This window comes from Silene latifolia, chromosome X (genome assembly GCF_048544455.1).
Source record: "Silene latifolia isolate original U9 population chromosome X, ASM4854445v1, whole genome shotgun sequence".
In the NCBI taxonomy this organism is placed as follows: Eukaryota; Viridiplantae; Streptophyta; class Magnoliopsida; order Caryophyllales; family Caryophyllaceae; genus Silene; species Silene latifolia.
The window spans coordinates 66,697,016-66,769,104 of NC_133537.1; the positions used below are offsets into that span (position 1 = coordinate 66,697,016).

The following is a 72,089-nucleotide window of genomic DNA, read 5'->3' on the forward strand; positions in this document are numbered from 1 at the left end:
CACAAACAGACACTTACTTGAAGAAAATAAACCTTTCAAGTACACTTATGGAGGAAGAAACAACAATGGAAACCAGTTTTTCACCAAAACAACCAACAATTTTCAAAACATGCTACCCCCACAACTCATAAAAGACGGTCTTATTGCTTTCAAAATATGAAAATTGTAACATCAATTGGCAAATTGGGGTATTAATCCCTTCAAAATAGTTTCACAAAAAGGTATTCGTCATAAAGATTTGGGGCAAATTTCAGTTTGGGGCACTTTTAAGATGGAGTTTTAAGACAAAATTTTGGGTAAGACTAATCAAAATCAACACCAAATATGATACCCACAACATACATTACTCAATTTTCCCTCTTCCATACTCAAAAGACAAACAAAAATTCAATTTGTAACCCAAACCCTAGAAATTTCGGTCCACATATACTATCATATTGGTTCGACTGTTCTACTTTTAGCATCAATAATCAACAAACTAGAGCAATTATACCAAATTACAACAATTATAAACAAGAATTCATTATGAATCGAATTTTTTTTCCGAAATCTAACACTTTTATATGGTTCTAATTGATTAAAAACAAAGAAGAAGATAAGCATTCTTACCTTGAATGATTAGCAAATGAATAGAACGAATTAATCAAGGAGAAAACAAATAAATTAAGCACAAATCCACCAAGGTTTTGAGAAAAAAGGGATGATGATAGAGAGTTTAGGGTTTAAAGTATGAAGAAATAAGAGAAGAGAGAGTTTGGGAAAGTATAAGAATCCCGTGTTAATCCGGGTACTGTAGCACTTACTCGATCGAGTAAGTTGGGTACTCGATCGAGTTGGAGCTACTCGATCGAGTGTTTGCTGGCAGTTCCAACGTTTTTGATCTAATAACTCCACAACTAGATCGAGTAAGGTCTACTCGCTCGTGTAGGCACTCATACTCGATCGATTAAGGTTAGGAACGAGGTCAAAAGTTACGAGTTCGGTTAACGATTCCTGCAAAACAACAACTCGCGTCGATTCCAAAGGATATTTAGAACTCGTCACTGATTATTTCATTCAATTACGTCACATGAATACTAACTCAAATGTAACACAACTATTTCATCCGAACATTACACATATCATTCCATCCTATATCGAACATTATGCAAAACAATTCAACTATGACATCAATTTATACATATATACAACCAACACCTCATTCTACACTTACTTACGCATATGCAAATTCAGTCATTCGACATGTGATTACACTACACCAAACATCCATTTGGCAACATAATTACCACTTACTACACAAGTTTGCTCAAGGTTTCAAACATGTCACAACAATTCATCAACCAAATATCTAACATAACTATGCCATGTCATAAGAGTACGCAACAACATTCATCCATTGCATTTCCCAACATTACTTGACAACTTTTATTAACTAGAACGCATACAAAAACTCACAACTCATTATCATCATCACACTATCCAATACTCGTATGCAACTCCTAGCACATTCACCATCTTTATCACATCCACACACACTTCCAACAATTCACAGTCCTTCACAGTTCATCATTACTATTTGTACGCACTAGACATTACCATATATTGGGGCCATGATTTTTAAATGACGGCGCCTTCTCACCCAAAATCAAGCATTAGTCGGGGCTCCCAACATACATACACCAGGTTCATTTTATTAGACTTACTACGTTCATTTGGCTCATTAGTTACAGGTTCCAAAATCGTCGCTCTGATACCACTTTGTAACACCCCCATATACCAAGGAGCTTTAACAAGACCTTCCCCAGCAGATAAGGGCATTACCATCTCAGTTGCCCGAGGAATAGTAATAATCAAATGTCAATAAAGGAACAGTTATATTAAATTACAGGTGATATAAACAAAATAAAAGATACATCTCGTGATAACTATCGACTAGGTGAAACTATCTCTGCCAAGACTCGTGGTAGACTCGTCCCTCCAAGCACCCAGCTATGATCCAGACATCAACCTGCTAAGACCAACTGCTCACCATAGTGGATCACGGCAGACACAACACAAGAAGACAACACAACAACACCACACAAGGTCAGTAACTGAAGGAACAAATAAAAATGCAGACACAACAAACATAGCAACACACATACACCACCTCCTCCAATCACCCACACATCTTTGACTGCCCGAAGGTCCAGTCCTGCCACATTACCAATCGCAACTAGTAATCCACACCTCCAGCAGGGGACCGCAGCCATTCCGACCTAAGCCCCGCTCATCTAATCCGAGCGATAACCCATGTTCCTTAATGTGCACATCTCCTTCTGTAAAGGGTTCCACAGAGGGCGAATCAAGGGCGTGAAGCCTCTCCCGCAAGTGACTCCACTCAGCTGAGGACGCACCTCACGAACTAGAGACAAACAAATAACAATGATCAATAACAACCAATCTACACCACCAACAACGACACCAAGCCAATTACACAAACAATCGACATATAGATAACCAACAGTACTGAGTAGAAAAACCTACCTTTAGCAAACCGCAGTGATTCCACGCACGACCATAAGACAACAAGCAACCACCATAACCACCTATAATAACCATCATAACCATATATTACTACTACCATAATCACAACTGAAACCAAGGGAGACGATGATGATGATGATGACAACATACCTATAAAAAGCAATCCGGCGTCAAGACCGCTACCCGACTCATGCTTCCCATTCCCATGGTGTCTCCACCCTCAAAGGGTCCAAAAGGGTGACTCAAGGTGAAAGAGAAATGATGTGACGACATTTAGGTTTAAGAGAAAAGGAGAGGAAATGATTTGGGTTTCACGATATTGTGATATATAATTCCTCGCTGAACTCACGTTACTCGATCGAGTAAACGACTTACTCAATCGGGTGGCCTCTACTCGATCGAGTGACTAAGCTACTCGATCGAGTAGCCTTCACTAGATCGAGTAACCAACACCTCAAAGGGTTATAACGTCACAAGGTTAGCTCGTAAGGTTTCCGAAGGTCTAGACAGGTGTCTTAGGTCAGTCAACGACGGTCAACGGGTCTCTAATAGGACGGGTATTACAATACCATTCCTAATAATGTCTCACTTAGAAAGGTATTAGGCCAAACTAGGCCCATTTGTATTAGGGTTTTTTTAGGGTTTAATCCCTTATCATTTTGTATTTAAACCCGACTTATGAATGAAATGAACAACACAAAATTACCAATTTAATACACTTTGCAATCTTAACATGGTATTAGGTTTTAGGTTACGATCTAAACCCTAAATCTCGTCTCTTCCCTTCGTGTCTCTATCCTCTCCTTCTTTGGTCATTTGTGTAACACCCCCTTCTTACCCGGCCAAGGTAATTGGGAGATGTTACCATCTCGGTTCCCCGAGGCGGTTAATCGGAGATATAATTAAGAAACATTTATTATAAATAAAAGTTTAGTTATTACAAACATAAACTAATGCATAAATGAAATACAACTCGTCTATGACTATGTCATCCATGCTACACTACTCGACTCTTAGTCCAAGGCGCGGCCCAAATCTTGATCACGTCAACAAGCAAAACTGTAATCAACCTGCTCCACATATGATCGGAAATATCATATGGATCGACATAAGTGATAGGCGGTCGCACACCTTTGCAAAGATAATATTTATACCCTAGACAACAAATGAATGTAGTACTTAGGGGTCGAACCCAAAGGAGACGGGAGTTATTAATTAATTGTTATGGATTGAATTTTACCTTGGTAGATTATCGATTGATTTATTGGGTTGAAGTGATAAAACAATAATAAATAAAATGTCTAGGGAGGTCGGGTCACACATGACAATTACGTAAATATATGATTATGTTAAACTCGGTAATAACAATATTGTCAATTGTTTAGGCTTAAAGACACCCACCTTACGATATTAGTGTCAACCATAGACCGGGTCCTAGAGAAACTCTCGTCCATGACTAGGTCGTCCTACTACACATGCTTAGTCTAATTCAATTCCATGCCTCTCGACTTTTAGAACGAATGAACAAACTTAATCTACGATTACGGCCAATAACCAAAGATTAAATGTGACGTTGCAAACATGTGATAGAAACAATTTATCAATATTAACTTAACCTCATTTTTACATTTATATTTTACTTAATCATGCATGGCTTCCCTTACTCCTTAGACAAATGTAACTACTCAAACATGCTGAAAATGTAAACTACACTAATGATAATTAAAATGATAAACATAATGGAAATGTAAATAGAAATTACCTTGCAATATGGAAATGAACTAGAATTGGAAGAACAATGCTTGTAATGAAATAACTTGAAATGAAGCTTTGGAATATAACTTGAATGGAAATTGTATTGAAATGCTTATAACATAAAGTAAATCTAAACTAAGCTAAACTAATAACTAAACTAATATAACTACTAAACTTAGAGAGAATTATGAGAAATTGTGTAGAAAGATGGTGTCTAAAGGTGTGTGATTAGCAACCCTTATATAAGAAATAAGAGAGTAAAATTTGTAGAGGAATCCAAAATGGCATCGTAAGCACACTCTTAATTTTCTCTTCAATTCTTGGTTTAATGCTCAAGGAATCCTAAGTAAAGCCTAAATGCTCCTTTAATCACCCGGTTGAATGCAATGTTTGGCATCTTAGAGATGATCTCTATGTGACTTTAGCATCTTAGGCATTTGTTGACTTGTGAATTATGGGCTTGACTTTGCATTTGTAATTCTTCAAATTAATCCATCATTTTATCCATGCAAGTCCATGAACATCTTCCATGTTGGTCCATCATCTCTTCTTTAACTTAGCTCATGCTTCTAGTATTTGTACCTGAGTAGAATTGGGCACATTTTAGCTCATTTCCTACAAAACATGAGAAAACATACAAATGGAACTAGAAAGCAAATATTAGCTCATAAACACTAAAGGTAGTGCATAATACATATAAAATGGAGCTAATATAAGGGGTAAAAGTATGCACTTATCAAACTCCCCCAAGCTAAACCCTTGCTTGTCCTCAAGCAAGAAACCATATCCCATCAAATGCAATTCTCTAAAACAAACTAAGCATAATGATTTAAAAACCCGAATAAACATGGACAAGGGACAAAGCAAAAAATTGATGAGATTTACATGACGGCGTAGCATGGAAAACTTGAAATGAACCTTTAAGCTCTTGCATGATCTTTTGACTTATGGACTTTCACAGGACACTCAAACTCTTTTATATGTGAAAGGACAATTTTGTGAATGAACACTTAACTATCCTCGACTTATAATAATGTGCCCGCAATCTAATATGGTAAACAATCAAAACTAGTAAGCCAAAACAATCAAATGTAAGCATGATAAAGAAGCCAAATGGGTAGGAAGAAGGCAATATGTAGTGGGTAAGAAGGGGGAACAAATGAATTATGGATTGTGGAGCTAATGTCAAGCTAGCAACAATCAAATGCAAGGATGCTCAATCCCAAAACTAACCCAATATTACAATACAAAACATAGAAAAGTTCTCCAAAATGTATAAATGATGCATGAGAGCTCCCTACTACACCTCTTCTTCTCATTTTCAACACAATCTTTGCTTCTTCTTTTTCATGCTTTTCTTTCTTCATTTTTCAATGCATATTCAATCTTTTCATTTTTCTCATTCATTTTCATTCTTTCATTTTTCTTCAAACATTTTCTCTTTTTTTTCTTTCTTTTTTTCTCACATTTTTTCACAATCCCTCCATTTCTTTTCATAAGCACTAAGACCAAGCTCACATGACTTCCAACAATAAACCATATCCCAATGAGCACCCAAACATTATCCAACGAAGCTACTAGCTTAACAAGGGTAAGCAATTTCAATGATGTAGCTAGGGATAAATTTTGTGAAGGGGTCAAAAAGGCTAAATTTATCATGTGAATGGCTCCAAAATGCTATAACAAATGAATGCATGCTTATAAAGAGATGAAATGAGGACCATACTTATGCGTTTTGATGAAACACACATCATAAGGAGACACTTACACTCACCTAAGAGAGACCGGATATGGATTCGTCGGTTTAAGGAGGCGCTACCTTACCAATTTGTAGCTTGCCAATAGTCAAGATCAAGCCTATTCGGTTCATTTTACATCTCCCACCTATTATGTCAAGACATCCCCATGTAGTAACTATCCCATCATAAAAGAATAAATCATTAGTTTAAGCAATCATTAGGATATGCAAGACGGCATAAGTAGGACAAGCAAAGAATTAGAAGCAAAAATTCACAAAATTTTTTCAAAAATTCACACAATTTTTTCAAAAATTCTCACTATATCTATACTAACTAAATGCAAACTAACTAATATGCGAATGCAATCTCCCCCCAAGCTAAACATAACATTGTCCTCAATGTGTCAACAATCAAATTACCCAACTAAACCATAAAAATGGCGCAAAACACATAAACAAGAAGGACAAGAGGTCATATTTAATGGGTTGCGAGAAATAAACTAAAGTGCAAAACAAAAAAAACTTACTAGACTTGATAGCCTCCTCCCAAGCTAGAACGGATACAGGGGACTCTTCCATTCATCAATAATTCAAGAAAAGGGCCAAAAATTGAAAGTTTGATGAAGGAATTATGTTTGCAAGTGATTAGGCAAGTTTTTCTTTTTTTTTTTTTTTAAAAAAAAAAAAATAATAAATTTTTTTTTTCGGAAAAAGTTGTGTCCCCGATCGGGGTTGACCATATCTACCCATATTTTGACTTTTTCCGCATTTCTTTCAGCTCCTCCGTTTGTTGAGTCACGACCTCGAACGGGGTTGGATGCAAGGGGAAGCGTGAATTTTCTCCTTTAAGCCTCATTTTCTTCATTGTTCACCTATAAATCACAAAACCAACATCGTCAAGTCTAGTATTTTATTCCTAATTCTACGAGAAACAATAAATTGGGGAAAATTAAAAACAAGAACAAACTAGTTTTTTTCCTAATGGATCCTCCATCGTCCTCTAAAAAGCACGTCAATGCCCTTAGAAGTAAATCATATACCTGCGCATGGGCAATAGAAAAGCATATATACGCAATTGTTAAGATATTAGCTTGAAAGATCAAAGATAAAGTAGGATAAATCTTATCAAAATGCGCATCCGAGATTTCAAAGAGAACCACTGTATCACTCCACTCGTCAGTAAGAGATGGAGCATCAAGCTTAAGACCATGAAACAAATTATTAGTGCATAACATATCATCATAAACGGTCTCAATTGGTTGGTATGAAAACTCTAAATGGTAGGACTTTGGGGAATTGGGGGTTTCATCCCACTTAACCTCTATGTCACATAGTCCACCATCTACTTGTAATGGGTCCACTATATCCTCCATGGAAGGATTTTTAAAGGGTTCTAAGGTCTCGGGTAAAACCTCGTTCTTTTCATTAAAAACGGGCCCAACATCGTCCACGACATGGGTGTCATCTACTACAATGTCAATGTCATGAGTCTCTAAATAGTCAATCGGAGTGATGTTATGGGGAATTTTAAAAGAAAAATTAGGACCATCATCATCATCTTCCAATAATTCTAAATTATTAGTTGCAAAAGACTCACATTGGGAAGGTGGAAGAGTATAAGCTTCGATAAATCGCTCATTTCCTTCTCGCATTTCTGTGAGCATGTCTTCGAGCATTTTTATGATACCAGCCTCGGGAGCTTGTTGCTCCAAATGATCTTGAAGAAACATTGCACGCCTCAATTCTTCTTGGCGAGCTACCTCCCGACTTTTGCAAGCCATGAACTCAAAGAAATTCCAAAGCTCCGGCCCAACCATGTAGTAGACACTCCCATTACTCAAGTTAAGAGCCTTTTCACGGGTCTCGAGATTCATGCCATCAACCACGAGACGACCCAAGTAATCCGCATTAAGGACATACCCAAGGGAAATGAGGGGGATGAGTCTAGTGTTGCGGTAGTAGTAAAATCGAGCATAATAGTCATGGAAAGGCTCATCATTGGGTTGTGGAATGAATTCGCTATTCATTATGAAAGGCCAATAGCTTTATCACCTATAAAAATAGGCACTAAAACTACAAGAAAAAGGTGAGATGAATCTCAAGGAACAAGTGTTCCTCGAGACAAAATAAAAAGAAAAAGATAAATTTCAACAACTAATAACAAACAAAACCGTCTCCCCGGCAACGGCGCCAAAATTTGATAGGCGGTCCCATACCTATGCAAAGATAATATTTATACCCTAGACAACAAATGAATGTAGTACTTAGGGGCCGAACCCAAAGGAGACGGGAGTTATTAATTAATTGTTATGGATTGAATTTTACCTTGGTAGATTATCGATTGATTTATTGGGTTGAAGTGATAAAACAGTAATAAATAAAATGCCTAGGGAGGTCGGGTCACACATGCCAATTACGTAAATATATGATTATGTTAAACTCGGTAATAACAATATTGTCAATTGTTTAGGATTAAAGACACCCACCTTACGATATTAGTGTCAACCATAGACCGGGTCCTAGAGAAACTCTCGTCCATGACTAGGTCGTCCTACTACACATGCTTAGTCTAATTCAATTCCATACTTCTCGACTTTTAGAACGAATGAACAAACTTAATATACGATTACGGCCAATAACCAAAGATTAAACGTGACGTTGCAAACATGTGATATAAACAATTTATCAATATTAACTTAACCTCATTTTTACATTTATATATTACTTAATCATGCATTACTTCCCTTACTCCTTAGACAAATGTAACTACTCAAACATGCTGAAAATGTAAACTACACTAATGATAATTAAAATGATAAACATAATAGAAATGTAAATAGAAATTACCTTGCAATATGGAAATGAACTAGAAATGGAAGAACAATGCTTGTAATGAAATAACTTGAAATGAAACTTTGGAATATAACTTGAATGGAAATTGTATTGAAATGCTTATAACATAAAGTAAATCTAAACTAAGCTAAGCTAATAACTAAACTAATGTAACTACTAAACTTAGAGAGAATTATGAGAAATTGTGTACAAAGATGGTTTCTAAAGGTGTGTGATTAGCACCCCTTATATAGGAAATAAGAGAGTAAAATTTGTAGAGGAATCCAAAATGGCATCGTAAGCACACTTTTAATTTTCTCTTCAATTCTTGGTTTAATGCTCAAGGAATCCTAAGTAAAGACTTAATGCTCCTTTAATCACCCGGTTAAATGCAATGTTTGACATCTCAAAAAGGATCTCTATGTGACTTTAGCATCCTAGGCATTTGTTGACTTGTGAATTATGGGCTTGACTTTGCATTTGTAATTCTTCAAATTAATCCATCATTTTATCCATGCAAGTCCATGAACATCTTCCATGTTGGTCCATCATCTCTTCTTTAAATTAGTTCATGCTTCTAGTATTTGTACTTGAGTAGAATTGGGCTCATTTTATCTCATTTTCCTACAAAACATGAGAAAACAAACAAATGGAACTAGAGAGCAAATATTAGCTCATAAACACTAAAGGTAGTGCATAATACATATAAAAAGGAGCTAATCTAAGGGGTAAAAGTATGTAAATTATGCACTTATCAACATGCCACATCGAAAATAGGTGACAATTACACAGACACACAAACGCCAGTTTCAATAAATAATTATAAGACACGATATGATAAGTAAATATGCAACATGCCAATAATATGAATGAGGTACTATCAACAACCACCACGGTACCGGGACACGCCCAGACATACCGACAACCACACTGGTACCGGGATACGCCCAGACATACCAACAACCACAAATAGGTACCGGGACACGCCCAGACGTACCGGGTCCGGAAGCCAACCTGATCCCTTGCCAGACATTATGTCTCAACCACACGAGTCCCTCCGTAACTCAAGCCATTAATGTGCACATCCCTCTTAGAGTGGGAAGCTCCAAGAGGCGACTTAAGCATAAGATGGTCTCTCAACCGTCTTGCGTCTCCTCAATAACCAAGTAACACCACCAATGATCTCCAACACAACACAACAATGACCATAAATGGAAAATACAACACGACACCAATTTATATGACTCATCATAAACTCAATCCCAACATATCAAGGATAAAACTTCCTCAAATACCAATATGATATCCAAATCGACTCATACTCGAAATGATGATGTAAGACTCATAAATATGCACACAAAAATGTTGAAACCAAGTAGGATAAACCTACCTTTTAGCATTCTTCACTAGGAACTCGAATCCCTCATGATTCCGTCTTGCAAGACCGTCTTAATCCTATACAATACCACATAATAACTATCACAAATCATCGTACACTATAACATAATACAAAACTCCTTATTATTACCCACTAATTACCCTTATTATTCATATTTTTTTTTGGGTGGAAGGTTAGAAATTCTCATTAAGCACATAAACAAGCAATTACAAGACTACCAATAATGGTACAATTTTGAATTTTGAATTATGAATCAAATAATCAATATTTAATTGATTTGATCCACTCTTCATCACTAATTCTCTTAGTACATTTTAGCTAATAGATAGATCGAAATTTAAGCAGACTACCAATTTGCTGTATGACAACTTCAGGACGCAGTAGGACCCCATCCATCCTTGCTTTATTGCATTGGAACCAAATAGCATAAAACAATGCTTGAATCCATGCGGCACTAACCATTTTCTTCACTTTTGCCCAAGGTTTGGAATGAACCCATTCCACTAATTTAGTGTCAGGCAGGTACAGATGAAGTTTGCAGCTTAACAAATTGATAGGCTATCGCACACCTATGCAAAGATAATATTTATACCCTAGACAACAAATGAATGTAGTACTTAGGGGTCGAACCCAAAGGAGACGGGAGTTATTAATTAATTGTTATGGATTAAATTTTACCTTGGTAGATTATCGATTTATTGATTGGGTTGAAGTGATGTAATGATAAAAACAATAATAAAGAAAATGTCTAGGGAGGTCGGGTCACGTATGCTAATTATGTAAATGCTCATGTCAAGTTACGAAGTTGATTTTACGATAAATGTTTAGGCTTAAAGACACCCACCTTACGATATTAGTGTCAACCATAGACCGGGTCCCAGAGAAACTCTCGTCCATGACTAGGTCGTCCTACTACACATGCTTAGTCTAATTCAATTCCGTGCCTCTCGACTTTAGAACGAACGAACAAACTTAATCGATGAATAAGGCCTTTAAACATAGATTAAACATTATGGTGCAAACATGTGATAGAAACAATTATACAATATTAACTTATCCTTATTTTGACATTTACATATTATTTAATCATGCATTGCTTCCTTTATTCCCTAGACAAAGGTAAATTATTCTAACATTGTGAAAATATAAACTAAACTAATGCTAAATGAAATGATAAATAACATATTTAAAATAAAGATATAATTACCTTGAATGGAAATAGAAGAACAATTGCAAATGGAAATAACTTGGAAATAACTTGGAATAAATCTTGAACTTGATAATAGAAATGTTGTAATAAACTAATATAAGCTAAACTAAACTAAACTACTAATATTTAGAGATAATTTTGGAATAGAAATATGTGTAAGAGGTGAATCCAATGGTCGAGCATAGGCTCCTATTTATAGGAAAACAATAGGAGTAACGCATGCACCAAGGAGGAGCCAACCCCGATCGGATTTGGCAACCCCGACGGGGTCGTAGTGTCCATCATATTTTCTCTTAATTCCGTCCTTAATTGCAAATGGTATCCTATGTTGACGATTAATGCCTTGTTTAATGGTGCGATTAAGAGCATTAAGGAGGGCATCTTAAGTATTTTGGCATCCTAGGCTCTTCTTTAGCATCCAAATTTTCCACCACATTTTGGACTTAAATTCTTGGGCTTTGACTTGCACATTGACTTTGCTTGCATTTTCATTTTGATCCAACACTTTCTTCATGCAAATTCCATGCACTTCTAATACTTAGTCCAATATTGCTCTCATACTTAGCCTTGCTTCTAGTGTTAACACATTTTATAGTACTTTAGCTCATTTAGCTCATTTTCCTACAAAACACACTTGAACACACAATTGCACTAGAAACACAATATTAGCTTAAAAACACTTTGATAAGTACTAAATGATATGTAAAATCAAACTAATATAAGGGGTTAAAATGTATAGAAAATGCACTTATCAAACTCCCCCAAGCTAAGTCCTTGCTTGTCCTCAAGCAAGATCATCCCGACATTGCAAATCCCAAGTAGCTAACAAGCAATTGATTCAAATCCCGAAACAACATGGGCATAAGGATAAGCAAAATCATGGATGAGATTTATATGGCGGCGTAGCATGGATGACTTCAAGTAAACTTTCCGGCTCTTGCATGATCTTTTGACTTTCGGACTCTCACGATTCACTCATAACTCAATTTTGTGTAAAGGACATTTTTGTGAATAATCACTCAAGCTATCCTCGACTCATGAGAATGTGTCCGCAATCTAATATGGTAAACAATCAAATCATAAGCCAAAACAATCAAATGCAAGCAAATAATGAAGCCAAAGGGTTAGGAGAAGGCTTTATTGTGATATGGGACATAAGGGGGACAAATGATTATGGATATGTGGAGCTAATGTTAAGCTAGTAACAAAACCATGCGAAAATGCTCATTCCAACCCAAAATAGCCCAATTAGAAGACAAATGACTTCTTACATTACAAACCTTAAGAATTTCTCCAAAATATATAATTAACCATATGAGAAATCTTAACTTCTTCTTCTTCTACCACTTATTATTAACATCAACTTCATCAAACAAATCTTTTCTTTTCTTTTCTTATTTTTTTTTTCTCATCCTTTTTTTTTCATTTTTTCTTTCTTTTTTCTTTTTCTTCAACTCTAATTCTTTCTTTCATAGCACAACCGAAAAACAATGACATCCGGCAAACAAATTCATAATGACATAAATTTTAAAGAACATCCCAATTTTGAGCATCCCATCACCAAAAGACATAGCTGCTAGCTTTAACAAGGATAGACTATTTTTAATGTAGCTAGGGAATAAGAACATGTGAAGGGGGCAAGAAAATGGCCAAATTTATCAATGTGAATTTGGCTTCAAAAATGCATAGCAAAATGAAAGTAATGCTTAAAGAGATGAATTAAAGACCATACCTGTGCGTTTTGATGTAACACACACCATAAGGAGACCTACCACTCACTTAAGTGAGACCAAATAAAGATGAAATGGTCTTTAAGGAGGTTCTACCTTACAAATTTTGTAGCTTGCCAAAAGTCAAGATCAAGCCGACTTGGTTTAATTTCCATCTTCCACCTACTATGTCAAGACATCCCCATGCATGCTATATCCCGTCAAAAGTAGCGAATCAAGAGCTACCAAGCCAAAATGGGACAAACAAGAGGGCATAAGTAGGACAAGCAAAGAATTAGAAGCAAAAATTCACACAAATTTTTCAAAAATTCTCACTAAATTTATACTAACTAAATGCAAACTAACTAATACGCGAATACAATCTCCCCCCAAGCTAAACATAACATTGTCCTTAATGTGCCATCAATCAAATTACCCAACGAAACCATAAAAATGGCGCAAAGCACATAAACAAGGAGGACAAGAGGTCATATTTAATGGGTTGCGAGAAATAAACTAAAATGTAAAGGAAAGAAAACTTACTAGACTAACGAGCCTCCCCCAAGCTAGCATAAACATTGGGGGATTCCTCCACTTAGCATCTGATCAAAAAATTGGGTCAAAATTCCGGTGGGTACTTTGTCCTTTATGCTAATAGAGGTTTGCGGAGGTGATTTGATTTAAAAATGAAGAAAACTAGAGATAAGAAGTATCGTCCCTTGCTTTTGGAGCATATGGAAAAGATTAGCATATCCCGTCTTTTTATTAAAACGCGTAATAAGGAAGAAAGTCACGACCCCGATCGGGGTTGACCGTTGAATTTTTTTTTTTTTTTTTTTGAAGAAACGGAAATCTTGTTAGAAATCTAGATCTCTTTACTCAACATATTCATATATGTTATAATTTTAATTTAGTCATAAAATTAAAGGGTGATCTTATGCATGCAAACAAAATATAATTAAAGAAGAAATCATCATCTTACATTGATATTTTCGGATCAAAGGGCACAAGAGAGTTCACCTACTCCCTTGTTCTTGAGCTTTCCTTAATTGGATGAACAAGGATTCAAGAAGAGAATCCCTCCCAAAAGTATTATACCCAAGATAACAACTTAATAAAACTAATATTATTATTACTAGAATAATACTAATTTTGTATAAAAATTGACCCAAAATATTACTTGGTCTCTCTATTATTTCGGTCAAGAGAGAAGGAGGAGAAGGAAGTTTTTATCTTTCTAAAACTCTAATTTTAGATGAATGAATAATGAGCTAATACACTAATTTTTAATGTAGTGTATAAGATAAATTATAAGGCAAAAACCCTTGGCTTTGCTCCATGAAAAACCGGGTGGGGGGGGGGAAGAGAAGGGACCAATGCATACACTAGGAGGTCTTCACAAAAGCAAGTAGTGTTGCATGGCTATGTTTAGTAGGAAATGATTATGTTTACCACTAACATAATCAACACAATATTTGCCTAATCCTCCTCTTAATTTCGGTACATATAAAATGGACTCCATTTTATTTTTTGTCAATTTGTCAATTTGTAACATGTCACATGTCACATAAAATTGTTATATATTTTTAACATATTTAAAATCAACGTATTAATAAAAATACGTCATATACAAAAATCGACTTAGTAATTCACAATTACTTGTACCAAAATATTTTACCAATTATAAATCACAACAACTTGTATTTATAATAATTTATTCATTCAATTGCAATTGTTTCTTTAAACAATAATTTCATTTAAGTAATGAAACAATTCGATTACTTAGACCGTATCTTATTTAATCAAAATTCAATGAGACACGTAAATAATACTTCCAAAATCGTCCGTCAATTTTTAAGAAATTTAATTGACCCGTATCGTCATACGATCAATTAAATGATCAATTAAGAGTGTTATCCTTTAGGTATGACCTAAGGGGATCAACTGGTCACCACCGTCTCACAACAGTAATGTCAAACTCTAGTCAGGCAATCATTACCGATATGTGTGGACCTGTTGACAGTAAAATATTACTTACCAATTGTATTCTTTATAATGAGACTTAAACATGTGATCATCATGATCAACAGTTGTGATCGCATTATTGTCGGAGGACACATATTCCAACAATCTCCCACTTGTCCTCGACAAGTGTGCGTCACCAATTCTATTGTCCTATTACTATCTCCCACTCAATGCAAGGTGTCTTTCAGGTCGTACTTGCAAGTGATCATATCGAGAGTGGTTTCCTCGATCTGGAGAATAACTGATTGACCGGATTTATCCACCATGGATACATTCTGAGCGTGGCCACGCATTTCCAGTTCATTACTCCTCGAGTGGCCCTGAGATATTGTTATAACCCTGACTAGGGGTGGACAATTCCTATCGCACTCATTCCCTTCGACCAGCCACATCCATCATAACCCAAAATGTGCCCATTTGACCCCATTTACGAAGGTCGTAGTAACACAAATCAAAGTTAATCTGAAACTGTGCCATCTTAGGCGAATAGTCTTTAGTCAAAAGAATTGACTCATTAGAATACTATAATAGCTCTCGCCACGACCAGGCTATATAAATTTGCCAGAACTTTATAAGCGGTCATAAGGCCCGACAAAGTGTTCCTAACAGTCTGCCTATGTGATCGACTAGTCATTCTCATATGACTCTATGGCACTTGAACTTGCCATCAATCGCATCACATTCTAGTCACTTCGAGACGTCACCTCATGTAAGTAACTATGGGCGAATACAATGTTAATCCGTGTTCACTTTAACGGGGTTCAACTGTCTTTACAACCCGTTTGGATACAACAAAGTATAAGGTGAGTTAATAATAACTCAAACGACAAATGTCAACATCACATTCAGGTGGTCAATACGTATTACAACCTTGTGATGCACATCGTAAGTGTGTTAACACTAATTGATTGCAATAGAAGTTTAACACGCCATGTGTCCATGTGTTCAAAACTTCTTAATCGCATTTTCCTTTACATTCATGTTATCTCTCATAGCATGACCCTTACCAAGTACACATCTAGGTTCCCAACCTCGGTTTTGGTTCTTTATCTTGAAAGAACTTCCTTGTCGATTATCACATAACAAACGAATTTGTGGTGAATGATATAACTCGTACTGTTCAAGTACTCCACCCACACGCAATGCACTAGGTATATGTTTTGTAGAGTCTTGCAACAATTTGTCAAGATGATTAGCCTAACACTTCTCACAAGTCCTGGCATATTAGGGAATATTAGTTTTGAGTAAGTTCTTACTTCAACTAAGTACTATTCCAAAAATTTTTATTTCTCTTTTTAGCTGAAAAGCTTAGGATTTTCATAAATCCTCACGTGTTGTTTGAATTTTAATATGTGCAATCTCTTGACACATAACAGAGTATTCTGTCAAACACTGAAATCGCTCATCGGATTCTCCTCGAGAATTCATGACGTTTCTTCTATGGCTTGCCAATTAATCATCATGCTCTTATGCATATGATTCATTATTGGACATGTGCATGATTATTCTAATGGCGAAAACATTAGTTACTAATAATCATGAGATCAACCATTGTTAGGTTCAATGAACGACCATGACTGCTAATTGCAATTCCATTTTAATTTACATGAATAACCTACATTTCTTGTTGATTCGATGTGTATATCTCAATACTTATCCAACATCTCATGATGTAATTGGATTCATCATAGTCCATTTTCATCCAGTATTGAAAACTGAAATACTTCTTTGTGAAAGAATAGTATTAGCTCGTCATTCCCAATGAGTAATGAGTTATAAACCTTTACAGGATGATTGCTCCCACTAAATTCCATGTCTTCACATGATAATTGTCAAAACTCCCACTTAATTCCACATGTTTCGCAATTGACTACTCAATCGAAACATTTCAAGAATTTGAAATATATTTTTGTTTTGCCAAGTTATTAAGATAAAACCATATATGTTCCCATCATATCCTTTCAAAATACCTATTTTGAAGAGGTCTCATCTTAACCTTATGGAAAGAGATTTTAAACTCTAACTCATTCATGTCATAATGATGCGTAGCAATGTCATTGTTTAAATATGAATAATATCTAATACACGTCCTTCAAAATACACTTTTCAGAAGGAGGTTTAACCAATTCATTTCCATAATGTGGTTAAGTAATGACTTTTGCGTGGTTAATATTTGACTTAGCAATTGAGGATATCGGCATATCAATCCTTGCAACCTCTAGTCATAAATCTCGTTTATTTTCTAGGATGTTACTTCGATTTATTTAGGCTCTTAAGTAAATATCAATATTGAAACTATTGGTCAAAATTTATCATAAACTAGTCAAAAAACTCTTGTTAGGACTTTAGTCATTCTTATTCCAAAACTTTCTTTTGGTCTCCTCGTGTAGTTATCCTGAGAACATATTCTTTTGATTACTTCACTTGGTCTCTTTTGTCATGTAGATCTATTCGAGACCATAGATCTCATCTATTCGTGTATACTATATAAATAGATATACCTTTATTCAAATCATTCTTCCTTGTGTAGATCTCATTTACACAAGTACATAAATTAATCTTGGTGTTCTTTGTGTCCTCATTTTCTCCCACTCTATCTTTAGAATGAATACACTAGAGATTCAAAGATAGTATATGAGACACAAATAATGATTTTTGAAGTAGAAGGAGAACTATCTCATAGTTTGACTAATAGTTTTAAATTTTGCAAGTGTACTTGGTGATTGACATTCCTTTAAGAGAGTTCATTAACTCAATATCACTTTATAAATGATCATACACAAGCCTTAAGCATGTGGACATATAATGAACCCCATCATTATAGTTGTCTATTAGATCACTTTAAGTGAATAATCATATGTTTCTATGAACAAGCATGTAAAGACGAATTTTAGAACAAGGATAAAACGATAAAACGGGTGACTTGGGTTGCAAACCAAGCCACCATTATCCAAAATACAACCATTATCCAAAATACTTTTCCATGTCGAACACGGAAATTAAAAGGTTCTAAAATCCGTAACATAATTAAAATAAGACAATAAAAAGCGAAGCTTCATGAAAGCTATTCCTAGCTTCTTGATGGTTTCTCAAGCTTGCTTTTCTTTTCCCTTGTCTTTGCTTGGTGGAGGCCCTATTTACAATAAAAAGGGGATACATTATCACAACTTTGTATCACAATACCATAGTTGAATTAAAAACATAAAAGAAAGGATAGTCATTTACCCACTGGAGTGATCTTTCCAGCCTTAATATCACCAAGGTATTTGGAACAATTTCTTTTCCAATGTCCAACACCATTACAATAATGGCATTTATCAAGAGGACCCTTCTTGATTTTGGAAGTGCTAGCTTCATAAGTCTTAGCTTTGGTGAAAGTGGGAGCTTGCTTCTTACTCTTTTTCCCATTCCTCTTGAATTTCCCCTTGCTTTTGGTGCTAATGTTAAGCACATCCTTGGGTGGGTTGACATTTAACCCCATGTCTCTTTCAGCTTGCACAAGTAGCTTGTGCAACTCTTCAAGAGACACGTCCTTGTCTTGCATGTTAAAATTCACCCGGAATTGAACATATGCTTTGACCTTGGATAAGGAGTGTAGAATCCTATCTACAACAAGTTCTTTGGGGATTTCAACCTTTTGAATCTTCAAGGTCTCGACTAGCTCCATTAATTTGAGCACATGAGGGCTAACCTTTTGTCCCTCTTTGAAGTCGAGATCAAAGAATGCCGCGGCCGCCTCATATTGGACGATCCGTGGAGTTTGTGAAAACATTGTCACAAGCTTAGAGTAGATTTCCTTAGCGGTGCCCATTTTAAAGGCTCTCCTTTGGAGATCCGCCTCCATCGCAAAGATCAACACATTTTTCATTGCGGTGGACTCCTTATGGTAAGCCTCATATGCTTCCCTAGTGGCGACGGTCGACCTAGTATTAGGTTCGGGTGGAGAGGCCTCGGTGAGGTAACGAAGCTTGTCGTCACCTTGGGCGGCTAGTTTGAGTTGGGCATCCCAATCGGAGAAATTTGACCCATTCTTTTCAAGTTTACATCGATCAATGAAGGATCGGAGCCAAGAAGAATTAGCGAGAGGTGTGGCGTTTGGGTTTGGAGTAGCCATTGATTATGAGAAATAGAAACGGTCTACAAAACAAAAATAGAAGGAGTAAAACAAATGTCGTTTTCAATAATAATAATACTCGTAAATATTATAATTTAAACAAGTTTTATGCATTTTTCTAGTGACCTCTACCCAACTAGATAAATGATTCCAAGACCCAAATTCATAATAACTTGGGCACGGTGTGGCCGATGAAACCCTTATCAATATAACTCGGTGGATTAACCTTTTAATCGATTCTACTTTTAGAACTCTTGGTCGATAAAATTACATTAATACTTTATCTTTAGCCCAAAACACATCCAACAAGGGCACGGTGTGGCCGATAAAACCCTTATCGAAAAACTTTTGTTGAGTTCAATCCAAATTTCGAATAAATGTGTCCATGATCCAAACCCATATTAATTTGGGCACGGTGTGGCCGATGAAACCTTCATCAACATGAATTCGGTGGATAGACATTTATCACCCACTTCCCCTACGTAATAAGGTTTGTACCCCGGTGTGGCCGAGTGCACTCTCTCACGAAATAGGTTTTCATGGTTTCTACTTTTTGGTAAGGCTAAGTCTCAATTAATTATTTTAGCGAGAGGTCATGTCAATTTATTATCTATCACGTTTTAAGTGAACTAAAGCGGTGAACTACGATAATTATAATTGACACAGTCGATAAACTCGATTGAAGATGATGCATGTTTTAGTTATGGCGATTTAGCGATGCATGCGACATATAAATAAAATGCAAGGCATAAAAATAAATCCTAGTATGGCCTTCCTAAAATAGAAAAACTATTTAACTATTACATATTCGGAAACCAACTCCATTGGTCCCTTGAACTTCAGTTATGGCACGCAGCTCGAGGTAACACCGTCTTTATATATCGCCTTCTTAAATGACACCGTCTTCAAGGAACTCCAGAATAAATAAATTACATAACAAATTACATAATTTCCTATTATACATTTGTAATTAAAATAAAATAAATCTATTAAATTACATAACGGTGATACGAGATCACAATAAATTACAACCGAATCGATATTCCCATACATTTCGGGTAATATCAATTAAAAACTAAGGCAATACTAAGTAAAATTACATAATTCAAAAATTACATAAAATAAAATTATGACAATCATAAATAAAATGCAGCATTATAATATGTATGAACATGCCCAATTTTATGCTAAATCGCCTTTAAGTAGCCAATATCGTATATTTAACGGTTTTTACGGATTTGCGCGATTCAACCTTTTAAAATCACAATAAAATACATAAATTCATATTTATGCATAAGTTAATTACTCTAACCTCTTAGGACTCAAAATTAGTTTCCACTAACTATTTGACCATAATTAACTCATATTTCTAAAATTGTTCATTAATGGACTTAAAATTACAATAAAAATGCTATAAACTTCAAGTAAATCACAAAATTTCAAATAAATTCAAAATTTGAAATTTAAACTTATGAAAATTCTGGAAAAATACCATGACACTCATAATATTCAAAAACTTAGGTTAAAATTTCGTAAAATTATCGGAAAAACTATGTTGCGGTTTAACGGACATATCAATAAAAATCATAAAAACATGAGAAAAATTATATTCATCAACTTTTCAATTTTAGATCTGAAAAAGATAATAAAATGCAACATGTGACATTTTTCCTTAGTCATAGAGTATGTTTTAGCAATTATTCACTAATTAAGTCACTATTTATACTATTTTTCATTAAAAATTCATAAATCATGCATGAAGACTTCAATATAGCCTATTATTTTACACACATCTTGTAAAATTGCATGTGACAATATACTAAATTTCTATGACCAGATTCAAAATTTATCTCATATTAACCTATTTTTCTTCTAAATCCGATTTTAAACATGAAAAATCCATATTTGGAGCATAATAACTCCAAAAATTCTGAAAATTTACAGGTCATCTAAAAATAAAACATGTGATAACATATCGAAAAAATTACTGGAAAATTTGAAGTTTAGCTAATTTTAGTCCGAAAATGACATTTTAATCATAAAATCACATTTTTAATGCCATTATATTATAAGATGAACAATAAAAATCCATAAATTAACCAAAATATCCTAAAAATACTTTAGGACCAGAAACTTTAACATGCAAAAATTTATTTCGTGATATATCATAATAACACAAATTTACAAGTTTTATATGTTAATCGTATAACTCGGAAAAACTATAACCGATTTGCATGCAAACAACCAAGGCTCTGATACCGCTTGTTAGAAATCTAGATCTCTTTACTCAACATATTCATATATGTTATAATTTTAATTTAGTCATAAAATTAAAGGGTGATCTTATGCATGCAAACAAAATATAATTAAAAAAGAAATCATCATCTTACATTGATATTTTCGGATCAAAGGGCATAAGAGAGTTCACCTACTCCCTTGTTCTTGAGCTTTCCTTAATTGGATGAACAAGGATTCAAGAAGAGAATCCCTCGCAAAAGTATTATACCCAAGATAACAACTTAATAAAATTAATATTATTATTACTAGAATAATACTAATTTTGTATAAAAATTGACCCAAAATATTACTTGGTCTCTCTATTATTTCAGTCAAGAGAGAAGGAGGAGAAGGAAGTTTTTATCTTTCTAAAACTCTAATTTTAGATGAATGAATAACGAGCTAATACACTAATTTTTAATGTAGTGTATAAGATAAATTATAAGGCAAAAACCCTTGGCTTTGCTCCATGAAAAACCGGGTAAGGGGGGGAAGAGAAGGGACCAATGCATACACTAGGAGGTCTTCACAAAAGCAAGTAGTGTTGCATGGCTATGTTTAGTAGGAAATGATTATGTTTACCACTAACATAATGAACACAATATTTGCCTAATCCTCCTCTTAATTTCGGTACATATAAAATGGACTCCATTTTATTTTTTGTCAATTTGTCACATGTCACATGTCACATAAAATTGTTATGTATTTTTAACATATTTAAAATCAACGTATTAATAAAAATACGTCATATACAAAAATCGACTTAATAATTCACAATTACTTGTACCAAAATATTTTACCAATTATAAATCACAACAACTTGTATTTATAATAATTTATTCATTCCATTGCAATTGTTTCTTTAAATAATAATTTCATCTAAGTAATGAAACAATTCGATTACTTAGACCGTATCTTATTTAATCAAATTTCATTGAGACACGTAAATAATACTTCCAAAATCGTCCGTCAATTTTTAAGAAATTTAATTGACCCGTATCGTCATACGATCAATTAAATGATCAATTAAGAGTGTTATCCTTTAGGTATGACCTAAGGGGATCAACTGGTCACCACCGTCTCACGACAGTACACTAGTAGAAAAACTCCCTACGGTGGCGGTTATAAATGACCTTTTGTGGCGGTTTTTAGAGATTTAGGGTGTGTCGTTTATCGCGGCGTCGTATAAACTTTACGGCGGTTGTAGGTGGTTGTACAAATGTCGTTATAGCTCTCCTATAGTGGCGGTTGTTATACAAAACCGCCATCATAGACTTATATAATACGACGGTTGTTAGACAAGAACCGTCAATGTAACTCATCTATAGTGGCGGTTATCGTAAGAAAACCGCCACCATAGATATTTCAATGATCACTTTGATAACTATAGTAACGGTTTTTAACTTAAGAACCGCCACCATTGATTATCTATAGTGGCGGTTTTACTTTAGAACCGTCACTATAGCTCGTGGCGTTTCTAACTTAGAACCGCCGCCAAAAATAGGTATTTTTTTTAAAAAAAAAATTGCTACCTAAATTTCTGTAGCAACCTCCCATAAATTTGACAATCCAATATGAAAATGAACAAACAATACATACACAAGAATGTAACCAACTATCCAAAAACTTTCATATCATCGACAGAACAATAATGTCCATATTCAAAAATTTTACATCGAAGTATATAAATAATCACATACACATCTTATTTAATAGACTAATCAACATTTACTTATTCCTTAAACATTTGGTAGCCTACACCTCTTTAACATTCTTTATCTCGTCAATTGACACTCTTACTCTTAAATCTGCAATGACACAGTAAACAAATCTCATAGTAAGAAAATCAAACTAAGCATTATTAAATCAACGTCTAGCGTTACTAAAAATCAAATAATGAAAACAAGGGTACCTATATAAATATATATATATATATATAAAGCAAAAACAAGATAAAAAGCTCAAAAGTTTGAATTATAGCACCACATACCACATATATTTCATGTCAAAATAAAACGAAAAAATGAATTCCTTGTCTGCAGCAGCTTGATTTCATGTCTAACATACACCCGTTAGCTCAGTCTGAACACAAGACGAACAATGACACTTGTAAAACAATAGGACTATCATGAAAGATAAGAGCTTACAGTTCAATGACTGCAATCTAGGAAGAAACCATTCAGCTAGATCTATTGCACTAGCGATTCCTGAAACAAGCCAGACGGCATGAGAATAATCTAGCATACTAAAAGAGATATGGAATATTAAAAAGCTTAGTACAAAAATGCAAGCAAATTAAAAGACTCTCAACAATGATTTATACTTCCAATATACCTATTAGGATACATCTTGAAAATGACATCAGAGTATACATAAATAGGTCGTGCAACACTTCATCTCTCGTGACAAGGTAGTCCAGCTCACAATAATTAACAACCTGATGCAATATAAAAGGAACAGATTTAAGCATCCATTTTTAAAGGTTCGTGTACAAGATCACATGTAAGCCTCTTACAACAACAACTTCTTATCTGGCAATTACGCTTCTTGTGCATATAGATTTTGTATGTTCTTCAGGGCAGTCGTCGAACCATTGATTTTTTTTCTTTGGTTTTAAATGCTGAAGTATTTGCATATGAGAAATACATAAACATTTCATAAGAAATGTCTAACAAGAAAATTCTTACAAACAGAGTCATTTTCGATCAAGCAGCATATCTTAGAGAAGATTTCAGAAGACTTGGTTGAAGAATTACAATTCATATTCAACACATTTGGCTACTGAACATTTATCTGCTCGGAAAAAAGACGTCCAGGAATGAGCACGTGGAAGTGTAAGAAGACCTTGATGAATTAAAGGCTTTGGAGTTACGACCTTGGCGCAAAACAAAGCGAGCAAATGGTCAGTCGTAAAGCGAGTTTACATCCTAAAATCAACTGGCGATAAAAGGGTAATCAGCCAACTTATAAACTAGTCTCCATGGCATATTTGTCACAAAGATCTGAATTTCGAACAACATTCAAATCTAGAATTACTGTTAAGAATTTTATTGATTTCCTTCAAATTCAATCCTAGATACAGAAATTATAGACACATGAATTCAGGGAATGCTGCAGAATAAGCTTTTACCTCAGTACACCAACTAAACAAAGTTTGCTTAACAAATGACTAGCTTAGTGAGTTATTCTGCATTAATTCATCATAGGTTGAACCAATAGATTACGAGTCTTTGGCTCCATTAAAAGCAGAAATACTAATTCAATTCCAAAAAAGGAATTTAACTCTTACCTATCATCTCTTTAACTTTAGTTAAGACCTCTCTTATGGAAAAAGAAAACGTAAACAATTGACTGAGACGGAGGAAGTATTTCTAGGATTCCATTTCGGCTTAGGAAATAAATTATCGGAAGATTATTTAAGCGGCGATCTGCTAGACGTTAACAATTTATCACTAAATTCCTTGTCAATGGAATCAATTCCCAAACAAATTTGAACAAAATGAAACATAATTACTCTGCGAGTGATATTGAAGTGTTAGAATCCGAGAGGAAAGAAACTGCCATTTAATGCTTACATTAACCGGTCGGCTCAGTACTATGATCATGATTCCTATTAGTAAGTGGAAGTAGCTTGCTTAACCATTTAATCATTACATTACTGCTGTTCAGCAAAGTTTGGAACAAAGTTGTTCAACTCGTCTTAGTAACTCAATATTATCATTCATTCACTCGGGTAGTTGAAGAAGAAAAACAGAAGATATTCAAATTTTAGAGATATTGCAGAGTCGGCATCCTATTCACATATTCAATACACATGTCCAGCATCAAACTCAATATGTATGACCCTCCTTAACAAGAGGAATAACTACCTAAAAAGGAATGTTTTTACTTCAAAAACTTGATATCGAATGTTTCACCTATATAGGTTGCCAAAAATGAAAGACAATTAGGGGTGACTACTTGCCAGTTGTCAAACCTTCATAAAGATTTCATAATCGGGTTCAATTAAATCAGGAACATATGGAACTAATTATCAACAACCAGTGTCAGTCCGGACTTTTTTCCATTGTAATCCTATTCTACCACTTCAACCGATCATCTCTTACCTCTTTTCTCATCATATTTATTTTTCACTCCCAATTCATTTTCATTTCATCCCAATTACCCACATAGTTTATCAATCATATAGTTTATCAATTATAATTTCTGCAAAAAAAAACAATAATTTTAATAATACAATAACAATCAATTGTATGATTAAAATAAGATGCAACTTTGTATAATTTTAATGAAGATGCTATAATTGATATGTCGACAAAAGTACCTTCTTCGATGTTGTTGTGGCTAAAGAAGAGGCGGGTAGATCGTGTGTCGTTGCTTTGTGGTGTCGCTAGGAAACAACCAGTAGTAGCGAGTTTGAAAAGTGGGTTGTCGGAGTTGAAATTGAGATGTAGACGGAGATAAACTTGGCTAGAACAGTGGTTGTCGACGGTGGTGTGAGTAAAGTTAACGATGGTCGGCGGTGTGGGTAATGATGATTGAGGGTGTCGCGGAGGGTTTATGGTGTGGGAAGATGAAGAGGAATGAAAAGTGGTTAGATACAGTAAGGTGAATGCAAAAGGGTTTTTTGACTTGTTATCTTTAACCTCGGTTGTAACCGTACAATTACAACCGTCACAAATACATACGATGGCGGTTTTTTATTAAAAAATATTGTCACTTATAATTATTTTAACAACGTTATTAACGTCGGTTGTTAATACAACCGCCACAAAAGACTTATGGTGGCGTTTTTAATTTGAAACCGCCATAAATAGCTTATATTATCACGCCGGTTCTTACTTAAACCGCCACAATAGACCTCCTATAACATGAAAATTACGCTCCCGCCATTCTTTTGGGCTTTTTACGTCGTTTCTATTAGAACCGCCACGATAAAGGCGTCACGATAGGGGTTTTTTCTACTAGTGGTAATGTCAAACTCTAGTAAGGCAATCATTACCGATATGTGTGGACCAGTTGACAGTAAAATATTACTTACCAATTGTATTCTTTATAATGAGACTTAAACATGTGATCATCATGATCAACAGTTGTGATCGCATTATTGTCGGAGGACACATATTCCAACAAATGTTACGACCCCGAACGGGGTTACAACACGGGGTAGCATGCTATCCTTCAAAAGGCCTCTTCTCCTCTTCCAACACCTACAAATCACAACTCAAAATAGTCTAAAATTTATTCCTAATTCTAATAAAACATGAAATTGCGTAAAAATTGAAATAAAACAAACTAGTTATTTTCTAATGAATCCTCCATCATCCTCTAAAAAGCACGTCAATGCCCTTAGACGTCTATCATATATCTGCGCATGAGCAACATGAAAACATATGTACGCAATTGATAAGATTAAAACATGAAAGAGCAAGGGTAAGAATTTATAAATCTTATCGATGGGCGCAAGAGAGACTTCAAATGTTACCACCGTATCACTCCACTCGTCAGCAAGAGATGGAGCATCATGCTTAAGACCATAAAATAAATCGTTAAAGCACAAATTATAATCATATATGGTCTCATATGGGTGGCATAAAGAATAAAAGAGGAGAGGGTCATCAAAAATAGGGGGTTCATCCCTCTTAATTTCCATATCAAAATTACTTAAACCTCAATCTTTCTCGAATGGATCAACAACATCCTCTACAAAAGGATTTTCAAAGGGGTCTAAGGTCTCGTGTAAAACCTTATCTTTTTCATTATATTCGGGCCCCACATCGTCCATGGTGAGTGTGTTATCTACCACGAGGTCAATGCCATTAACACGAGTCTCTAAATTTTCAATTGGAATGACAGTAGGGGGACTTTCAGAAGAAAAAGTCAGACTATCATCGTCGTCATCCAATAATTCAAAATCATTAGATTGAAAAGACTCACATTGGGGAGGTAAAAAGGCAAAATGAGAAAAGATAGGCTCACGTGATCTCGGTTTCTCTTGAGAAGTTTATTTCAAACGAGCCTGTAGCACTTTGAGCTCCTCTTGCATGCGCCACTCATTGTATCGGCGTGATACCTCCCGCAATTGACTTTGGCTAGCCATGAAATCAAAGAAATTCCAAAGTTCTAGCCCCATCATGTAGTAGACACTCCCATTACTCAAGTTTAGAGGTATTTCTCGGGTCTCAAAATTCATGCCATTAAGCGTGAATTAAACCATGTAATCCCCATCAAGGATATGTCCAAGAGAGAGGAGACTATCGCAAAAATGGTTGAATCGGGCAAGATAATCATGAAAAGGCTCATCTTTGAGTTGTGGGACGAATTCGTAATTCATTATGTAAGGCCAATAGCTTTATTACCTACAAAATAGGCACTAAAACTACAAGAAAATGGTGAGATGAATCTCAAGGAACAAGTGTTCCTCGAGACAAAATAAAATAAGATAAAATTCAACAACTAATAACAAACAAAACCGTATCCCCGGCAACGGCGCCAAAATTTGATAGGCTATCGCACACTTATGCAAAGATAATATTTATACCCTAGACAACAAATGAATGTAGTACTTAGGAGTCGAACCCAAAGTAGACGGGAGTTATTAATTAATTGTTATAGATTGAATTTTACCTTGGTAGATTATCGATTTTGATCGGTCCGTTTCGTGTTCACAATTGAATAGATGTTGTCGTTGGGTCACGTCCGAATCAAAACACAATTTATAACTTCACAAACAACTCTACAATTAGTAAAGAGGCAAGTAAAGGTCGGATCCCAAGGGACGGGAATTGAGATGAGATTTCTATTGAAACTAGTGGTGTCTTAGGGGTGTCACAATTTGGGTTGATGTAGAAGGACACAAACTAGATAGCAATAAAAGTAAATAAGTAAGATGAAATAAAAGGGTTGTAAACAATTGATAAAAGGCACTAGGGTATCATGGGGTCATAGGGGAATCATGGGAATTGATCATACAAACATGTTCTCAAATTAAAAGCAAGCAATTATTATTGTGATGGATTGAGTTGGGTTATATCTTACAATCCTAGGAAAGTTTGGGTCCCGGAGCCGAATCGATTAGATTATACAACACCTACAAGTCGACTTGGTCTTTCCTACTCAACAACATGCATGGTCTAATGAGACTCGAGTTGGTTTATGTCTTACAAGTCTCATTGAAAAGATAGGTGATGGGTAAAAAATACAAGGATTCATAGGCTCACATTTCATCAAACATAACATGTGCATGAGTTGAGATCAAAACAAGCAAGCAAATAAACCATGAAAGCATATTAATTTAAGCATGAATCATTCCCCATGTTGGTTCCCCTAATTACCCATTAACCCTAGCTAGGTCACTACTCACTCATTATCATGTTGATCATGCTAGCAAGGTTGTCAATCATACCAACAAAATGAAACATGATGAACAAATGAAAGTAATTAACAATAATTAAAAAGGGATTGATTAAGAGAATTATACCTACTAATGATTCCAGTAATAAAGCAAAGAATAAAAGAAGTACTTGATGCTTGATTGAGAGGTTGTCAATCTCCCAATAATAACCCAAATAATCTTCAATTACCCAAAATAAAGGATGAACAAAAGAGAGATTAAGGAAATAAAACTTGTATTAAAACTTGACTAATTGTTGATTACAATACTAAAGAGGGATTTGATTGATATTAACTACTCTAATAATTGATAAGAAGAACATGCTCTTCTAATTAGACTAATGGGGTATTTATAGTGGAAATTAGGTGGATGCATTAGGGTTAACTAAGGGCTAAACTAGTAATTACACTTTTTAGATTGAGCAGGGAGAAGCCGGTATTTTTCGAAGGAAGGGCTTCTTTCTTTGAAGTTTGAAGAAAACGAAATTGTGCTGGGCTGGAATCCGTGCGTATTGGTGTCGGGACGGGCGGATTGTAGCAGGGGAAGACGGGCGTCTTCAAGGGAATCCGGGCGTCTTCTGGGCTTGCTACCCGGGCGTCTTTGGCAGAAGACGCACGGATTGTGCTATGGAGGACGGGCGTCTTCAGGGCAATCCGCACGGATTGCTACTCAGCTTTGTTCCTTCTTCTTTTCTTCCCTTTTTTTCATAAAATCCTTGGGGATTACCTTGGGGATGCAAGGATCCTTCCTCAACACTGCTCATCTACTATAATATGTACAAAGGCCTTCTAATCTTGTCTCTCCTTGATGCTTGGTCATTGAATTCAATCAATTTAGTCTCGTTTTGCCATGAAAATGCAAGATTTGCACTCCTTTCCTACCAAGGGATCAAAATCTCAAAGAATATGCAAAACAAAGAACTAAAAACAATAAATGACCCAAATATGCACTAAAAAGCATGGGAACAAGGCTAATTCGGGGGCTAAATATGCGCTAATTATGGTCACATCAAATATCCCCAAACCGAACCTTTGCTCGTTCCGAGTAAAGAGGTGACAAAGACTAGGACCATTATTTAAACAAACCTAATAACATAGTCGATATGAGACAATTAGCGGGTCTCACTCCGCCCCTTCAACTCACAACAAGACAACCATGAGGTAGGATGCCTTCTTGCAAGGCAAGGTGGGTCTTGCCAAAATGGCGACACTTCCAAACATTAAGCACACAAAATCAAATAATGGATGCATCTACAAAAGGAATAGCCACTTCCTCATCAAGTTGCGGAGGCAACTAAGAGAGAACAAATTTAAGAGCATATAATCCTTCACAAATACTAGTTCAACAAATTACTAAGGCTAAGAGGATGGCACTAAATCACCTCCAAATGGTGTTAAACTAGACTACTTTCGTCCTCAATTTCGAAATGCTTTCGTCAAGAGCGATCGGATGGTGGTGGAATGATGATCCCTATGATGCTAGTAGCATATGACATGACAAGTCTCGAATTCTCTACAAAAGTAAAGGTCATGGATCGTCCCAAGCTCGACAAAGTGGCTTGACAAAAGGCTTTTTGGGAATGAAATGCTCAAATCGTTATAAACAAAGGGTGGATATGACTAATATTCAAAATTTGACCTCATTTAACTTTCACATTTCCAAAAATTTAAGATGGGGTTTGTCCCTTCCGGGCTAGTGTCCTTTGCTTTCGCCAATCGCTTATTAGGCAACCGGTTAACCTCTAGACAATAGTTTTTCGGGGTGATAGTCACTCTGTCTCTGGGCGGTTGAATTCACAACCGTGTGGGGGCCCAATTCAATGGATCCCTCTCCAAAGCACATTGAAGTGGTACGCCTCCATCAAAACAACTAAAATTTCTCAACATTTCAACATTTCATAACATTTGAGGTTTTCTTAGCAATAAATTACTTCCACATAACAAAATTTTCGATATGAGCACTTCAAACTTATTGATAGAAAAGTATTTTTGGGTTGCCTTACCACAAGGTCAATCAAGGTCACCTAGACAAGTTAACCAAGTCCACATCGCATCACGGGGTTGGAATAGGTGACTCACATGCAAACCCTTGACTAGGCTTTGGGTCATGAGTCAAAAGACACTAGTATGACACAATCTAGGGTGTTTTACAACCATTCTAGTAGGCAAAGTCTTAAGTTGAAAAAGTATTTGTAATGGCTTAGTTGCTCCTGTCAAAGTTCTCAATTAGGCACTTTTCAAAATATTTCATCTAAATGCAACTATATGCCATGATGCAACTATAATATACATCCTAATACAAGTGATTCTATCAACTAATATGACATATAAACTAAATGCAAGTCCTAAGTTCACATTGTTATACCGCATCAATCAAAATAAAGCCACATAGTCATTAACATAAAGAGGAAAAAGGAGATTGGAAAGATCATACCATTCGGTCTTCATGATCCTCATGTCTCGGATGTGGCATAGTCGATCAATGTGAACAAGGATAGAACAAACAATATATACAATAATATATACAAGATATACATAACTACACTACAAAAGAAATAAACATGTTTTTGGGTTTTTCAATTTTCAAATTTTTATGGTTTTTCGAAATTTTTCAATTTTTTTGGATTTTTGAATAAAAGTTAAGTTAGAATTCTCCATCCCCATACTAATATGGGCATTGTCCTCAATGGCCAAAATGATGGGAAATTATGCAAACATGATGCATGATTTCTACACTAAATGCAAGCTACACTAATCTACACTACATGATGCATGGTTTTCGTTTATGACGGAGAGGATAATTTAGATTACCTCCCGTTGTGTATGCATTGACTTCCCCAAACCAATCTAGACATTATTGCTAATGTCCTAAGGTTGGGTGTAGTTCATGCACACACTATGCAATGCATGAAACAAATTTTGTCATTTTGGATTTTGAAAGGTGGGAACAATAAAATGAGAACACCTCAATGGGGCCGAGGTGTTAGTCCTCTATGGTGCTAGGACTACTCTAACAATGATCAAGATTAATAAATTACAAGTTAACAAAACACAAACTTATTTTCATGAAACTTTAAAATTAAAGAGAGGAGATGAGGGAACTTCACTTAAACTTGGGTGGGTGCCTCTCGCCCGCTCCACCTAGCTATGGAGTAATCCTCTAGAGATCGGCATCATCTCCTTCTAGATCGCTATCCCATATCTCCTTTGATGCATCACTCATACTTGGGTCCATGAACTCGTCCTCTTCACTTTCAAGCTCCATCGTGTCTCCTCCACAAGAATTGTTGCTTCCCTCATCTTGTCTCCCGTTTGCTCCTTCATTTGCCCTCTCCGAATTGGGGAAAATTAGGTCCATTTGAGCCCATGAGGGAAATTCTCCTTTCTCACTAATCTTTCCCTTTTGAACCATATTGTGGTATTGAGGATAGAGTGCATAGTAAATGTCCACATTGGTTTCGTATTGGCGAAAGTGCAAATCTTGTAGAATTCCCGTGACAAAGTCATCACGGGGAAGGATGAAGGGGTTGGGATGCTTATACGGTTGATAAGGAAATGGGTAGGGAGGCACTTTGATCTTCTCATCTCGGGATTGTTGCTCTTGTTGTTGTTGTTGGGGATTTGAAGGTGGTGCTTGTCTTGGTTGGGTTGGGTTAGGAGGGATGAGGTAGGACGGGATTGGAGTTAAAGGTCCTCTTCTTGGGGAGATACGTGGTAGGTCGGCCATTGGAAGATAAATCGGATCGCTTCCTTTCGTTAACCACTTGATCCGCTTATCGACCCCCTCAAGGGTTATCCAATGGTGATGAATAAGAAGAAGATCTTCGTTTATCCTTGTGTTTCCTAAAAGAGGAGCATGCTCATTATTCTCATTGAATCTCGGGTTGAAATGCTTCGCAAGCCTAGTAATGAGTCCTCCATTCACAATGTGTTTCATTCCATCATCATCACCATTCCTAAAATTTGCCCATTTCTCTAGTAATACTAGAGGTGCATTGAAGTGATACGCACTTCTTCCTTGAATATTGAGGTAGGATTCCATAAACACAAGGTCTAATTGGTTCACGATGGCCGGATCTCGGCGAGCAAAGAGGGTGCCCGAGAGGAACCGGTAAGTGACCCTTAAGATTGGATTTTGAATATGAAAAGCAAGACATTCCTTGTTGTGTATGAAGTCCCGGCCGGTCATGGCCCTCCACAAAGGTTCAACACTGTATTTCTTTGGTTTCGATGTTCGGGTAGGCGTAACATCGAGTCCAAGCATATTTGCGAATTCTACAAGGGTCATCATTCTTGGGACATTTTCCAACCTAAACTCTATGCAAATTGTTTTGTTCAAGGTTTTAATCTTCAAAAAGCTCAAAAACTCAAGCACAAGAGATCGATAAGTTTGCTCATACATATGGAAAAGGGTGGAGAGACCAAATACTTCAAAGAGAGCTTCCACTTGGTGATAAATCCCAAGTTTCCTCAAGGTATCATGACATAAAAACTTAGTGGGAAGAATGTTTTTACTTAGAAGCCGGTGGAAGACTAATCTTTGCACACCATTAACAAATTCCACATTTGAGAAGTCATCAAGCCTTGTAAGATCTACAATCTCTTCATGCTCCCTTCTTAATGTGTTGACATGGGAGGTAGAAGAACTTCCCCTCATCCTTGGTCTCCTCCTATTCCGAAAGGAGGATCTCTTTGGTGCCATTCCTTGATTATAGAGCTGGATTCTTTTGATCTGTGAAGGAATAAAGATGCTCCTTGTTGATTGAGTGTTGCCTTTGGAAACCCTAGAAAATTGGGGTTTTTTGATTTTTTGGGTTAAGAGAGTGATTTGGATAAGCTTGAGAGTCATAAGGAGGTGGGTTTTATAATGCAAGAGGAAGGAAGGGTGATGTGTCACTAAATGTGTGGTGGGGTGTAATTTTAATTAAGAAAAGACGGGTCAAATCAACGTGGGAAGACGGGCGGATTCGAGCAGAAGACGCTCGGATTCAGGCTTCTCGGGCCGGGCGGATTCTGGGTAAGATGCCCGGATTCTGTCACAGCTAAATTTCCAAAAATATGACGCCACAAAGACGGCCGTCCCGAGCATGAGACGCTCGAATTCCTTTTTATCGGGACGGGCGGATTCTTCTGAAGTCGGGCGGATTCTTCTCAAGGTATTTTTCTTGAAATGCACAGGTAGAAAGACGGGCGCCTTTCTGCAAACCCGGCCGGATTCTTCAGGACGGGCGTCTTCCCTTCTGGGACGCTCGGATTCTCCTTCAGTCCCAAAATCTTCAATTTCTCGGCTTAGCAGGACGGACGGATTCTCCTCAGGACGCCCGGATTCTGGCAAGACGGCCGGATTCCGGGGAACACGCACGTGTTCAAGCTGTGAATTCTTCCTTTGACTTTCTTTCCTCTCCTAGATGCTTCCCCACACTTAAAAATTGGTTCCTTCCTTCATAAAAATTCGTTAGTGACCCTCCCTCACTTACTCTCATGAAAAGAGCTCATGCTTATTATTAAAAGAAGTGCAATAAAATTATAAATACAAGTTAGAGGGTTAGTATATTTACAAGTGGTGGTTTAGGGAGGACTCCACCAAACTCTCCCTTTGATGGTTCTTTCAAGGATGAGAAGGCCCGAGGTAGGTGACCTCGACCTCTCCAATGAACGCTCCTTCATAGTATGGCTTCAATCTTTGACCATTGACTTTGAACTTGCTTCCATCTTCCACCTTGAGTTCAAAATCTCCATATCTTCCAACTTCGGTTATCACACATAGGGACCCATCCATCTAGAGTTCAACTTTCCCAGAAAAAGTCGGTAGCGGGAATTGAATAGAAGGACTTTGCCCCCTTTGTGCAAGGCCTTTTGTCTAATTCTCTTGTCATGGAGTAATTTCGTTCTTTCCTTGTAAATCTTTGCATTTTCATAGGATTGTAGCCGGAATTCCTCTAACTCTTGAATTTGAATCATCCTCTTTTGACCACTCAATTTGAGATCAAGATTAAGTGCTCGGATTGCCCAAAAAGCTTTGTACTCCAATTCGATTGGCAAATGACATGCTTTTCCATAAACAAGCTTGTAAGGGGAGGCTCATATGGGAGTCTTATAGGCCGTCCTATAAGCCCAAAGAGCATCATCAAGCTTTGTGCTCCAATCTTTTCGAGTCTTGTTCACAACTTTCTCAAGGATTTGTTTGATCTCTCTATTTGAAATTTCAACTTGACCGCTTGTTTGAGGATGATATTCCAAGCCGGTTCTATGTTGAACACCATATTTGGTCAAAAGAGATGCAAGTTTCTTCTCATGGAAATGCGTTCCTCCATCACTTATGATTGCTCTAGGAACTCCAAATCTTGGGAAGATTATCTTCTTGAAGTGCTTGGTGACCGTTTTTGCATCATCATTTGGAGTGGCAATTGCCTCCACCCACTTTGAGACGTAGTCTACGGCCACAAGGATGTATTTATTCAAAGGGGCCTTGGTAGTCGATTCCCCAAACATCGAAGATCTCCACCTCTAGAATGCCCCTTTGTGGCATTTCGTTCCTCCAAGAGATATTCCCCGTTCTTTGACAAGCATCGCAATGAATGATGAATTCTCTTGTATCTTGAAACATTGTAGGCCAATTGAAGCCCGATTGAAGAATTTTTGCAACGGTCCTCCTTGCTCCATGGTGCCCACCGTAGGGTGATGAATGACATCCTTCCAAGATTCCTTGGACTTCCCATTGAGGGATGCATCTCTGGTAGAGCCCATCACTACATTCTTTGTAGAGGTTTGGGTCGTCCCAAAAGTACCTCTTCACTTCGAATAGGAATCTCTTCCTTTGGTTGTGATTCAAATTTGGAGGGAGTACTTTTCCAACAATATAGTTAGCATAATCGGCAAACCATGGGGTGATGTGCCTTTCGAGTTGTGTTTGAATGGCCATCAAAATATCGTCGGGAAATGAGTCATTGATCGGGGTTTCTCCATTTTCATCATGAAACCGGATCCTTGACAAATGATCTGCCACTACATTCTCGGCTCCTTTCTTGTCTCTTATTTCTAAGTCAAATTCTTGAAGAAGCAAAATCCATCTCAATAATCTTGGTTTTGCATCCTTCTTTATCAAGAGGTGTCGGAGAGCACGGTGATCCGAAAATACAATCACTTTGGATCCAAGCAAGTATGAACAGAATTTATCCAAAGCATAGACAATGGCAAGAAGCTCCTTCTCGGTGGTATCATAATTCACTTGGGAGGAGTCAAGAGTCTTGCTTATATAATAGATGGCGTGAAGAGCTCTCCCTACCCATTGGCCAAGAACCGCTCCAACGGCGTAGTTGCTAGCATCACACATAATCTCGAACGGTAGTTCCCAATTTGGAGGTTGGATGATCAGTGCCGAGATTAGTGCTTCCTTGATTCTATTAAAGGCTTCAACACACTCATTAGTGAATTGGAAATTTGGAATTGGGCATCTTTAAGCAAAAGTTGAGTGAGGGGTTTTGCTATTTTTGAAAAATCCTTTATGAAACGGCGATAGAAACCCGTGTGACCGAGAAAACTTCTCACCCCTCTAACATTCACGAGAGGTGGGAGTTTCTCTATCACCTCAACTTTAGCTTTATCGACCTCGATGCCCTTTTCCGAAATTAAATGACCCAAAACAATTCCTTCATTGACCATGAAGTGACACTTTACCCAATTTGAAACAAGACTAACATCTTCACATTTTTGCAACACAAGAGAAAGATTATGCAAACATGAGTCAAAGTCCTTTCCATAAACACTAAAATCATCCACAAAAACTTCCATTATGGTCTCTAAGTAATCGGAGAAGACACTCATCATGCATCTTTGGAAAGTGGCGGGGGCATTACATAAACCAAAAGGCATCCTCCTATATGCAAAAGTACCATAAGGGCATGTGAAGGTGGTCTTATGTTGGTCATCCGGGTGTATAGGGATTTAGAATAATCCCGAATACCCGTCAAGGTAAGAAAAGAATTTGTTGGAGGCTAACCTCTCAAGCATTTGGTCAATGAATGGTAGGGGGAAATGATCCTTTCTTGTTGCGGAGTTTAATTTTCGATAGTCAATACACATACGCCAACCGGTGATCATTCTTATGGGTATTAGTTCATTCTTTTCATTTGTCACCACCGTGGTACCTCCTCTCTTAGGTACCACTTGGACGGGGCTAACCCACAAAGAGTCCGATATGGGATATATGATTCCCGCATCAAGTAATTTCATAACTTCTCCTTTGACAACTTCTTGCATGTGGGGGTTCAATCTTCTTTGGGGTTGAATGGTAGGTCTATGGTCTTCCTCTAGATGAATTCTATGCATGCAAAAGTTGGGACTTATCCCTTTAAGGTCATCTAGACTATAACCTATAGCCTTTTCATGTTGTTTCAACACATCAAGCAATTTTCCCAATTGGTTCTCATCAAGTCTATCATTAACAATCACGGGTTTGGTCTTTGATTCATCAAGGTAAGCATATTTCAAATTTGGGGGAAGGGGTTTTAAAGTAGGAATTTGTACCTCACTTTCCTCCTTTGGAGTTTCATTGAGAATTTACTCCATCTCCATTAGACATTCCATTCTCATAGCATATTCAACTTCATTCTCATCATCCTCATCATATTCAAATTCCATGATGGGTTCCTCTTGCTCTTGAGCTTGTAAAATATCTTCTAGGATGGATTGCTCATCTTCTATGGGTTGACATGCTTTCACAAGGATGTCATGCACCAATACGGATTGTGCATGAGTAAGTTCTTTGTTAGCTAGAGCGGCCTCAAAAAGATCCACCTCCGATTCCCAATACAAATTCTTAGCCTCACTTGCTTCCAAGGCTTCCAATGCTTGCATGGGATCTTTGAAGAAAGGTATACTTAAGTGGTCCTCTACAAAACAATCTATAAGGTCCATCTAGCAAAATATCGAACAACTTGAAAACAATTAGAACAAACCTTGAGGAGTTTTACTTCCCCAAGGCAAAGAAAGACACAACTAATAACAATATAAGAAAATCTAAATCAAGTTAACACCGTCCCCGGCAACGGCGCCATTTTTGATCGGTCCGTTTCGTGTTCACAATTGAATAGATGTTGTCGTTGGGTCACGTCCAAATCAAAACACAATTTATAACTTCACAAACAACTCTACAATTAGTAAAGAGGCAAGTAAAGGTCGGATCCCAAGGGACGGGAATTGAGATGAGATTTCTATTGAAACTAGTGGTGTCTTAGGGGTGTCACAATTTGGGTTGATGTAGAAGGTCACTAACTAGATAGCAATAAAAGTAAATAAGTAAGATGAAATAAAAGGGTTGTAAACATTTGATAAAAAGCACTAGGTTATCATGGGATCATAGGGGAATCATGGGAATTGATCATACAAACATGTTCTCAAATTATAAGCAAGCAATTATTGTTGTGATGGATTGAGTTGGGTTATATCTTACAATCCTAGGAAAGTTTGGGTCCCAGAGCCAAATCGATTAGATTGTACAACACCTACAAGTCGACTTAGTCTTTCCTACTCAACAACATGCATGGTCTAATGAGACTCGAGTTGGTTTATGTCTTACAAGTCTCATTGAAAAGATAGGTGATGGGTAAAAAATGCAAGGATTCATAGGCTCACATTTCATCAAACATAACATGTGCATGAGTTGAGATCAAAACAAGCAAGCAAATAAACCATGAAAGCATATTAATTTAAGCATGAATCATTCCCCATGTTGGTTTCCCCTAATTACCCATTAACCCTAGCTAGGTCACTACTCACTCATTATCATGTTGATCATGCTAGCAAGGTTGTCAATCATACCAACAAAATGAAACATGATGAACAAATGAAAGTAATTAACAATAATTAAAAAGGGATTGATTAAGAGAATTATACCTACTAATGATTCCAGTAATAAAGAAAAGAATAAAAGAAGTACTTGATGCTTGATTGAGAGGTTGTCAATCTCCCAATAATAACCCAAATAATCTTCAATTACCCAAAATAAAGGATGAACAAAAGAGAGATTAAGGAAATAAAACTTGTATTAAAACTTGACTAATTGTTGATTACAATACTAAAGAGGGATTTTGTAGATACCCGTATCCGTCGATATTGGAATTTATAAAGAACCCGACAAACACCCGATGATGATAGGACACATGTATTTATTAGTTGTCATTGTCATTATTTGGGTTCGTTTTACGATGTAGAATGAGCGTTCTCGACGAAGTATTTTATTAATTTAAATGATATTTAAATTAAAGTTTTTAAGGTGAATTCATTTTACTTTATTTTGAATTTATTTTCTCAAGTTTATTTTATTGAAAATAAAATTAAGGGATATTCTCTCGTGTACCCCTCAACTTTTTCATTTTCTATGATATACCCCTCTTTTCATGCAAAAAAACTTTGACCGTCAATAACTCTTGGCTACAAGTTTAGAATACGATAAATTTTTTTTCCAAATTGATCGTCTTTAAGAGGTCTTCCTTTTGAAAAAAAATTCACTGACGTCTCAACTCGTAATTGGGAATTATGGTCGGTCAAAGTTTATTCAATAAAAAATGTTTAACCAACCAAAACTACCGGTTACGAGTTCAAAAAGTGGTGATTTTTTTTTTCAAATTGAAGGCCTTGACGAGATAATTGGTTTGAAAAAAAAAATTACCGTTTTCTGAACTCGTAATAGAGAATTATTGTCGGTCAAAGTTTTTTTTCGAAAAACGAGGGGTACACCATAGAAAACGAAAAAGTTCAGGGGTACACGAGAGAATATCCCTAAAATTAATATTTGATTTGAAAAATCATTTTATGAGTGTATTTGATTTGAAAAATCATTTATTTTAGTGTGTTATTTGATTTGAAAAATCATTTATTTTAGTGTGTTATTTGATTTGAAAAATCGATTTCGAAAGTTGAAAACTCGTTTTAATCACACGATTTGTGAGCTCGTTTTATGCTTGATTTGGGCTCGATTTTCGACGCACTTTCGACCCAACTTCCTCTCCCATAACCCGCGTTCGATTCTTAGCCAAAGCCTACCCCAAACCCTTTGTTTAACCCACCCAAATCTCGTTCCAAACATCCCCCCAACACAACCCAATTCCTTCCTTTACCCGTGTTTGTATAGCCCATCGAAAGCCCTTCTAAACCGACTCAAACTTGGTCCAAACCCGCAACCCATCACCACCAACCCGTGCTCCACATTACCCACAACAACCCAGCACCTAGACCACCTCGAAACACTTCCATAAGTCCAGCCAAAATAGGCCCCAAAACGAAACAGCCCACGACCCCCTGTTTTCGTTCAGCTCAAACCCGAGTCCAAAACCTGCTCCAAACACCACTTAAACCCGTGCCCATTAACCCTAATCCATACCCTAGTATCCTACCCATATTACCCTAGCTTAACCACCAAGAAACAGCCCTCCAAAACCCTACACGAGCTCACAATAGCTGCTGGACACAGCAAACGAAGAGAGCAGCCCGACTGCTTGTTGCTCTCTTTTACCCTACTTTAACTCCCTATAAATACCTCCCCGCTGCCATACATTCATTCCTATAAGTTCTCCATACATACTACCGTCACTCACAAGCTTTAAACTCCAGAAACAAACCCTAATTGCCTCTCAAAACCCTCGACAAAACCGAGACATCCAAACTGAAACAGTTTGTGTCTCTCTCGAAATACAATTTGTTCTCCCTTCAAATCTCCATTAAAATTCGAGTTTCTTGTTCCTAATTAACCACATAAGATCCATATACATCTTAAACAAAGATTCACGAGCCAAATTGACCTTGAGAGCACACGAATCCCCTCGAAAAACAGAGTGACATACACTCTGTTTTCGCGGCTTTTCCTGTCTGTCCAGTTCTGTTTGTGCTCATTTTTCGTGCCCCATAACTCAGAACGAGTGTGGTTCGTCTTAAGATCTTTGTTCTCCTCTCTTTCTAGTTTTCAAAACATCTTTTAAATCAAATTTTCACCGTGAAACGAGTGAGAAATTGCAGTTTGAAAGTTGCTGTCCAGATTTGCAAAAAACGTGTTATTGCTTTGTTCCTTCGTCGACGACGGCCTCTCGAGATAAAATCTACGATCGATTACGACCCAAGACGGTGTAAACGATACATGTAGATTGAGGGTGCATCAAATCCTCCTCTTCTCCCTTTTATTTCGTTCTTTTTATGTTTGTTTTTTATTGTTCGTTTTACGTTGTTTATCGTTTTGTTTATCGTTTGATATCGTTAACTATGAAACTAGTTTAGTCAGAGTATGAGTTAAAGTACCACCATGAACACCCGCGTTGACTTGAGATGGGAAAGAAATCCGCCACATCGGTCGGTCGTATCCCCCGTCTCATTTACATATCCTCGTGTTCAAGGTAGGGCATTAATAAAACGAATTCTAACTTCGTTCCTCGCTTTTGACCCCTCGTTTGTTTCGTTCAATTCGACCTACCCTAAGACCCTTCGCATGTTAGTTCGACCTCTGATTGTTAACATATGACTCATTTAGACGACATTAGATCGATTTAATAACCTAATTAGACACGTTAGGTGGCTTCGACACAAGCATTAAAATCGGTTAACAATTCTCTAATCTAATTGAACGCATCTCTCTTTTCACATGATTTCTCGCTAGTATAAGAGTGCGTAATTAGCACCTTCTTATTAACAATCGATGAGTTAATTTAATGAGCGAACTTGACCTAATTTGACCCTTTAGGCCGTGTAGAACACTCGGTTTTAGGTGAAGCCTTCTGACCTCTTTTATCATCGTTTTCTAATGTACATCCCGTATCGCTTTGCAAATCTATCTAACCTAATGAATCTAACCTAAGGATTAGGGTAGGCTAGGATATGTAGGTCGTGTTTGGCCGTGTTTTTGTAGTCCTTTTCTCGCTTTTTTTATCTTTATCTCGTTATTTCGTATCTTGTAATTATTTCTGTTTATCGAGTCGTGTTTTGTAATTTGTTTGTAATTAGTTTTCCGTTATCGAGTCAAATGATTTCTAAAAAACCTTAGTCTTGTTTGGTTAGATGGTTGTGCTCCAATTCATGTAAGAGCGTAGTAAATCGCATGTTATTTAAAGCGACATGGCCCGATTTATGCTAATGCATGCTTTGGTGTGTGGCCTCATGTCTAATTCGGTGAGATTAAGCGAAAGCACGCATTACGAGGAGTGACCTAAGGTCGTGAGTCATGTAAGCCGTGGGCCACCCCCCTTGTGCACGTTTTCCTAGGCCAAATTGGCCGTGTAGTGTGTTGTGTATGGTGTCGTATATAGCAATTGTATTTAGATCGAGTTGTATCTCTAAATTCTCGTTGTGTCGGCATGAAATGCCTGGGTTGTAATAGGGTAGATCCCAACGGCTCCCCCATTCCCCCTAAGCCTTGTTTGCTTTGTTTTGTATGTTGTTAGATCAATCAACCCACATGCTAAATTACAACTTTGACAAAGTTAGTTTAGTTGCATCTAAAACGACATAGAAATTGTTGTCACATGTTAGGGTTTAAAACGATGTTTGCATATCATATATCGCAGTAGCTACGACCTTGTTTGAAATCCGATACTTGACTTAGTAGAGGCCGTTATTGACGGGCGGGGTTAGGTGTCCTTATGGGCTTCCTAACACGTACCCTCACCCCTTACTCAAGATCTATGGTTTGTGGATCCGTCTAAATACCATTGGATTACGAGAGTCATTCAAATCGAGTGATATAGGGTACAAGTCTTTATCATTAATCACTCGTAGTCGATTGGCTTTATGCTTTTCGATGAAAGGTGTAAAGTTGAGTTGAACGGTTCCAAGTTCCCATAAAACTTGGTGGCGACTCTAATTTGTCTTAATTCGATTCGAAGGAACCTCGAGTCGATTATGCCTAGTGTGGATCCCGCGGACGCAGTTCCCGCGGGCGTTGTCCACTGATTTGGCGACTGGGGAAAAGAGGACTAGTTACACTTTGTTTCTAGGGTCTTTTCCTCCGAGGTGAAACTTGAAAAGAAAGTATTGGAAAGTAAAACATTACTCGTAGTGCTACGATTCATGCATAAACCCTTAAGGACTTTCCCGGGCCGTCCCAACGCTTCTTTGTGACGCGTGGGGGGCGACGTCCCACTATGCCAGGAACTTGCACATTGCTTGCTTCCGCTCCGCCTCGTCGTGGTTCTTGATGGTGGGGATGCTCTTCTTGGTACTCTACCTAAAGGCCCTTGCTCTATAAGACCCAAAAAGGATGGAGGGCATATACCTTCTTGTAGAAGACTTGCCGAGACTTAGAGATGTCTAGGAGCATACATCCTTATAACATGAGAATGACAATGTGCGAAATGAATTTCCCGAGTCTTTTCAAATTTTCCGTATCGATTTCAAAACCGAACTTTTGAACAACTTACTTTCAAAATAGCATGGTTTTAAAAACGCGGAATGCTGCCCAAGTAGGACTAGATTTTTCGGCCCAAAATAAGCTTTTATAGCCGGCATGCTGCCTATTTTAAATCTCATTTTCAAATCGATCTTTCGTTTTTTAAAATTCAATCCAAAATGTTTCTCGAACCTCAACCAAGCATGAAATGCGTCGAGTCGTGTCCGGGTCCTGGCCGTGTTTAGGCCAGGCGTGTTTCGTTCTAAGAGTCTAAAACACGACCTTGTTAGGTCACCCAAGCTCACCTCTTGGGCTTTGAGTCATGTGGGTCGACCAATTGGTCTAGGATAGTTCACAGAAACGCCCAAGCTAGGCCATTTAGGGCGTTTCACTTAAACCTAAGGACTATGTTGGTCCAATCACGGGTTTAGTCACACCGAGTCCAGTTTAGAATCGTGCTATGACAGTTTGAGTCATGTCGTTTTGTCGAGTCTAAAATGAATTGAGGTCTAAATCCAACCGTGAGTCGAACCTTTTGGTTAATCAGTCTCAAGTCGAGTCTTTGTTTGAGTCAAGTTGGTGTCGTGTCCTTAAGTGTGCAGGGGCTCTTACATTCGAATATTGACTCAGTTCGGGGTTTTCTTGTAGAAAGGCCGCCAAAAACCCGACGTCAAGCAATGGAAGATGCTGTCAACAAGCTCACCGAGGCCGTGAACCTCATGATGACCAGAATGGATGCGATCAAATCCAAGCTGGGTGAAGATTCCTCTTCTTCTATCCCACCTCTGACTGATATGGAGAAACGGTTCAATTTCATTGAGGACCGTCTGAAACTCTCCCAGGGGAGGAACATCCACTACGAAAATGCTAGGGCCTATGCCCCAGTTCAGGATAAGTTGCCCACAAACATGGTACTCACTGATATCCCAAAGTTTAAGGGCACAGAAGATCCAGTCCACCATGTTAAGGCCTATAAGGGGTACTTAGCATCAAGGGAGTGCCTCACGACATGCTCTCTGAAATTTTCGCTCAATCTCTGGATGAACACCCGAAGGCGTGGTTCTACAATCTGGACCTTAAGAACTTCCCCACTTTCGAAGATATCACGGTGGAGTTTTGTAAGCACTATGCTGACAATGTCGAGATACGAACCAATATAAGAACGCTAGAGGTTATGACGCAAAAAGACAAAGAAGGCTTTACGGAATTCCTCACAAGGTGGCGCGCTGAAAGCGTGAAATTAGCCAAGAAGCCTGACGAAGTTGAAATGGTAGATAAGTTCGTAAAGAATCTACGACCTATTTACCGCAATGCTCTGAAATACCAGAATTTTGGCTCTTTCAAAGAATTGATAAGAATCGGGATAAAGGTAGAAGATGATGTCATAAAGGCTGAGGCTGAAAAGCCGAAAGGGTACCAAGGGGCCTCATCGTCTAGGACCAAAGCTCCAGCAACGACCCATTTAGATGAAGGCATCAATCTCTTAGAAGGGCAATCGTAGAAGTCGCAGCGCCAAACACCTAGGGCATTCACCAATATCGGATGCACTTATACATATGCTCTCCAAAGGCTCATAGCCCAAGGAAAGCTGAAGCCTATTGGTCCAACTCCGGACCCTCCCGCTGATCAACAAGGTAAATGGTATAAACCAAATGCCTACTGTGCCTTTCATCAAGGGAAAGGCCATGATACTGAAAGGTGCTATCGACTGAAGCACGAAATTCAAGACATGAACGGAACGCTCCCGATCCCAGCTGTTAAACCTAATAACATCACCAATCCATTTGGCGATCACGTCAACTTTGTTTCCGTCGAAGACAATGTCGATTATTCCCATCTTATCCGCCCATGTCACTTGAAAGGGGTGTTTATCGGGGAAATATTTGTGGATTGCTTTGAATTATTGCCAAACCCGAAGAATGAAATTCAAATCGGGAGTCTCGCTCTAGAATGTACTCCTCTCGTTAACGAAGTTAATAAAGGACAATTCGATTCACCAACCTTCATCACTGGCGTAGATCCTCAGAGGACTACCTCAGGATGGAGGCAAACCATCAAAGGGATCAAGGACTAGAACCGAGCATCTAAGCTGACAACTGAACAAGGGAAAGCTCAAGACCAGATTTGAAAAATTATGAGTCGGGATCTGTTTTCTTTTCTTAGCCGAGCCGAGTCTAGGACTTTCTTTTCTTGAAGTTGAGTCGTTTGTCCCGCGATGACCTAGGGTGTGTCCTAAGAATCGTTCCTTTGAGTCTGTTAAGCAATTGACTTTCCAATAAAAAGTTGCAGTTTCGTTTCCAAATATGTCTTGTTTCCAATCCTCAATCATTCTGAAAGCATGATTAAATGCACAACACACTCAAAGGCATCCCTGGGGTAGAAATATGTCCCGTTTTAAAATGCAAGGTACACTAGGATCTCGTGTTTGATTCCTTTACCTATTCCATGTCTGGTGGTAGAAAACCTCCATCTGAACTAATGCTTAACACAAGCTTTTAGATGATTCTATGACGAACCCGGACTAGCTCCTTGTTTCCCCTATCGATGATGGAAGGCAAGCCTTTTCCCCAACAAAATCATCCTATCTCGAAGAGAGAAGATATCAACCCGTTCTAACAAGGAATTGTGAGTTCTTACCCAAATTAGTTGTCGAAGCCCAATTTTCAAGGTGTATCCATTTATGACTAAGAGAATGAATAGAAGATCATTTTCAAAGAGAGAAAAAAGATGAAAAAGAATAAAAAATGAGAAAAAGAGAAAAATTGGAAAAATGAAAAAAAATGAAAAAAAATGAAAAAAAATGAAAAAAAATGAAAAAAAAAAGAAAAATGAAAAAAAAGATGAAAGAAAAAGAAAAAAGAAAAAAAGATGTTGAAGTTATTGCGGAATGCTTTTTGGTTGAATGTCGAAGTTACGGAAGCCAGAATTCAAGTCAAGTACCCATAGTTGAGGTTCAATGGGCGAAGCCCAAAAGCGTAAGTAGTGACCTCTTTACCCTCTAAGTCCTTCCTGAGACAGTTACAAGGGGATAGTTAGGAATTTTGAGAATCATTCCGCTTCTGCTGTTACACCCAGCCTTTAGGGTCCAGATATGGAGATTTGAACCCACAATGTTTTCTAACCCATTTGCACTCGGATTTCATCAAAACCGAGACACCTTTCCAACCACGATGTAAGCCATAACCCGTTAGCCTTAGCACCACAAAACGAACCTTCAGAATGATGGTTTACCTTACCAACCTATTTTTACCAAGCTCCACATCCCAAAAGATCCAAGCCTTTTACACCTAACCCCAGACACGGGATTTAACGGTACCTTACAGGCTAGAATGGGATACGACATGATACCTTAGGTGAAACCTTCGAGTGTGTACACACATTCAAAATGCCATGTTTATGCACCATGATCGAACTACGTCGGATTTGATTTCGCTCCACGCGAATACGTAGGCAGTCCTTCAGAATAAGGGATTCAATCCACTCATCAACCAAGTTGTCATCTTGTCGGTTTCTTACGGGTCTTAACCAAGTCCAAATGAAGCCACCTTTGTTTGAGTCGGTCTTAGCACTCGATGTAAGCTAGGATGAGGATATAGGTTCGGATGATTAGTATCGAGTCTCAGAATGAGCTCTATCTAATGGTTTAGGCAAAGATGCTGAGTCACATAGATGTGGGTTTGTGTTGGGAACAGAAAATATGAAAAACCCGCTGAAAAGAAAGAAGGCGTGGAAGAAAAATAGTAAGAGCCCGCTGAAAAGAAAGAAGGCGGTGGCAAGAAATGATGAAACTCGCTGAAAAGAAAGGAGGCGAGGAGAAGAGTGACAGAATGTTTCCAACAAAAGTCATGTGTGATGTCTAAGTGTTCTCATAAAATCAGTCTGTGTTTAGTGTCTGGGCGAAGCCAACGTTGTTGCTCCGTGAGTTTAATCCACCTTGTCAATGCCAAGTGATCTTGATTCCCATGTGCCCTCGGGAGCACGCCCATGCCATACGAAATCTTCGTCCCAAGTCGGACGACCTTGTGATTCCCATTTGTCGTCTTTTGGCACCAGAATGGCCAATTTACATTTCTACCCCCAACAAGTCAATAAGCGAATTAAAACCCGTGCACACTTACGGTTTTATTTTCCTTTTTTGTTTTACGGTAGCGGGCTACGCCCACGTTTGTTTACGGGTTATACAGAGTGTCTGAGTCGTATTTCCTGCTCACCCGTCAAGGTTCGATTTCAAAATGCCAAAGATTTCAGAATTCCGAAATTTCAAAAACTTTTTGCGAATTATGGGATAGATGATCCAAGTAGTGGTACATTTCAAGTCAAGGTTCAAATCTCCAAGTTCAAAATCAAATTTTGGGTCGACGACCCAACATCCAAGTGATTCATTTCAAATTCAAAATTTGGGTCGATAGCCCAATTATTCAAAATTTTCAACATGTTCAAATTTCGGGTCGATGACCCAGTCTTTCAAACTCAAATTTCGGGTCGATGACCCAACATTCCAAGTGATGTCAAATTCAAAATTCGGGTCGATGACCCAATTATTCAAAATTTTCAAATTCAATTTTCGGGTCGATGACCCAATCTTTCAAATGATCTAATTTTAGGATCGATGATCCAAATGTGCTTATGTGATGATTATTGCTAGTACGTTTTTGTGTTTCAAATATAGCAGGATATGCTTCAACTGGGGGGCTCTAAAGTCTTCGACTTTAGAGCCATTGCAAACTGGGGGCTCTGAAGCCGTTGGCTTCAGAGACCATTATCAGGATGTAAAGGATGACATCCACCAAGAATTCAAGTCAATACAAGAGTATGAAATGGAAGAATTCCGTAGCTGAAAGCAAATGATGAAAGCGGCGGCAACGTCCTTGGAAAGTCCCGTCCCATTCGGACAAGCGCCAGCAGATGATAAATTTTGGGCAAATGTCATCAGATGATGAATTTTAGACATACGCCAGCAGATGATAAACTTTGGGCATGTGTCAGCAGTTGCCGAACTACGACGCGGGTTTGATTCCGTCAGAAACGGATACGTAGGCGCCTAAGGATAAGGCTCAATCCACCATATATGCAATTTATGGGTCGATGACCAACGATGATAATTCGACGCAACAGAAGCAAGATTTAGTCCCCGACGAAGTTTCAGGTATGATCTCTTCTTATGGCTGGCGAGCTTATATACGCAAGTCTAATGGACTATAAACGACCCGCAGAATCCTCGTGTCGAGAGGGACTGGGGTATACTTTGACTTTCGCCTTGTCCAATCCTCGTCAAAGTGGGGCTCAGAGATACCCGTATCCGTCGATATTGGAATTTATAGAGAACCCGACAAACACCCGAAGATGATAGGACACATGTATTTATTAGTTGTCATTGTCATTATTTGGGTTCGTTTTACGATGTAGAATGAGCGTTCTCGACGAAATATTTTATTAATGTAAATGATATTTAAATTAAAGTTTTTAAGGTGAATTCATTTTACTTTATTTTGAATTTATTTTCTCAAGTTTATTTTATTGAAAATAAAATTAATATTTGATTTGAAAAATCACTTTATGAGTGTATTTGATTTGAAAAATCATTTATTTTAGTGTGTTATTTGATTTGAAAAATCATTTATTTTAGTGTGTTATTTGATTTGAAAAATCGATTTCGAAAGTTGAAAACTCGTTTTAATCACACGATTTGTGAGCTCGTTTTATGCTTGATTTGGGCTCGATTTTCGACGCACTTTCGACCCAACTTCCTCTCCCATAACCCGCGTTCGATTCTTAGCCAAAGCCTATCCCAAACCCTTTGTTTAACCCACCCAAATCTCGTTCCAAACATCCCCCCAACACAGCCCAATTCCTTCCTTTACCCGTGTTTGTATAGCCCATCGAAAGCCCTTCTAAACCGACTCAAACTTGGTCCAAACCCGCAACCCATCACCACCAACCCGTGCTCCACATTACCCATAACAACCCAGCACCTAGACCACCTCGAAACACTTCCACAAATCCAGCCAAAAAAGGCCCCAAAACAAAACAGCCCACGACCCCCCTGTTTTCGTTCAGCTCAAACCCGAGTCCAAAACCTGCTCCAAACACCACTTAAACCCGTGCCCATTAACCCTAATCCATACCCTAGTATCCTACCCATATTACCCTAGCTTAACCACCAAGAAACAGCCCTCCAAAACCCTACACGAGCTCACAATAGCTGCTGGACAGCAGCAGCGAAACAGAGCAGCCCGACTGCTTGTTGCTCTCTTTTACCCTACTTTAACTCCCTATAAATACCTCCCCTCTGCCATAAATTCATTCCTCTAAGTTCTCCATACATACTACCGTCACTCACAAGATTTAAACTCCAGAAACAAACCCTAATTGCCTCTCAAAACCCTCGACAAAACCGAGACATCCAAACTGAAACAGTTTGTGTCTCTCTCGAAATACAATTCGTTCTCCCTTCAAATCTCCATTAAAATTCGATTTTCTTGTTCCTAATTAACCACATAACATCCATCTACATCTTAGACAAAGATTCACGAGCCAAATTGACCTTGAGAGCACACGAATCCCCTCGATAAACAGAGTGACATACACTCTGTTTTCGCGGCTTTTCCTGTCTGTCCAGTTCTGTTTGTGCTCGTTTTTCGTGCCCCATAACTCAGAACGAGCATGGTTCGTTTTAAGATCTTTGTTCTCCTCTCTTTCTAGTTTTCAAAACATCTTTTAAATCTAATTTTCACCGTGAAACGAGTGAGAAATTGCAGTTTGAAAGTTGCTGTCCAGATTTGCAAAAAACGTGTTATTGCTTTGTTCCTTCGTCGACGACGGCCTCTCGAGATAAAATCTACGATCGATTATGACCCAAGACGGTGTAAACGATACATGTAGGTTGAGGGTGCATCAAATACTCCTCTTCTCCCTTTTATTTCGTTCTTTTTATGTTTGTTTTTTATTGTTCGTTTTACGTTGTTTATCATTTTGTTTATCGTTTGATATCGTTAACTATGAAACTAGTTTAGTCAGAGTATGAGTTAAAGTACCACCATGAACACCCGCGTTGACTTGAGATGGGAAAGAAATCCGCCACATCGGTCGGTCGTATCCCCCGTCTCATTTACATATCCTCGTGTTCAAGGTAGGGCATTAATAAAACGAATTCTAACTTCGTTCCTCGCTTTTGACCCCTCGTTTGTTTCGTTCAATTCGACCTACCCTAGGACCCTTCGCATGTTAGTTCGACCTCTGATTGTTAACATATGACTCATTTAGATGACATTAGATCGATTTAATAACCTAATTAGGCACGTTAGGTGGCTTCGACACAAGCATTAAAATCGGTTAACAATTCTCTAATCTAATTGAACGCATCTCTCTTTTCACATGATTTCTCGCTAGTATAAGAGTGCGTAATTAGCACCTTCTTATTAACACTCGACGAGTTAATTTAATGAGCGAACTTGACATAATTTGACGCTTTAGGCCGTGTAGAACACTCGGTTTTAGGCGAAGCCTTCTGACCTCTTTTATCATCGTTTTCTAATGTACATCCCGTATCGCTTTGCAAATCTATCTAACCTAATGAATCTAACCTAAGGATTAGGGTAGGCTAGGATATGTAGGTCGTGTTTGGCCGTGTTTTTGTAGTCCTTTTCTCGCTTTTTTTATCTTTATCTCGTTATTTCGTATCTTGTAATTATTTTTGTTTATCGAGTCGTGTTTTGCAATTTGTTTGTAATTAGTTTTCCGTTATCGAGTCAAATGATTTCTAAAAAACCTTAGTCTTGTTTGGTTAGATGGTTGTGCTCCAATTCATGTAAGAGCGTAGTAAATTCATGTTGTTTAAAGCGACATGGCCCGATTTATGCTAATGCATGCTTTGGTGTGTGGCCTCATGTCTAATTCGATGAGATTAAGCGAAAGCACGCATTACGAGGAGTGACCTAAGGCCGTGAGTCATGTAAGCCGTGGGCCACCCCCCTTGTGCACGTTTTCCTAGGCCAAATTGGCCGTGTAGTGTGTTGTGTATGGTGTCGTATATAGCAATTGTATTTACATCAAGTTGTATCTCTAAATTCTCGTTGTGTCGGCATGAAATGCCCGGGTTGTAATAGGGTAGATCCCAACGGCTCCCCCATTTCCCCTAAGCCTTGTTTGCTTTGTTTTGTATGTTGTTAGATCAATCAACCCACATGCTAAATTACAACTTTGACAAAGTTAGTTTAGTTGCATCTAAAACGACATAGAAATTGTTGTCACATGTTAGGGTTTAAAACGATGTTTGCATATCATATATCGCAGTAGCTACGACCTTGTTTGAAATCCGATACTTGACTTAGTAGAGGCCGTTATTGACGGGCGGGGTTAGGTGTCCTTATGGGCTTCCTAACACGTACCCTCACCCCTTACTCAAGATCTATGGTTTGTGGATCCGTCTAAATACCATTGGATTACGAGAGTCATTCAAATCGAGTGATATAGGGTACAAGTCTTTATCTTTAATCACTCGTAGTCGATTGGCTTTATGCTTTTCGATGAAAGGTGTAAAGTTGACTTGAACGGTTCCAATTTCCCATAAAACTTGGTGGCGACTCTAATTTGTCTTAATTCGATTCGAAGGAACCTCGAGTCGATTATGCCTAGTGTGGATCCCGCGGACGCAGTTCCCGCGGGCGTTGTCCACCGATTTGATTGATATTAACTACTCTAATAATTGATAAGAAGAACATGCTCTTCTAATTAGACTAATGGGGTATTTATAGTGGAAATTAGGTGGATGCATTAGGGTTAACTAAGGGCTAAACTAGTAATTACACTTTTTAGATTGAGCAGGGAGAAGCCGGTATTTTTCGAAGGAAGGGCTTCTTTCTTTGAAGCTTGAAGAAAACGAAATTGTGCTGGGCTGGAATCCGTGCGTATTGGTGTCGGGACGGGCGGATTGTAGCAGGGGAAGACGGGCGTCTTCAAGGGAATCCGGGCGTCTTCTGGGCTTGCTGCCCGGGCGTCTTTGGCAGAAGACGCACGGATTGTGCTGTGGAGGACGGGCGTCTTCAGGGCAATCCGCACGGATTGCTACTCAGCTTTGTTCCTTCTTCTTTTCTTCATAAAATCCTTGGGGATTTCCTTGGGGATGCAAGGATCCTTCCTCAACATTGCTCATCTACTATAATATGTACAAAGGCCTTCTAATCTTGTCTCTCCTTGATGCTTGGTCATTGAATTCAATCAATTTAGTCTCGTTTTGCCATGAAAATGCAAGATTTGCACTCCTTTCCTACCAAGGGATCAAAATCTCAAAGAATATGCAAAACAAAGAACTAAAGACAATAAATGACCCAAATATGCACTAAAAAGCATGGGAACAAGGCTAATTCGGGGGCTAAATATGCGTTAATTATGGTCACATCAGATTTATTGATTGGGTTGAAGTGATGTAATGATAAAACAGTAATAAAGAAAATGTCTAGGGAGGTCGGGTCACGCATGCTAATTATGTAAATGCTCATGTCAAGTTAGGAAGTTGATTTTACGATAAATGTTTAGGTTAAAGACACCCACCTTACGATATTAGTGTCAACCATAGACCGGGTCCTAGAGAAACTCTCGTCCATGACTAGGTCGTCCTACTACACATGCTTAGTCTAATTCAATTCCGTGCCTCTCGACTTTAGAACGAATGAACAAACTTAATCGATGAATAAGGCCTTTAAACATAGATTAAACATTATGGTACATACATGTGATAGAAACAATTATACAATATTAACTTATCCTTATTTTGACATTTACATATTACTTAATCATGCATGGCTTCCTTTATTCCCTAGACAAAGGTAAATTATTCTAACATTGTGAAAATATAAACTAAACTAATGCTAAATGAAATGATAAATAACATAATTAAAATAAAGATAGAATTACCTTGAATGGAAATAGAAGAACAATTGCAAATGGAAATAACTTGGAAATAACTTGGAATAAATCTTGAACTTGATAATAGAAATGTTGTAATAAACTAATATAAGCTAAACTAAACTAAACTACTAATATTTAGAGAGAATTTTGGAATAGAAATATGTATAAGAGGTGAATCCAATGGTCGAGCATAGGCTCCTATTTATAGGAAAACAATAGGAGTAACGCATGCACTAAGGAGGAGCCAACCCCGATTGGATTTGGCAACCCCGATCGAGGTCGTAGTGTCCATCATATTTTCTCTTAATTCCGTCCTTAATTGCAAATGGTATCCTATGTTGACGATTAATGCCTTGTTTAATGGTGTGATTAAGAACATTAAGGAGGGCATCTTAAGTATTTTGGCATCCTAGGCTCTTCTTTATCATCCAAATTTTCCACCACATTTTGGACTTGAATTCTTGGGCTTTGACTTGCACATTGACTTTGCTTTCATTTTCATTTTGATCCAACACTTTTTTCATGCAAATTCCATGCACTTCTTACACTTAGTCCAATCTTACTCTCATACATAGCCTTGCTTCTAATGTTAGCACATTTTATAGTACTTTAGCTCATTTAGCTCATTTTCCAACAAAACACACTTGAACACACAATTGCACTAGAAACACAATATTAGCTTAAAAACACTTTGATAAGTGCTAAATGATATGTAAAATCAAACTAATATAAAGGGTTAAAATGTATAGAAAATGCACTTATCACAAATGTATCAACTGCTTAGTATAAACGCATTGTCTGAAGAAACGATTATGCGTCTCAGGGCCATTACCACATAAGAAGTAGGTTGCATCAGAAGTAACCCCCAAGAGAAGCAATTTATCCTTGAGCATCAGAGCTTCTCGAGTTATCAACCAGTTAATGAAAGCATGTTTTGGTATACACCAAGAGTTCCAAATCATCTTATCCCACGTGACCAAAGGCTGCTTCTTCCTTATCCACTGATAACCACTCGAAGAAGAGTACCCAGATGGCATAGGTAGCCACTGACCAGTGTTAGAGAAACCAGCAACAAATTATAATCTAACTTTGGATATTGTCTTCCAGCTCTATGAAGAGTCTGGTTTGGGAGTGTAATAAGTCTAGTGAGCTCCTTTCATATATACATGGTGTATCCATTGGATCCACAAACTATCTGGCTTAGTATAAATCCACCAGGATAGTTTGCAGATAGCAGCCAGATTCCATGCATAACTATCTCTTATGCCTAAGCCTCCTTCACATTTTGGCACACAAAGTTTCTCCCAACTCACCAATGGGACCCTAAGGTATTCAATGGAGCCATTTCACAAGAAATTCCTGCAGAGGGCATCTATTTTCTTCAAGACTCTTTTTGGTATTACAAAGATAGTTGCCCAATAGGTATATAGAGTAGAGAGTATAAAATTCACAAGAGTTAATATGCCGGAGTATGAAAGTTTTTTAACAGCATAACCTCTAATTCTTTCAGTCACCTTTTCAATCAGAACAGAACAATTATTTACAGTCAGTCTGCCAGCTGAAATGGGCACTCCCAAATACTTGAAAGGCAATGAGCCTTCAATAAATCCCGAAACTGGCAGGATATCAGCTTTAATACCAGCAGAGGCACCATTAAAGTAAATGTTGGACTTCAAAGTGTTCATTTGAAGGCCAGTAGAAACAGAAAAAGTGGCAAATTCTCTTAGAAAGATCATGATGGATGTAATATCACCTTTAGAGAACATCAATAGATCATTCGCTATCATGAGGTGAGTAAATCTAAGATGACTGCAGAGTGGGTGAAACTTGAATGGCATAGTATCAGTCACATGAGTTAATATCCTGCTCAAATATTCCATGGTGTTGGTGAAAAGCAAAGGATAAATGGGGTCTCCTTGCCTTAATCCTTTTGCTCCATGAAAATAACCAAAATTCTCTCCATTAAGGACAAGAGAGTAGGAAGCAGATTTAATACAAGTCATAACCAAATGAACAAATTTTGTTGGGAACTGTAAGGCATTAAGCATCTGTTGCACAAAATCCCAACGAATAGAGTCATATGCTTTCTTCAAGTCAATTTTCATCAAGCATCTAGAAGAAATAACATTCCTATTATATAACCTCACAATATCTTGACATATCAAAATGTTTTCTACTATGCTCCTTCCTTTATTAAAGCCCCCTTGACTCTTGTTAATAAGATCAGGCAGTGCAGTAGATAATCTGGTGCACAAGATCTTAGAAATAGCCTTATAGAGAATATTACGGCAAGAGATTGGTCGAAATTGAGTGACATTATGAGGTATATCCACTTTGGGGATCAGGGTGATGAAAGTATGATTCAATTGCTGCAAAAGTTTACCATTTTGAAAAAAATCCAGAATGGCTTCACTTACCTCATCACCAATAATTGGCCATGCATCTTTAAAAAAGGCACTAGAAAACCCATCAGGCCCATGAGCCTTATGAATTGGAATAGATAAGATGACTTCTTTAACTTGAGCTTTAGTAACAGGTGACAGAAGGATCTGACAATGAGCTTGAGAGCAAGCAGGCCCCAACTGGACCACAAAGGTGCAAACCTTACTGACAGTCCCAGTAGTGCCCAAGAGCTCCTTATAATACTGCAAAAAGGCATTTTGAATTTGATCTCCATCAGTATGAGGAACACCATGAGCATCTTCAATGAGAAAGATTTTATTCTTTGCATGTCTACCTTTCAAAATACTATGGAAATACTTGGTATTATTGTCACTATGATTAATCTAAGTAGCCTTGGTTTTTGCAAAAGGAGGTTGTCACAAGCACTTTGAAGACCTCTGTAAATATTGGCAGCAATCCTTTCTTTCTCAATTAAATCAGAATCATTAGGAGAAATCTTAAGATGGTCTTGAATACTATCTAAGACTTTCCAAGCATGAACAACACTGTTTTCAATATCATCAAAAAGTTGCTTATTTAGGTTCTTCAATGGATTCTTCAAACTTTTCAATTTCATAACAACTCTGAACATTTTAGTACTCTGCCAGAGCTTATTCCACTGATGTTGAACATAGGTGTGAAAATCAGCAACTTGACTCCACATATTGAAATACTTAAAGCTTCTTCTCTCTTTCATACAACTAGTAGCCTCTATGATTATACATGGTGTATGATAAAAAAGACCTTCATTATAAAAATGAGCATAAGACTGAGATCTTTGTTGGAGCCATTCACTATTAACTAGTACTCTATCAAGCCTGGAATACACCCTAGTCTGAGGATTCTGCTTATTATTCCAAGTGTAGAAAGATCCAACAGCAGGGCTATCCAAAAGATGGCAATAATCAATACAAGCTTGAAAATCTTCCATTTCTTCCTCAGTAGATTGACCTCCTAGCCTCTCAGAGGGACTCAAAACACAGTTAAAGTCTCCACAGAGAATCCAAGGAGCATGAATACTGTCTGATCATCTATCCAATTCATGCCATAAGGACTTTCTATCAGTTGTATCATTATATGCATATATCATTGTGCAAAAGAAATGGAATTTAGAACTAATTTCAGTCACTTCCATGTGAATTAGTTGAGCACTATACTGGACAAAGTGCACATAAAAAACAGAAGGATTCCACAGCACCCATACTCTCCCTCCAGAATGGTAAGATGTATTAGTAGATAAGGACTACCCATCACATACATTTGAACTTACAGAATTTAGAGACAAAGGTTTTACCTTTGTCTCAAGGAGACCAAATAAACCCACCTGATGAGAATGTAGAAACCATTTAACTTGTTTTTGTTTTGATGGTTTATTCAATCCCCTAATATTCCAAAAACCAATGTTATGCATTACTCCCAGAAGGGAGTAACACACTACCATTTGTACCAACTCCAACCCTTGGTGCTGCACTAACCAAAGCATTGCCAATCCCAACTTTGGGGGCAGCATTATTAAGTGCATCCTGAAAAGTATATTGGCTTAGAGAGGTAGACGCTTTCCCTGCTCTAATAATATCTTGTCTACTCAGTGTAATTGGTGGCCTAGAAGGAGTATTAACTTGTTTGGAATTACCTTCTTTAGACCAAGTAGCCTGAAGTTTATGTTGTAACTCCTCAGGGGTTTTAGTCACTGCAGAAGTAACAGGAACAGGCACAACGGGAGACAGTGGTTTAGGAGGTAAGACAGTAGGAACAACAACATGATTCGGTTTTTTGGGATCCATTGCTGGGTTATAGAACAGGATGGCCAGAAGTCTTAGATTTAGGCTTTCTGCAGTTTTTAGTTTTCTACCCTGTACCCCCACAAACATTGCATAATATTGGTTTCCACTTACACTCAACCACAATCTTAACAATATTCCCCTCCTCATCAAGGAACTTAACCACATCAGGGAGCTTTTGACCAAAAGGTACCTCAAGTAAAACACGAGCAAACCCCAATCTGGTTGTTTACATAGTAGAGACATCACTACGAATATACTTACCCACCAACCAGCTATTTTTGGTAAACATTTACCCCAATACTTCAAGGGTAAGTCTAAAAGTTTAATCCAAATTGGTACAGTCTTAACATTGCCTTTTGTCAACTCAACGTTTTCAGTCCAACTTCGCACAATAAGAGGTTTATTATCAAACAAGTAGTGACCTTGCCTGAGGACAGCCTCTTTACTCTGTTCATTCGCAAAACGAACTAGAAAAACACCATTGGGCAGAAACGATACCTTGTCAATGGAGAAATTCACCCATATACGTCTGATAAAGCCTTCAAGCACATCTAAAGGTGGATTAGCACCTAAGATAAAGTAGTACACTGATGGTTTCCAGTATTTAAGTTCCTCATGGATATCCCCAGTAGTGAATTGTAGTAAATCTTAAGGCTCCTCCTCAATACTAGTTAAAGCTTGCTCTTTCTTACCCTAAAAAATCCATTCTTCACCACTTTCATTAATTTCAACAGACTCAAGTTCAAATAGAGCCAAACCTACTATTTCATTCACATTTTTCATCTTATTTACTACTGATTCCAATGGGCCAGTTTTTTTTATTATTTAGGATAGAGGTAGACGAAGAACGAAAATTTTTCTGGTTTTGTGTTGATTTTGAAGCAGACTTTGATTTAGACGAGGTAGATCTCGCCATTATTGAAGGACGGCGCACAGAAAACCTAGTCTCAGACACTTTACCTTATTTTCAGAGCTTTTTCTCTCTCCTGTTTCACTCTCATATTTTCTTTTGCGAACACCGTTTTAATAAAACCTTATTATTCATATTAATTACTACCCAAGTGGAAACCCCCAAAATTAGGGTTAAAACTTAAACAAAGAGGAGTGGGATTCAACTTACAAAGTGTAGATGATGAAGAAAAAGACGAGCGATTCCCCTAAAGCAAGCTTGGATCAATGGAAGAAGGTGTTTATGGGTTTTTAGAGAGAAGGGAGAGGATTTGGAGTGAGAAGGAAGAAGATAGAATGAATGAGGATAAGGGGATAAGATTTCCTTATCCCATGCTCTGATTCAGCGCTATTCGGTTGAGTGGCGATTCCACTCGGTCGAGTGTCACTCACTCGGTCGAGTGTCACTCACTCGACCGAGTGCCGATTCCAATCGTTCGAGTGAACCTTACTCGGCCAAGTGCGACGCAGTTCTCAGCAGTGACCAGGTTTTGTAAAACAGTCATATCTCACTCGTTTCTTGGTCATTTTGAGCGTTTGACCTACCGATGGAATCGTAAGAGAACAAGCTATCACCTTCAATTAGAATAACATCAATACCATGTCTAGATCTTAATTTATGACAGTTTTAAGACGACCCATCTATAGGCGAGCATTATAACAACTCCACTAAGTCTAGTATAGGTTATACTCGGTCCACTTTATTGTTATACTTCACTCCCAAGTAGACTCATCAAACCTAAGGGTCCTCTCACGCATCCCAATGTTCCTTTCCAGGTCTCCAATATCCAAGTATTACAATCTTCCCCCCTTAAAATGAACTTCGTCCCCGAAGTTCGCCTCACTCTCTCTTTTCACCACTATTCCTGAAGCTTCCCTCAAGTCTTATTACCGGTTCTCAAGTACTCTCTCGCTACTACCGTTGTCCTTTACTCTATCGTAAATTCTGACAAGATTCTTATTGTCATTATCACTCTTATTAACCACACATGTTTATCGTACTCATCCCAAAGTTCTTTGCTCAACTCTCATTACTTCCTCTCATTCCGTACTTTCTCTTTCCTTAATTTCCGAATTATTACAATTTTTTTCTTCATCAAGACGAAGTAAGGTGAAGGGACCCTACCCCCAAACTCGATGTCATGTCTCCTTAATATCTCGGCAGCCATGATATCCCTAGCCAAACAATTTCCCACGTTAAACTTTGCAGCGATAATTATGCGGAATGGAGTCGGTCTATGCGGATGTCGCTTAAATCGACGCAAATTCGTTTTTTGCGACGGCTATATTCCTAAACCGACTGATCAATTTCATCTCGAATAATGGGAAGTCGTCCATTGCACTATTGTCCAGTGGATTATGCATTCCATCGATCCATCTATCAAGGGTAGTATATCTTATTTTGAAGATGCCCGCCTCCTCTGGGACGATTTGGCTGAGCGTTTTGCAACCGTTGATGGCTCTAAAATTCACGGCCTCAAGTCTGACCTTCATGACTGCAAGCAAGCCAAAGGTATGTCCGTCACTTATTATTTCGGGCAACTAAATGTTCTTTGGGACGCTATTGCCAATTATAAGCCGCCTTTTGCTTGTAAATGCGGTCGATGTACTTGTGATATTGACAAGGGTGCTCTTGCTTGCCAAGATTCTGAACAATTACATAAGTTTCTCATGGGCTTGGATCGTTCGATTTATGGTAATTTATGCTCCCAACTTTTGTATCTCTATACTTTGCATGCCCTTAACCGTGCCTTTCACTTAATCTTGCAAGAGGAACGCTTGCGTTTGGGTGACTCTACCACGACGGATGAACCCACTGATGTTATGGCTTTTACTGTCCGCAATGCTTCAAAATCCGCTGCCCATGTTCCTGATTGGCGAGCCCTTCGTGACCTCAAGAGCAAAAGCGTAAGAAGCTCTCGTGTTATTATTGTACTGCTTTTGGCCACGAGGTTTCCTCGTGCTTTATTAAGTCACAAAAATTCCCGGATTGGTAGGGTGATCACCCTCGCACACTTGATGTGGTTCGTGCTCATGCTAATACCAGTGCCGCAGCTTCCACCTCTTCCACACAGGTTCCGGATCGCGTAAATTCGCTGATTTCTGAGCCCTGTTCTTCCTCCAAAGATCGTCTTTCTGGTATGTGTTCTGATTGGATTATTGACCCCGAAGCCTCACATCATGTTAACAGTGATATTACATGGTTGACTGATTCGCATTCTGGCCGGTCCGCTTTGAGCTTAGATTTCGGTTACTTGTCGTTAGGAGCACCTAGACCAAAACAATATTTATAACTTTACAAACAACTCTACTATTAGTAAAGAGGCAAGTAAAGGTCGGATCCCAAGGGATGGGTATTGTGTAGGATTTTCGATTGGAAGTAGTGGTGTCTAGGGGTGTCACAATTTGGGTTGAGATAAGAAGATCACTAAACTAATAACAATAAAAGTAAACAAGCAAGATGACTAAAATGAGATGTAAACAATTGATTAAAAGCACTAGGGTGTCATGGGTTCATAGGGGATTCATGGGAATTGATCATACAAACATATTCTCAAATTATAAGCAAGCAATTATCGTTGTGATATGATCGAGTTGGTTTATATCTTACAATCCTAGGAAGGTTTGGGTCCCGGAGCCGAATCGATTAGATTGTAAAACACCTACAAGTCGACTTAATCCTCCCTACTCAACTATATGTATGGTCTAATGAGACTCGAGTTGGTTTATGTCTTACAAGTCTCATTGAAAAGGTAAGTGATGGGTAAAAAATGCAAGGATTCATAGGCTCGCATTTCATCAAATAACATGTGCATAAGTTGAGATCACAACAAGCAGGCAAATAAAGTATGAAAACATATTAATTTAAGCATGAATCATCCCCCATGTTGGTTTCCCCTAATGACCCATTAACCCTAGTTAAGGAAACTACTCACTCATTATCAAGTTTAACATGTTAACAAGGTTGTCAATCATATTAACAAAGCAAAACATGAAGAATAAATGAAGATGATTAGCAATATTTAAAAAGGGATTAAGATAATATACCTAATGATGGTTCCAAAATAAAAATGCAAAGAATAATAGAAGTACTTGATGATTGATGGAAGGTTGTCAATCTCCCAATAAACCCAAATAATCTTAAATTACCCAAAATAAAAGATGAACAATAGAGAAATTAAGGAAATGAGATTTGTATTAATATTTGATTAGAAGTTTATTACAAGATTAAAGAGAGATTAGAATAATATAAACTACACTAAATATTGATAAGAAGAACATGATAATCTAATTAGACTAATGGGGTATTTATAGTGGGGATTAGGTGCACAAATTAGGGTTACTAAGGGCTTAAATGTCGATTAAGTCCTTGAGGAATCGCTCCTCTCAAGAAAAGATGCGGGTCTCCTTTTAGCTAGTCTTCCAAAAATATGCGCATCGTCAATGGAAGGAAGAAGAGGACGTGTTTCTTTGGAGTACAATCCGAGCGTCCAAGGGTCAGGACGGGCGGATTTGGGAGCTGCTAGACGAACAACTTGGTGGTAAGGACGAGCGTCCCGAGGAGCTGCTGGACGGGCGTCCCGAGTGGTGGGACGAGCGGATCCTGGCTCAGCTTCCTTTTCTTCTTCCAACAATCCTCCGGGATTTTGTCGGGGATGCAAGGATATTCATCATCATTGCCCATCTACTACATTATGTACAAAGGCCTTCTATTCTTGTCTTCTCTTTGATGCTTGGTCATTAGATTCGATCAATTTAGATCTATTTTGCCATGAAAATGCAAGGTTTGCACTCCTTTCCTACCAAGGAAACAAAACCTCAAAGAATAAGCAAAACAAAGGACTAAAGATATTAAATGACCCAAATATGCACTAAAAAGCATAGGAATGAGGCTAATTCGGGGACTAAATATGCTCAAATATTGATCACATCAAATATCCCCAAACCGAACCTTTGTTCGTCCCGAGTAAAGAGATGACAAAATTCCGACCCTTATTTAAACTATCCTACTAATATAGCCGATATGAGACAATTAGCGGGTCTCACTCCGCCCCTTCAACTAAAAACAAGACAACCATGAGGTAGGATGCCTTCTTGCAAGGCAAGGTGGGTCTTGCCAAAATGGTGACACATCCAATCATTAAAGCACACAAGATCAAGTAATGGATGCATCTACAAAAAGAATAGCCACTTTCCTCATCTAAGTGGCGGAAATTATCTAAAGGGGAAGCAATTCAAGGGTACACACTCCTTCATAGATATGGTTTCTTCAAACTACTAAGCCTAGAAGGATACCAATAAATCACCTCCAAGTTGTGTCAAGCTAGGGTACCTTTGTCCTCAATCGTTAAATGCTTTTGTCAAGATTATACTCCCTATGGTGTTAGAAACACTGGAGGATCGCGGAATTCCCCTTCTTGCCTAGACAAGAAGAAGGGTCGTCCCCTCTCTACCATGCACAAAAATGGATACGATGGATAAAGGGATCAATAGTAATTGAGTTTCATTTGGGAGTTTGCTTTTGTTGTTGTTTTTCCCCCCAATTTCTTGTGGCATATAACATTTGAGAACACTTTCTTTTTGCCATTTCTTTTGATTTTTGGCATTTCAATACTTGACAACTTTTCAACTTTTGCATTTTCTTTTGAACATTTTCAAAGTCACCCCATTTAGTAACGAGGGTGCCTTATTTTTGAAGCATAGGAGTTTTTATTTTTGTTACTCCTCTTTTCTTTTGATGCATTTGCAAACTTTTTGACTTTTCATTTCATTTCTTGAACTCAATATTTAAACAATTTTTGTGCCCATTCCCTTTGATGACAAAATGTATGGTAGAACATGGATGAATGATGGTTGCATGGTTTCAAGGGTCACCTTGGAATAAACGGTAGCCAAGGAGTTATCACACCACAAGGTACTCTTGACTAGGCCTTAATCCATGGGTCAAAGGATACTAGCATGACACATCCTAGGGTATTTTACAAGTATTCTAACAAGCAAAGTCTTAAGAAGAAAAAGCATCTACTAGGGCCTATATACACTTGTCAAGCTTCCCAAATAGACGGTTTCACAAAATTTTCCTAAATGCAACTATATGCCATGATGCAACTAACATATATACATCCTAATGTATATAATTCTACCAACTAATATGCCAAATAATCTAAATGCAATCCTAAATTAACATTGTTTATACCGCATCAATCAAAATAAAGCCACATAGTCATTAACATAAAGAGGGAAAAGGAGATTGAAAAGATCATACCATGCGGTCTTCAATATCCTCATGTCTCGGATGTGGCATAGTCAATCAATGTGAATAAGGATGAACAAACACAATATATACAAAACTATACTACAAAGGAAATGAACGTGTTTTTGGATTTTCAATTTTTTTGGATTTTTCGAATTTTTCGAATTTTTTTGATTTTTTTTGGATTTTGAATATAAGTCAAGTTAGAATTTCCCATCCCCACACTTGTATGAGCATTGTCCTCAATGGCCAATACGATAGGAAATTATGTAATGAGTATGCATGATTTCTAAACTAAATGCAAACTGTACTAAGCTACACTACATGATGCATGCGTTTTTGTTATGGCGGAGAGCATAATTTAAATTAGCTCCCAATGCATATGCATGGACTTCTCCAAACCAAAATAGACATTATTTCTAATGTCTTGAATTTCGGGGGAGTTTATGTACATGGAATGCAATGCATGAAACTAAAGATTGTCATTTTGGACTTTACAAGTTGGGAACAAAGATAAAGAACACCTTAATGAAGCCAAGGTGTTAGTCCTCCAATGTTGCTAGGACTCCACAAAGTAAATGATCAAGAAAAATAAAAACAAGAGAAGTAGACAAACCATAAGGGAGGTGTAAGAATGTAGGAGCCTCCAAAGTTTGCAAATATTCACCCATCGTATCATCACCATCATCATCATCTTCCTCTCTTGAGGCATCATCAACCTCCATAAATGTGGAATCATGTCCACTCTCACTTTCACTTGCTTGTTCTTCCTCACTTTTCTCTTCCTCTTCTCGAGCTTCTTCTTCTTGAACCTCTTCTTCTTCTCCTCCTTCTTGGTCACCACCCTCTTCAACAACCATCTCCTCTCCACCCGGTCTACTAACACTAGGAATGCTAGGAAAGAATACTTCCATATCCACCCAACTAGGCAAAGGACAAGACGGATCAAGAAGTCCTTGCCTAGCTAGATGTAGGAGGGGCGGATATTAGGCCTTGTAAACATCCACTCTATCATTGTAAGCTTGCTTATGCATTTCCCTCATGAGTAGTGTCAAGTAATCATTTCCCACTTCGACATCCTTGGGTTTGAACTCTTGGTATTCGAATGGGTAAGGTGGGGTGATAATGGAGGAGGAGGGCTCGGCAATTTCGCCCCTTTGTTGCTGAATGATATACTCGGTCTCTTCGAAGAGTGGGAGAAGGCAGTTCGGTCGGTGAACGTTCAATCGGCAAATTTTGGAAGGCAAGGTGAAGGATCTAGCTTCATTTGTTAACCACCCATGTTTGTCGTCAAGAGTGTCGTGCTTGACCCACTTGAACTTGTGAATCATGGTGTCCATGTCAACAAGATGGCCTCCTTTAACTAGTCCCGGTTGTTTTTGTTGAAATCCCGGTTAAAATACTTAGCCAAATGGGTAACTAGTCCTCCATTGACAATAAAGGCGGTGCTTTCTTTACCACAATCGACATTAAGCCATCGTTCAACCAAAAGTCTTAGAGCATTGTATGGCTTGGTAAATTCCCTCCCAATGTTCAATGCCGACTCAAGAAGAATACAATCGAGTTTGGTAAGATGGTTTGTGCCATTTCTAGCTATCAAAGTATTCCCAATAACCTTATGCCATACTTTAATGCCCGGATGGTGGACTAAGAGAGCACGACAATAATGAAAGCGTACGAATTTCTTTCCGAAAATTGCCATCCAAAGAGGAGCGGGGTCATACTTGATAGGAGTCTTTGTATATTTCGGGTTATCACTAAGGTTTAATATCTTACCCAATTCACCATAAGTTATGCGTCTATCAAAATTTTGAAGACGAAACTCGATGTTGGTTCTAGTCTCCACCCTTGTGACTTTCAAAGAACTTATAAATTCCAAGGTGGGGGAGGGGTATGTCAATTCTTTCATTGTAAACAATTTACCCAATCCCATAGATTCAAAGAAGGTTTTGGTTTGTTCAAGAACACCCAATTTTGACAATGCATATTTACAAATAAACTTAGTAGGCATGATGGTTTTCTTAGCAAAGAGAATGAATTTCTCCCTATGAGAGTCGGAAGTGAAAGTTACCTCCGGATAATTGGATAATTGTTCAATGACCAGAGTTGTTGATGTTGTAGCTTCCATAGGGGGATCTTGTTGTTGAACCTCCAATCTTGCCTCATGGACTACCAATGCCTTTGACAATTGTTTTGCTTGAAGAGCTAGTTGCCTTTTGGAAAGTGTCTTCTTTGGGGTGCCTTGTTACCTCCTTTAGTTCTTGCCATTATCCTTCGCTTGATTACACCAATCAAAGGTTGAAATCTTCAATTTTTAGTTATACCCAAATCGATTTAGGATGAATGAATGTTGCTTTGTATCCTAAAAATCGACTCAAAGGTTGAAGATTTTGGTGTTTGAATCACTTGTTGTTGCAAAAGGAGTGATTAATTTTTGTTGTGAGGAAGTTTGGATTTGATTTGGTAGGAGAGGATGAGGATTTTTGGGGTTTTTGGGTAGTGGGTAGTGTTTGTATGTTGAAGAAATGAGAATGAATGGGAGAAAAGAGGGTTTAAATCAACTGTTATATTTGAAAGTGCAGTGGAGGACGAGCGGACCAGGTGTCGGGACGCTCGGAGTCCTTTATGTTTGGCCCAGGAAAAGACGCCACAGGACGAGCGTCTTGCTTCTAAGACGAGCGGATTCTTTGTGGAGGGACGAGCGTCTTTATGGGTGGACGCTCGGATTCATTTACAGAGAAAATCCCATATTTTTGCTATTGAAAAGACGAGCGTCTTTTATGAAGGACGGCCGTCCAGAATGAGACGAGCGGATTCTCAGCTGAGACGCTCGGATTCTTTTACAGACCAGTTTTTTTATATTCTGCAGCTCTAGCAGACGAGCGTCTGGTGACTTTGGACGCTCGGGTTCTTCACGACGAGCGGATTGTCCATTTAGACGCTCGGATTCCTCCTTGACCACACGGATTCAGGTCCATCCGTGGGTACTTTGTAACCCGTGTCATTTTCATCCTTCAATTCTCGTGTTCTTCATTGTAGGGGCACTACAATGGCATGAATAGCCTAGGCAATTGCTATCCCCACACTAAGGTAAAGCACTACACATCAATAAAATCATAAGTCCCTCCCTCACTTCTCTCAAAATGATGAATATCTTGACCAAGGCACAAAAATAAATCCAAAAATGACAAAAATGCAATGTAATAATTGAAATACAAGTTAGGGAGTTAGAATATTTACAAATGGTGGTTTAGGGAGGACTCCACCAAACTCTCATCCAATGTGAGATGTCAAGGGGGCATGTTCAAGGTGTTGTTGATGTTACTCAACACGTTGAAGAAGTAGTCGAAAGCTTGCTCATTATCATGATAAAGGTCCTCAATAGATTTTTGCACTTGTTGTTCTCCATGATGGTCTTGGTTCATAGCATTACCAACATAGGGATTGAATATCCCTTCGAACTCATCATCCCAAAGACCGCAAACCTCGTCTACTTGATCATTAAAAATTTCTTAAGTTGATAGAGACAACTCTCTTTCTTTCTTGTCTTGGCCAATGAGGCCATCTTCTTCGCTTGTCATGAGTGAGCTTTTCAAGCTCTCATTGTTGCTATTTCCTTGCTATTTTGATGGAGCATCATCCACTTTATTTTTCTATTGAAATTCCAACTTCTTCCTATCATCCTTCCGACTATAGTGATCAACCATAAAACATGGCTCATGCAATCGGAGAGCTCTCATGGTCTTGTCAAGATTGAAAGTGATGGTTTCATCTCCCACTTCAAGGGTGAGCTCTCCATGCTTTACATCGATCACCGCTCCTGCGGTGTACAAGAAAGGTCTTCCTAAGATAATAGGAATGTTGGAGTCTTCTTCCATGTCAACAATAACGAAATCCACCGGGATGAAGAATTTTCCAATTCTCACGGGAACATCTTCCCATACCCCTAAAGGTGTCTTTGTTGATCTATCCGCCATTTGAAGCGTGATATTGGTACATTTGAGTTCTCCCATTCCTAGCCTCTTGCTAACCGAATATGGCATGACACTAACACTGCCCCAAGGTCACATAAAGCTTTGTTGATTGTAGTGTCACCAATAGTGCATGGAATGGAGAAACTTCCCGAATCCTTGAGTTTTGGAGGTGAACTCCCTTGAAGGATGGCACTACTCACCTTAGTGAAGGCAATAGTCTCAAGCTTCCGGATTGATTTCTTCTTCGTAAGGATGTCCTTTATGTACTTTGCATAGGCCAGAACGTGATAGATCAATTCCGTGAAAGGAATCGAGACTTCTAAATTCTTCACAATTTCCATGAATTTTCCAAGTTGGTCGTCAAACTTAGGCTTAGCTTGACGACTCGGGAATGGAAGTCTAATCACAATGGGCTCCTTCTCTTTGGCCTTTTCTTCACTTTTCTTTGAAACTTCTTGATTGGTGGGTTCTTCTTCCCTATAGTTTTGCACAACTCTTTCCTTGTCACTAGCTTCTACAACTTTATCCTCAACTTGCTTCTTTGGTCCTTCATATCTCGTACCATTCCTCAACTGAATGGCACTAACCGTTTCATGTATTGGGGGATTACTTTGAGGTGGTAATTGCCCCTTTTGTCTTTGAGAGTTTGAAGATGCTAGTTGGGTCATTTGAGTTTCCAACATTTTTGTGTGGGCTAGGATGTTGTTGATGGTGATGCCTTTTGCTTGGCTATCTTTTTGCATTTGAGTGAAAAATTCTTGTTGATTCTTTTGCATTTGGAGGACCGCTTTTTGAACATCAAAACCTATGTCATTTTGTTGATTGTATGAAGTTTGATTTTGATAATCTTGGTTTTGGTTGAAAAAGGGTCTTTGATTTTGGTTTCTCATGGGAGGTGGGGTGTATGTTGGTTGAGGGTTTTGAACATTTTGGCTTTTGTATGAGAGATTTGGGTGGAATTTGGTGTTTTCATTGTAATAGTTGGAAAAAGGGGTACCACTTTTGTATGCTTGAAAAGCATTCACTTGCTCATTCATTCCCCTACATTCACTTTGGTCATGTCCCAATGTTCCACAATTCTCACATATCCCACTTGGGATTGATGAAGATGCCACCATGGCATTAACATGATGCTTTGGTGATTTTGAGGCTTCTTCAAGCTTAGCCATAGCCTTTTCAAACATCAAGTTGATGGTATCAATATGAGCACTATGTTGAGCACCCAATTGAGTAATAGAGTCCCCTTCATGCTTTCCTCCTCTAGTAGCCTTGCGAGGTCTACTATATTGTGAATTATGGACCGCCATTTTCTCAATCTTGTTCCAAGTTTGATTATCGTCAACTTCGGTGAACATACCATTTGATCCCATGTTGAGAATGTTTCTTGAGTCTTCATAAAGACCATTCTAAAATTGTTGTACCAAGAACCACTCGCTAAGTCCATGATGAGGACATGAGCGACAAATTCCTTTGAATCGCTCCCAAGCTTCATACAAAGATTCTTCATCCCTTTGCTTAAAACCCGTAATTTGAGCTCTTAGCCTGTTAGTCTTTTCCGGAGGGTAGAATTTTTTGTAGAAAGCTAGAGCCAACTTCTTCCAAGAGTCAACTCCAAGAGTAGCTTCATCAAGGCTTTTCAACCATTGTTTCGCGGTGCCAATTAGAGAAAAACGAAATAAGACCCATCGAATTTGGTCTTGAGTCACTCCGGTTTGTGAAATCGCATCACAATAGTCACAAAAAGTTTCCATGTGGGAATGAGGGTCTTCACTAGGCATCCCCCCAAATTGGCTTCTTTCGACTAATTGGATAAATGCGGATTTTGCAATGAAATTTCCGGTTAAGTGTTGTGGTGTGGGAGTACCATTTGGTAGGTTCTCCTCGGTTGGTACGGAATGTGATGAAAACTAAGGCATTGTGGGGTGATTGAGTGGTTGCTTTTCTGTTGGGTTCTCCTCACCTTCTCTTGCAAAAGGGTTGATGAACTCAATGGTGTTTGGTTGAATATCTAAAACCTCACCAATACCTCTCAAAGTATTTCTAGCAAATCTTTTATTGGTTGTCAAAGTCATTTCAATTTCGTGATCAATAGGTAACAAGTTACCTTGTGATCTTCTAGACATGCAAAATATCAAACAACTAGAAAACAATTAGAACAAACCTTGAGGAGTTTTACTTCCCCAAGGCAAATAAAGACACAACTAATGACAATCAAAGAAAATCAATTCAAGTTAACACCGTCCCCGGCAACGGCGCCATTTTTGGTCGGTCCGCTTTGAGCTTAGATTTCGGTTACTTGTCGTTAGGAGAACTTAGACCAAAACAATATTTATAACTTCACAAACAACTCTACTATTAGTAAAGAGGCAAGTAAAGGTCGGATCCCAAGGGACGGGTATTGATGTTGGATTTTCGATTGCAAGTAGTGGTGTCTAGGGGTGTCACAATTTGGGTTGAGATAAGAAGATCACTAAACTAAATAAAAATAAAAGTAAACAAGCAAGATGACTAAAATGAGATGTAAACAATTGATTAAAAGCACTAGGGTGTCATGGGTTCATAGGGGATTCATGGGAATTGATCATACAAACATATTCTCAAATTATAAGCAAGCAATTATTGTTGTGATAGGATCGAGTTGGTTTATATCTTACAATCCTAGGAAGATTTGGGTCCCGGAGCCGAATCGATTAGATTGTACAACACCTACAAGTCGACTTAATCCTCCCTACTCAACTATATGCATGGTCTAACGAGACTGTAGTTGGTTTATGTCTTACAAGTCTCATTGAAAAGGTAAGTGATGGGTAAAAAATGCAAGGATTCATTGGCTCGCATTTCATCAAACATAACATGTGCATAAGTTGAGATCACAACAAGCAAGCTAATAAATTATGAAAACATATTAATTTAAGCATGAATCATCCTCCATGTTGGTTTCCCCTAATTATCCATTAACCCTAGTTAAGGAAACTACTCACTCATTATCAAGTTTAACATGTTAACAAGGTTGTAAATCATATTAACAAAGCAAAACATGATGAATAAATGAAGATGATTAACAATAATTAAAAAGGGATTAAGAGAAGTATACCTAATGATGGTTCCAAAATAATACTGCAAAGAATAATAGAAGTACTTGATAATTGATGGAAGGTTGTCAATTTCCTAATAAACCCAAAATAAAAGATGAACAATAGAGAAATTAAGGAAATGAGATTTGTATTAATATTTGATTAGAAGTTTATTACAAGATTAAAGAGAGATTAGAATAATATAAACTACACTCAAGATTGATAAGAAGAACATTGATAAGAACAACATGGTAACCTAATTAGACTAATGGGGTACTTATAGTGGGGATTAGGTGCACAAATTAGGGTTATTAAGGGCTTAAATGACGATTAAGTCCTTGAGGAATCGCTCCTCTCAAGAAAAGATGCGGGTCTCCTTTTAGCTAGTCTTCCAAAAATATGCGCATCTTCAATGGAAGGAAGAAGAGGACGTGTTTCTCTGTAGTACAATCCGAGTGTCCAAGGGTCGGGACGGGCGGATTGGGGAGCTGCTGGACGAGCGGCTTGGTGGTAAGGACGAGCATCCTGGGGAGCTGCTGGACGGGCGTCTCGAGTGGTGGGACGAGCGGATCCTGGCTCAGCTTCCTTTTCTTCTTTTCTTCTTTTCTTCTTCCAACAATCCTCCGGGATTTTGTCGGGGATGCAAGGATCTTCTTCATCATTGCCCATCTACTACATTATGTACAAAGACCTTCTAGTCTTGTCTTCTCTTTGATGCTTGGTCATTAGATTCGATCAATTTAGCTCTATTTTGCCATGAAAATGAAAGGTTTGCACTTCTCTTCTACCAAGGAAACAAAACCTCAAAGAATATGCAAAACAAAAGACTAAATATAGTAAATGACCCAAATATGCACTAAAAAGCATAGGAATGAGGCTAATTCGGGGACTAAATATGCTCAAATATTGATCACATCACATTCCATCCCGGCCTATCCCATTGGACTCCCTAATGGGCAGAGTGTCTCGGCCGCAATAGTCGGGATGGTTTGGTCATCTGACTCGTTATTCTTATCTTATGTTTTATATGTTCCGAGTCTTACTTTCTTGTAACCTATTACCCGTCTCTCAATTAGTTGCAGCTACCATTTGTGTCTTAAGCTTTATTAATCACTCTTGCCATATCCAAGACCCTTCATTGAGGACGAGGATTGGAGCCGGTGAGCTAAGGGATAGACTCTATTACTTGAGTGTGGTGGGACGGCCAGCTGCGGTGCATGTGGTGAGCGCTGCAGACTCCTTTGATTTATGGCACACGTGTATTGGCCATCCCTCGAATAAAGTTGTTCATTTACTTCCCCAAGTTAGAAAATTTAGTAGTCTTATTGATTCGCCTTGTGATGTATGTCACCAAGCAAAACA

The 72,089-nt window shown here is 38.0% G+C and overlaps 1 long non-coding RNA gene and 1 other non-coding gene across 2 annotated transcripts; one reads left to right on the top strand and one right to left on the bottom strand.

The window, feature by feature from the left end:
- Nucleotides 1–23,205: 23,205 nt before the first annotated feature.
- On the bottom strand, nt 23,206–26,249 carry LOC141623373 (uncharacterized). Its single transcript, XR_012533332.1, has 4 exons — nt 25,910–26,249; nt 23,920–24,460; nt 23,576–23,792; nt 23,206–23,393 (listed from the first exon to the last, which is right to left on the bottom strand). It is a non-coding gene; the product is annotated as an uncharacterized LOC141623373 (long non-coding RNA).
- Nucleotides 26,250–69,090: 42,841 nt separating this feature from the next.
- On the top strand, nt 69,091–69,197 carry LOC141625421 (small nucleolar RNA R71). The gene has a single exon (XR_012535203.1). It is a non-coding gene; the product is annotated as a small nucleolar RNA R71 (small nucleolar RNA).
- Nucleotides 69,198–72,089: the final 2,892 nt, after the last annotated feature.